The sequence below is a fragment of the Sinohyriopsis cumingii genome, chromosome 13 (assembly GCF_028554795.1).
Source record: "Sinohyriopsis cumingii isolate HCF-2022 chromosome 13, ASM2855479v2, whole genome shotgun sequence".
Classification (NCBI taxonomy): Eukaryota; Metazoa; Mollusca; class Bivalvia; order Unionida; family Unionidae; genus Sinohyriopsis; species Sinohyriopsis cumingii.
In genome coordinates, this window is record NC_142973.1 from 58,384,630 (window position 1) to 58,456,718 (window position 72,089).

General features: G+C 37.7%; 1 long non-coding RNA gene across 1 annotated transcript; it reads left to right on the top strand.

Annotated features, from left to right (window-relative positions):
• Positions 1–16,704: 16,704 nt before the first annotated feature.
• Positions 16,705–43,285, top strand: LOC149785649 (uncharacterized). The gene is made up of 6 exons (XR_016413523.1): positions 16,705–16,848; positions 32,465–32,675; positions 32,982–33,049; positions 33,888–34,038; positions 35,186–35,349; positions 40,270–43,285. It is a non-coding gene; the product is annotated as an uncharacterized LOC149785649 (long non-coding RNA).
• Positions 43,286–72,089: the final 28,804 nt, after the last annotated feature.

Sequence of the window (72,089 nt, forward strand, 5' to 3'; positions counted from 1 at the left end):
AGACATCGACGACGATGAAGAATTAGTTAATTTTGTTGCTACAACATCAACTAAGAGCATTCGAGATGAGTATATCAATGAAGGTTACAAGAAAAAAATAACCTCGACGGAGAACTGGGCAAGAATAGTGTATTTAGCGAGTAAACATAGAGAAGCATTACCACATCGTGGTGATCCCGATTACGATAAATTCCTCGAGAAAGTTAAGAGTAGAACACCAAAAAAAGGAAAAGGATACCCTGTTGGTAAAGAATCCTACGGCGTTACCTGCCCTAATAGTGTTCTCAGTGATATATCACGGCTGGAAGTACTAATCGGAGGAAAACGAGCCGGAAATAACTCTACGGAAATAATCAATGAGGCCGCTGATATTTGCAAGCGGTTATTTGCAGGCGGTATTATGGACATTAATGTATATCGAACGCTCATAGACGAACTCGTGGATGATTAATTGGAAAACTGGTGTTTTTAATAAGGATGATCATACACTACAACCATGATAAACCAGTACTCGTCTACGTGGTAAACTCGCGATTGCCTGTTTACCGCGCGTACTATGGAGATGGTCTCGGTAGCACCATTGCGGGGTTATTTACAAGAATGGCTCCAAAAGTAGCGCCGTTAGCCAAACAATTAGGAATGAAGGCTATTGATGTTATTCGTGATAAGGGTATTAGTGCCATTGGAGATGTTGCCGGAAGGGCGTTTTCAGCCGCGCGGGACAAACTAATGTCATTGGTGAAATTCAGGAGAAAAAAACAGAAACCACCGGTAATGCCATCAACGACAGTGATGCCTGCAAATGTCAGTAAAGTAATAAATAACGCCGTGGAAGAAAAATTAGAGTCGTTGGCGACGACTTCGCCATCCGCCGATGCGGCAACCAACGCGCTCATGAACGCGATAGCGGGGAGTGGTTTAAATTCAAAGAATTTACGACGAAAAAATCGCAATTGAAAACATCAACATGATAAATAATAGAATGTTTGCGCGTACCGCTGACCCCGCGTTTGATATGGACGCCCCAGTGCGCAGGGATGATTCTGTCCGTGATTATCAATATTATTCTAATTATGCAGCGCAACCTGACCTACGATCGCGAATTGAACTTCAGGTCCAAGATACCAGTAAATACTTTCTGCCGTGTGAAGCGTTTATCGAAATTGAGGGAGAACTCGTGACAAATGCCGCCGATAATGCACCATACGCAGATGACCATCGTGTTCGAGTTGGCTTCGTCAACAACGGTATCATGGCGTTATTTGAGAGCGCCAGATATCTTATTGACGGGCGAGAAATTGAATCAATAGAACGCGAGGTTGATGTTGCAACGACGATAATTGGGTTGGCGAGATACTCGGATGATTATACAAGATCGGCGGGCCCATCTATAATGTTCGCAAAGGACTCCACCGATAACGCTGATCATATTCAGTACATTAACGTGCTGGTGGAAAGAGATACTTCAGTTCCTAATCAAGCTGAAGCAGCCAACCCAGACCGCAGAACAAGACCGGGTGCTGAGTTCAATATCATAAAAAGTACTAACGATAATTTTAATCTAGGGTTTGCAACACGAATAGGAATGTTGCAAGGACCACGCCGAAAGTTTTCATGCGCGATTCCACTCCATCACATATTTGGATTCTGCAGAAATGTTAGAAAAGTTGTCTATGGGGCTAAGCATACAATCGCGCTGACGCGAAGGGGCGATGATAACAATGCAATATGGCATGCTGCTGGCGTCGCTGCCGGTAAAGTCATTTTAACTAAAATGGCATTGTGGATGCCGGTGCTGACTCCATCAGTTACCACGGAAGCACGATTGTTAGCATTTATGGAACAGGGAGGGAAATCGTTGTTGAGTTGGCTAGCGGTAACAACTGATGCTAAAGAGGATAACGTCGCCGATACGTTTACATGGCACCTAGCATCAAAACAGGGTGTTTCAGCCCCGCGTCATATATTCATAGCGCTACAGAATAGGGAACGATTGGGTAATCAAGAACGCAGCCATATGATATTTGATCGATTAGGAGTCATGGAGGTTTCGCTGAGAATAAACGGACAACAGGAACCATCCGAGGATATACAGCTTAATTACGGTGACAACCATGTCGCACGTGTGTATCATCGATTGCTGTCATATATGGGTCGTGATCAAAACGTCGACACTGGTTTGCAAATATCACAACTTGATTTTAAAAACCTGTATCCGATTTATTACTTTTCGTTGGAACATCTTGATTTAACGAGACAATCCGTCGTTGATATACACTTCCGAGCTCGTATAGCCCCAGCTGGTGTTAATTACAGAGCGGTCGCTGTCATTCTCAGCGATAAATCAATGCTGCTAGAAGGTGTTGGTGGACGAATGAGAATCGTTGATGCGCCAGTGGAAAACATGTAATTGAAAGCACAAAACGCGTTTACAATAAAATGTCGTATAGTGTCGTCAATGTAGAGTTGACTGATGGTCAAGTCAAGAAATTACGATCAAAGTCGGCTAAACAATGCGGGATCACAATAACGCTGAAGCCGTCACAGATGGCGGGTGGTAATCATAAGATATCGTTGACGGCGCGTCAAATAAAACATTTCAATGATGCGATGAAGAATAAAAAGGGTGTTCAAATAGATTTTTCAGCCGCAGCAATTAAAAACATGGAAAAGACCGGTGGGATATTTCCGCTGTTAGCTGCGATTCCGGCATTGATTGCCGCGGCCGCACCAGCAGTGGCTAAGGCGGCGGCGTTAGGAGCCGTTGGTACCGCGGCGGGGATGGCATTGAAGAAGGCAACCGGGAAAGGCTACAAAAAAAAACGACCCGTGGCCGGAAAGGGTCTAAGACTACCGGGAACCCCGTATTCATGGTACTCGGGAAAGGGTCTAAGACTACCGGGAACCGTTTAATGACTCCCATGTCTAATTTTGATTTAATAGACGCCGCAAACGCGCTAGCGATAAAAAACTTCAGAGGTGTTTTTATGAGGGATCAATTACCGGCGGCACCAAGGAATATTGAAACCGGCATAATTAACCTCGATGGGTCCTCCGGAGCGGGAACTCATTGGGTTGCATACGCGATTGATCCGCGTGCGATCGTCTATTTTGATTCATACGGGTTAGCTCCGCCGAAAGAGTTTATGCGGTATATCCGGGCGTGTTCAGCCCGGGCGTGTTCAGCCCGGGTTTTTTATTCCACGCTGCCAACACAGCAATTAAGTGACCCACCGATATGTGGCCGCGAGGTATTAAACGTACTTGCGGCGATTTCATCATCGCGAAAACCACCTCATGTGGTTGTAAACGAATACACTAGTTGAGTCGTAGAAGCTCAACGGATTTTAGAGAATAACATTTACAATAATAATGATTGATATTTGGGGACGACCGGTTTCGGCGCTGAAAAAGCCCACGGAAACGCCCGCCACCGATGACATAAAAAAACTAATTGAGGATGAAATCGCTGATACGTTGAATTTAACCAGTGTTGACCCAGATGAAATAGTTGTATTTCAAGACCGCCAGGGTAAATTGAAATCCAGTAATGTGTCACTGGATGATGTTTTAATACGACAGCGCGATGCCGCCGAGGACACTATCGCGCTGTATACCAGCGACGGACGAATCAAACCGGGTGAATCCATCTTGACGATAAATGGAAAAATAAGTACACTTGGCGACAATTATATAACCATGTCAAATTCGTTAAAGGGTTTACGTAGTGAAATTAAATTATATGAAGAACGGATCGTGTTGACGCTAACGCATTTCGACGATGTGCAACACATTGTCGAAAGATTTTTTCGGGGATCCACGACGGCAGACGAACCAAATCTTGTAAAAATAAAAAATGCTATTTCGGATCTTATGGAGATGTCGGCCAATTTACCCCCGTTGCGAAAAAATGTTAACAGGATCGATGACAACTTTGATAAATTCTTTGGTAAAAAAAATACCAAGCCGGATGAGATTACAATAACTATAAATGATATCACTGCGTATGGACAGGAAATAAAAACAATCAAAACTGATGTTGCAACAAACAAAAGGAGTGTAGACGCGCATGAACGGGAAATAGAAATAATCGGCGCTAATGTTGCAACGATCATAAATAATGTAGACTCGCATGGACGGAAAATAGAAACAATCAAAACTGATGTTACAACGATCATAAATAATATGGACACGCATACACAGGAAATAGGAACAATCAAAACTGATATTGAAGCGAACAAAAAAAATATAGACGCGTATTGGCGGGGAATAGGATTAATCAAAACTGATGTTGCAGCGAACAAAAAAGGTATAGACGTGCATACATATGAAATAGGAACAATCAAACTTGATGTTGCAGCAAACAAAAAAAGTATGACCGAGAATACACGGGAAATAGAAACAATCAAAACTAATGTTGCAGCGAACAAGAATAATATAGACGCGCATTGGCAGGAAGTAGGAATAATCAGAACTGATGTTGAAGCGATTAAAGACGGGCTACCGAGAGTAGCAGAGCAATTTGAAAAAATAAAAATCCCTCATGAGAACATCATCAACACAGTATACACAATTCGGCATGGATCATTCGATTGGACTCCTACACAGAATACAGTAAATATCACCGCAACTGTTAAGGGCATTTATCGATTGACACTGATTTCAATGATGCAGTTTAATATATTATCGTCGAGTTCATCCGGGTTTAACAATACAATATCAACAATTATAGACAAGAACGCAACTGAAAAGTTTACAATTTATGCCGTTGATAGAAATCTAGCCGGGGCAAACATTACATGGTATGTGGAATTTGTAGCGAATCTAAGTAATTAAAAACACTAGTTCTTTTAAAATAAAAATGACCACCAAGGAAATTGAATCAGAGGTATCACCGACGTCACATCAATATCGATTCGATACCGCAAAAGAATTCTCCGCGAACTTGAAAACGCTTTCCGAACAATACCGTGCAAAAATAAAAAAATACCGCCGAAAAATAACCGCCATCGACGCGGTCGTGTACTCGGTGTCGGGTATAGTGGCCGGTACCGGTGTTATTTTATCCACGGTGACCACGATAGCCCCGATCGCTGTTCCAATCGCTGTCTCCGCGATGACAACAGTTGCTGGAGTCGCCAACGCAATCACTAGGAAGATATCATCGTGTTTTCAGAAAAAACTCAACGAGTATACAGTAAAACATCAAATAGTATCCGACGCGTACTCGAAATTATCCGGGTTGATCTCGTTGTCAATTGATAATTTGTTCGTATCCGATGTTGAATTCTCCACGATGGTCCAGTTGTATAGCTCCGCGATGTCAAAAATCGAGGATTTTCAACTGGAAGCCGGAACCACCTGGTTGTTGAAATTAGACACTAAAGACAACAAATAATAATAATGTCGCTGAACCCCGAAGGGTTTCAATTACTTCAGCGGATCGCGGAGAACACCACTCCGGTACAAACAAATATGATATCAATAACGTCAACGAAACCCGAATTCAGTGTGAACTTCCCGTCGCCGGTTCCAGTGAAGGAAATAGCGCTGGCAAAATTGCGAGTATATCACAGTTGGCCTAATATTCGAGCGGACGCATTTAACGGACAACAACCTAATAACTCGCTGGTTTTTGCACGGAAAAATAAACCCGATGGGACCCCAGACTGGGAGGAGGTTACAATACCAACTGGGTCATACCAAATAGAGCAAATCAATAAAGAATTTCAACGCAGAATAAAATCGATCACAGGAAAGGAATCAAAAATCGCTATTACGGTTCATGAACCGACGTTATCATCGACGATTGAAATAAGCACACCGGGGTATATGGTTGATATTTATAACAGTTCAATAAGAACCATACTAGGATGGCCTAAGAATCCACCCGCGGATTTGCACACAAATGTGCAATCGTATCATGAGATTAATCCCAGTTATCTGAATGATTTGTCTATTATAAGAAACACGTTATTACCCAGCGAGTTTATATTTCAAGACAGGAATACCATGCAATGGTTTTTTCCGTATAAGAAAACTCCTGAATTGTCAGCCAAGGTCACAGTTCGTTTAGATGATATCACTGGTGCGTTTGCCGAGATTAATCGTAATTACCAATCACAACTAGAACAGCTACGGAAAACAAAAACACGAAAACACGTTGAGGTGTTAAATCAACTTATATCAGACATGGAATATATTAATGAGCGAATCGTTAAGACAATATCCGATAGCAGCGATGATAATAAACAAAAATTCCTAACCGGGTATAATATCACAGAAGCCGATTTACCCGATTTCAAGTTTCCAGGATACAACGCGCCAGAACTAAGAAAGTCTCTTAATGATTTTCTCAGTCCATCAACTTATATCCTCAGACACGATAACGGGGATGATGGTATGCATATTGCTCCATACAACGTAAATATCGCATCGGTGATAGCAATCAATCTAGTGTGTGATGTTATCGAAGGGAGTTACCAGGTAGATACCAATCAATCAAATCAAGCTCAACAGGGATATATCCTTTATTCATTTTCACCAACAGCCCCTCCGGGATTTTTAATCGTTGAGAATCCGATTAATCCGGTCTATATGCGATGCCATGATCGGTTTTTAACGAGAATTAATTTTAAACTCACCGATCAGTCAAATAACCTAATTGATCTACAGGAGGAGGAGTTAGTGATCACTCTGTTTGTAAGATCATTGTAAATAACTTCTTAGCAGCAGAGGGGGCGATGACATCGACGCGGTCGTCGATGTGCTTACCGGACGCTGACGACGCTGGGGATCGACGCGCAGAAGGTGTTAATTAAACCAAATGACGTCACCATCGTGTAGGATGGACCGACGTCGTTTTTTTTTTACCAGGCGCTGACGACACTAGATCGTTGAGTGCAGAAAGTAATAATTAAGCAAAATGACGATTGGACAAAATGTCGGATTCGCCCCCTCTGCTGCTCGATTGGCAACGTACCGGGTTCTAGACTCCCAACCATAGCAGATTTCCGATTCCCTATCATCCAGGCAGTGCAAACTAGGTCTCAGGTAAAGGAGGAAAATAAACCTTTGCGTAAGTTAAAAGTACCGGAAGCCATTACTGATATATCCCGCGAAGAATTTCAAAATGAGCAAAAACGTGACGCGTCTTTACGTGCAACCTCTGAGAAGGCATTAACGGGTACCGTGAGAAAGTGTAAGAACGGGGGTTCCTCTAAATTCCTTGTTCGAAAGGGTTTAATGTACAGGGAATACTCTACATCGGATAGGAAGATCTTGCAATTAGTGGTTCCCCAGAAATTTAGGGCACATGTATTAAAGGTCGCGCACGAGTCGAGTATGGCAGGTCATTTAGGCGTAAAGAAAACAACGGATAGGGTATTAAGAGAATTTTATTGGCCTGGCGTCAATAGCGACATAGCGCGGTTCTGTCGCTCGTGCGACGTTTGCCAGAAGACGATCTCTAAAGGCAGGGTAACTAGAGTACCGTTAGGTCAGATGCCCTTGATAGATACTCCGTTCAAACGAGTAGCCATCGACATTGTAGGACCAATATTTCCGCATACAGATCGGAAAAACCGATACATCTTGACACTGGTAGATTACGCTACCAGATATCCAGAAGCCATAGCTTTGCCATCAATTGAAACCGAACGTGTAGCCGAAGCGCTCGTAGACATGTTCAGCAGGGTCGGAGTGCCCGAAGAGGTTCTTACGGATTGTGGAGCGCAATTCACCTCAGATCTTATGGCAGAAATTAGTAGGTTTTTGTCCCTTAAACAGTTACGCACAACACCTTACCATCCTATGTGCAATGGATTGGTCGAGAAATTCAACGGCACATTGAAGCAAATGTTGCGGAGAATGTGTGCGGAAAGACCGAAGGATTGGGATAGATATATGAACGCCCTTCTGTTCGCATATCGTGAGGTTCCTCAGGAAAGCTTGGGTTTCTCCCCGTTTGAACTACTGTACGGTAGAACAGTTCGTGGTCCTATGCGCATACTTCGTGAACTGTGGACAGACGAGGTCGCGGACGAAGAAGTTAAGACCACATACCATTACGTAGTTGATTTGCGCGAAAGATTAGAAAGTACTTGTCAAATGGCGCAAGACGAACTCGCGAAATCTAGTCGTAGGTACGCCAAGTACTACAACCGAGGAACTCGGAGTAAAAAATTTGACGTAGGCGATCAAGTGTTGGTGCTTCTCCCAACGAATAACAACAAGCTGCTAGTCCAATGGAAAGGGCCATATGAAGTCAGACAGGTGAAAGGCGAAATGGATTATATCATTGATATGGAGGGGAAGTCCAAGACATTCCATGCCAATATGCTTAAACTCTACGTAGCGAGACCTGGACAAACGATTGATAAAGGGATTTTGAATGTAGTGTGCGTTGCGGTGATAGAGGATAGGTCTGGTGACGAAGCGGAATTCGTCTCCAGCAAAGAAATACCCCTTGAATACCCCATTGACGTTGGTAAAGAAAGTATTGACCAGATAAATGTATGCCCTGAGTTATCGGAGGGTCAACGTACACAGATTATGGAGGTTTTGTCCAAATATCAAGATGTGTTCACGGACAGACCAGGCTGTACGGGTCTAATTCGACACGAGATCAAATTGAATACCACTGAGCCTATCAGGATTAAAGGATATCCGATACCCTTTAATGCACGGGAGACAATCAGCGAAGAAGTGATGAAAATGTTAGACCAGGGAGTGATCGAACCTTCAAACTCCCCATACTCGTCCCCCGTGGTGTTAGTCAGAAAGAAAGACGGGACCAACCGGTTTTGCATCGACTTTCGGCAATTAAACAAGATCACCGTATTTGATGCAGAACCAATGCCAGATATGGAAAGTGTATTTTCAAAATTGGCAGGTCATAAATACATTTCCAAATTAGATCTAAGCAAGGGATATTGGCAGATACCCATCGCCGATAATGTCCGCGAGTTGACGGCATTCGCGACTCCCAAAGGACTGTTTCAATTTAAAGTTATGCCTTTCGGTTTAGTCAACGCCGGTGCGTCGTGCGTTCGTCTCATGCGCAAATTATTAAACGGAACGGAAAACGTCGACAGCTTCGTAGACGACATCTTTGTTTACACGCATACATGGGATGAACATGTTAAGGTATTACGGGATCTGTTCGATAGACTTCACATTGCAAACCTTTCAGTTAGGCCTACTAAGTGTAGCATAGGGTATTCCAGTCTGGAATGTTTGGGACATCTGGTAAGTGGACTAGGCCAGTTGCAACCTCATCCAGATAAAATAGGAGCAATCAGGGATGCCCCTAGACCAGAGACAAACAAGGTCTTTCCTAGGTCTAATCGGGTTCTACAGGAAATTCGTCCCCAACTTTTCGGCTATTGCCAGCCCATTAACGGATTTGACTAGGAAGGGGCAACCGAATAAAGTTTCATGGGGTGTATGCCAGGAAAAAGCGTTTAACACTCTAAAACACAAACTGGTAAGTGCACCAATTTTGAAGTTGCCGGAAATAGATAAACCTTTTGTACTGAGGACTGATGCGTCCGATACGGGTCTTGGGGCTGTTTTGCAACAGGAGCAAGGGGGGATGAAATTGCCCATTGCTTATGCAAGTAGGAAATTGCTCCCTAGAGAGGAAAAGTACTCCGTGATTGAAAAGGAGCGCCTAGGTTTAGTATGGGGAATAGGAAAATTCCATACATATCTTTTTGGGAGGGAGTTTACCTTGCAAACGGACCATCAGCCGCTTTTATATTTGAATAAAGCAAAGGTCACCAATGCAAGATTGATGCGTTGGGCGTTGTCTTTGCAACCATACAGTTTTCGAATCGAGGCAATTCGAGGGTCAGAAAATGTGGGAGCTGATTTTTTAAGTAGGGTGTAATTGGCAAATCATTTCGTTCGGTCTGAAAATTGGAAGTTTTAATAATGATTCATTGTTCACATTCCGTGATTGTTCTAAAAGTGATACCACTTTTTTTTAGGGGGGAGGTATTGTCACGGAATGGTGTAAATGTTGTTAATTAAATACATGTACTCGGGTTTCGTTTCTTTTCTCTGTACAACGATACCCGAGGGTGATTATAATATGGTCTATGTATTTCGAAATCGTGAGTACGATTCGTCCTGTGCCACACGTGCAAGGTGCCTTTGATAAAGAATAACGAAAATTCTAAAGGTATAAATACGTTACTACATGTAAAGGACCTTTACAATACTAATGGTTTTGTCAGCAAGCGGCCTGCTAAAAGGATTCGCACAACTCCAGCTGTAGGGGTAGGTAATGTTTTGGGTTTTAAGTGATAACTAGTGTATTACCATATTTGCCTTTGCATGTTTGTTATAGTTTTCTTTACATACCATAATGCGTGCATTTTTTATTCTTGTTGCGACGTAGTGCAGGACTTATATTGGTAATGTAAAGCTACATTTTTTAAGAATTGTTTACTATTGTCTTATCAAGCAGGGTTAGGTTTACTATTGAACCTCTGTTTTGTAATTGCCATTATAATATAATTTTAACTTACCATGTATAACGTCCTTACGTTATGTCTGTATCAAGTGTAGTACACTGTATCGGGTATATTTTCAGCTGAGTGAGTGAGTTTTTGATGGTAGGAATATCCGGGGTGTCCGGTGCTGTCAGAGGGTAGAAACGTCCGTGTGTCCGGAGCGTTTAAGGTGCCGGAGCGTCTAATGTCTAGCGTCCGGAGTGTCCAGAGTGACTAAGGTGACCCAGCTGTAGAGCCGTCAAAGGACCAGGGGGTCCGGAGGGTCTAATATTTCAAGTGTCCGGAGGGTCTAATGTTTCAAGTGATCATAGTATTCCGAGGGTCCGGAGTCTATATTGGTTGTGAAATTGATTCAGAGGAGCTGTGGAGCGGATAAGGGGCACGGGTGACGGAGTGCATCTCCACACATGTATTTTTAGCTGTATGCTAATTTTGGGTTAGTAAGACCCAGTGTATTATTCAGGACTGGAAGGATAGATTGTATATCCGTTCTTGTTTAGTGACATAATTTCGCTACCTGAGCGAATACATTTTTTTTACTATGTGTAAACGCTTACATTGTTTACTATTTGAGTGAACTATATTCATTTTTCCATTATTGAATCATTTGTGAGATCATTTATCCTGTGTTTTAGGGTTACTGAACTAAATTTATTTGTATATTTTTTTCATCTTTGAAACTGTGCGTTTTTTGTTAAATAGATCCAATATTTGGATTATAAATACGCACACATCTTCATCATCCACTACTCATATAAATCGCCACATTAAACCATATATCTGTGTCGTCAAAACGTGTTCTGTTGTTAATCCGAAATATCCCACCCGGTTATCTTGTTACAATATGCTAAGGCATATAGACTAACGCAAACACAATTAAATAAACGCAATAAATGCACTCACTAAACAAAAACACAAAAAACCTAGACACCTTGATTTGTTTCAACATTAAATAATGTATTTTCGGCTTTAATCTGATACGTTCAAAATTTATTACAGCACAAATAGGTGTATATAAGGAAAACAACTGTAATAGATTTGATCTAAGTAGAACTGTACTTTCAGACAAAGGGAACACTCACAACAAAGTACTCATAATTGCATAACACAAGGACAAAAAAGACTTTGGCAGAGTCACTCTTAATATACAAAACTATTGGGACCAAAAGGAATGGACTCCAACCCTGGGACTTAATAGTCACTGGGTAGGTAGTACAATCCTAAGTTCTACGCAAGGGAGGTTAGTATCCAGGCCCACTGCAAGCCCAGGAAAAGGGAGGAAACATACTCCCAAGCTTCTTTGGGATAATTTTAACTCTATGATTTAATGAACAGAACATAGAGAAACCCTGTCAAAATTACACTTATTTTATAGAAATGTTATTATTATTTTAAACACAAAACTTCGCAACACAAATGGGTGGACAGGGAAACCCACACCAAAACACAACTACTTCAGAACACCAGGGTGTCACCTTAAAGATCAAACTAGCTAACATGCTGGGGAGAGCTAATGGTGTCAACCCCTACTATAGTGATGCAAGATTTAATCTGTGTCTATCATAGCAGACATAATGTCTTGTTTGTGTGCCAAGAATTAATATGTGGGTATCATAACAGACAGAATGTTGGGGTTTTGGGAGAGGACCAGCTACATCAGCAAGGTGGACCTCAGATTGATTCACTAATACCCATAAGGGGTATAAACCACAAAACGAAATATTTATCCTATGGAGCAGGAATGGAATCAAACAAGGATTTCGGTTTCGATAAGTGATTTCAGATACGGGAGCTCAAAGAATTAATCTGTGTTTATCATAGCAGACATAATGTCGGGTTTTGCGGACGGACCTGACACGTAAGCAAGCTGAACCTCAGATTGATTCATTAATACCTCTAAGGGGTATAAAACGCAAAACAAACAACTTAACCATGCGGAATACCAATTCAAGACACAGTAAATTCTGGACCAACACAAATATACATGGACAAGACAGTTCGAAAATAACGAAATTAGAAATTGAATACTATGGTACTTCGTCTGAAGTATACCCTGCTTAGCTCTGACTCTGTAACGGTGCCACCCCCTGAAAACTCAAGGTAAAGGAGGATAATCTTGGTACCCAGCAAAACGATACAAAGGAAAGAATAACCTATTGGATAACGATTTGGATGGATTGCTTCCAAATTGCCACATGATTAACTTTTTCTTATTCAAAACACATGAATTCGATTATAAATATTGATTACAACAACTTCAATTTTTTACTACCAACTAGTGATTTTCACAATTGAGCTCGCTTGAATTACTTTTAATTTGCCGAAGCAAGAGTTATTATTTATTATTATTGACAATCCTTACTATTTTTATTTTATTTTGATAACGAACTTTAATAATCTGAATATAGTTTAAAATCTTGGAAGGAAATAATTCTCTATTCTCGATTTTTGGCTTTTATCATGCAACTAAGTACGACCGATTGACAATATAAAACAATCTAAGAGTCACAATATGCTAAGGCATATATAATGACTAGAACACCAGTAATACTATTTACCAAATAGTCACAATATGCTAAGGCATATAGAATAACTAGAACACCAGTAATAATATGCACCACATGAACTCAGCAAACAAACTCAAACATTTAAACACTTTATTATTTTTCCAACACTAAATATTTTATTTTTGGCTTTAAATGCTTATTCAAAATTTTCTTTGACACAAATAGGTTTAGATAAGAACGTACAACTATAATGAATTTCACCAAGATAGTGCCGTCTTTACATCTAAGGGGGGGGGGGGGGCAACTACAGCACAACGCATATCACTGAACAACACAAGACAAAACGACTTTGGCAGAGTAAATTTAAAACGAGCACCCACCAAATATAAAAAAGGAAAGGAACCCCTCCCTTAGTCTTAAGGGAAGCTAGTACTATCCTAAGTTCAAGCGAGGGTGGTTAGAAATCAGGCACATTGCCAGCCCAGGCACAGGGAAGAAAGAATAACTACCTAAGCATTATTGGGATAACGTAATTCTTTATTAATTGACGAACAACCCTGACTACACTACACTTATTTTAATTTTCTTCTTATGACGCTTATACTTACAACATCAAAAGGGTAGACAGGGAGACACTCACCACTCAACACTTTTGGAAAACCAGGGTGTCACTTCTAAGTTCTAGCCAGCTATATATGCCGAGGTGGGTCTAAGAGGTGTCAAAAACTACTTTAAGGAATTGTACATCTGCAGCTGTAGAGGTTTGTGGGTTATTAATTTATTATATATAAGTTATAACTATTGTACTACCACCCACGTTTATTTTTGTATATTTTCTATGTAGTTTCGGCTTGCGTAGTATCACGCAAATATTTATATTCTTGTTTGTGACTTAGCAAGATATTTATATTAGCAATATATAAAGTTGCACTTTTAAGAAACGTTTAGTACCGTAGGATTCTTGTCGGGCACGGGTAGGTTCACTTCTGAACTTGTGTATTGTTTTGTAATTATTGTGCCGATAATGTAATATGTGTTGCTTACCGTATATAACGTCATTACCTTTTATCGTGTATGCCCGTGTCGTTCACAGTACACGGTGTTAGATGTATTTTCAGCTGACCAGTGTGATCGGAGTCGCAGCTGTTTAGCTGACCAGAGTGATCAGAGTGATCAGTTATCGCAGTGATCGGAGTCGACGTGGTACCAGCTGCAGAGCTAACCAAATAGGCTGAGCATAGCAGCTGTGAAGCTGAACCATAGCAGCCGTAGAGCTGAGTAAACAGTGTTGCTCTGTTGAGTAGCAGGTGATCGGGCGTTGCTGATTACTTGATTGACCAACATGGAATACTGACTGCTTGATGACCAGTGTGACTGGTAGCCATGTGTGCTGGTGACAGTGTTTAACTCCATACATGTAATCGTTTAGCCATTGGCTAATCTTTGGGGTTTGTAATACCCAGTGTATTTTTTGGGACTTTAAAGATATTTTGTACATCTGTCCCTTTGTTTTCATCATTTTCAGTATTTGGGTGAATACATTTTTACTATATGAGTAAAATAGCAGTTTTACTATTTGAGTAAAACACATCATTCTTTCTTTGTAAATCACTGGGAATCATTCACCCCTTGTCCGTGTACTGTGTAAGGTAATTTATTTGTATTTTCATTATTTAGTTCCTGCGGATTATGTTAATTGATCCAATATTTATGTATTATACGCACGTATTAATCATAATTCTTTTCTCATTCAAGTCATTCGTCATTAAACATTGTATTTGTATCACCATCAAAAGTATTATGTTGTAAATCCGACATCCCACCCGGTTATATTGTTATACATGGTTGGGTATTTGTCGATGTGTAAATTTTACCTAATCACTCACACAGTTAACATGATCATTTAATCCTGTAATAGAATATATGTATGGTATGTACAATGCATCAATGATATACCACGAGATGTATACATTTTTCATTAAAAGGAAACGAGGCTTGCCGAGTTTTCTTTTAATGAAAAATTTATACAACGAGTGGTATATCATTGACACAGCGTACATACTAAACATACATTTTATTTATATCACATACAAATCCTTATATTTGGCATTTGAATGGAGTTAGATTGATGAGAGGCAACTGTGTATTGACTGGGTGAATGAACTCACATCCCTACCGAGTGTGTCCGCCACAAAATGTAGTTCTGTCTTTTTTTCCTATTCACAATCACCTTTTCATTGATAAGTTGATCGTTTTCATTTCTAAGTTTCTATTTTTATTCACATTGATTAAGTCAAAATAAGTTAACTTATGATTTATACACGAATGATGGTTTAAATGAAGAAAGTAGAGCACTAGGCCGACAGACACATTGATTCTTGAATACTGAACGCTCATCAATGCATTGACGTACAGGCGCAAGGAAATTTGCGCGGAATAGAATCTAAGCGAAACGACGAAACAACAAGAGGTAATCAAAATATTTTAATATATTTCAAGATGACCTAAGTCAATGTATTGCTTTAATTTACATTACTACCGACCATACTCTCTCTCTCTCTCTCTCTCTCTCTCTCTCTCTCTCTCTCTCTCTTCCTTCGGTATTACATAAGCGAAAATCCTCTATTGTCTTTTGATATATTGTCTCCTTTATCTCGATAGATTTTTAGCACTTTATAATAGGTTTAAGAAACAACAACAACATTAACAAAGCCTTAAATACAAATGTGTGCCCCGTAACCAAGACATTTAACTTACTGTGTCGACCGGCAATTGCAACTTTGTATCATTGATTATATAACATTGATTATATAAACACTTTAGATAGGTCCCAAATGAAATGTAAACTGACCGTTATGAAAAAAGGTATTGTAGGTTACTTGGTGCAATTTCAGTATCAAGGTTTTTTATCTAGCTCAATTTCTTTTTCTCTCTCACTCCAGATTTCTGCATAATTTTTCCCTTGTGCATGAGAGGGGAGGGGAAAACGGAAAAAATGGATTGAGATTAAATTGTGTACCATGTTAAATTCATTTAGAAAACGGGGATTATTATTACGTTTTATCGTTATTTTCATACGTCACTAATGATTAATGTGTGGAAATTCATCATTGATCTATAGGAATAGGCCCAACAGCACACAGTTCCAGGAATGTTTATGTATGCATATGATTGCGCCATGGGCGGATCACCATTTGATATACCAATAGTATGGGTATATCAAATTGCTTTATACCAACACTTTTAAAGTCATGTTATTTTTAATGTATGTGGTATAGGAAGTTTTAATGTACTGATCAGATGTAGCACATGGTATGGAATACATCAATGGCGAGGCTATCATCCAGGAATTGTATTTGGAAGAAAAAAAAGCAATTATCACCATATATAAGTGTAGTTGTGTGTGTGTGTCATTGGGTCTCAAAAAAATGTGATCAATGCATATTCTTGTCATTACGTAAGTGCACACATATTGCTGCGAAAGAAAATCTGTGTAGTTGGCATTTAATCGTTTATCAATTCATTTCGTTAAAAAGCAAGGGTCTTTTTGAACCACAAACTATATCCTCTGTCTTTTGTATCATACGGTAGACAGGGTCAGCCAAGAGTGTATCTGCACAGATAATGTGCAAATATCAGTCTGGGGATAAAACTGCACCACCTAAAGGCTTGTTAACGTCATGCGGATACTAACAGTGTCTATGTCGTGTTCGCACCTAGACAAGGATCAACTGCTTCCATTTTTCATCCGCCTGCTAGGCTCTGCAGGGAGGCAAATGAAGAAACTCGTCGCTGGGATTTCCTGGTCTCGGTGTAAACCTGTACGTAGATCAAGTTCCTCACTCAATTTTGTCCTTTGAAATTAAATCCACCTTTCATTTTTACAATATAGCTTTGCATATTCAGAAAGGAAGAAGTGAAAATGGTTGAGACATACTGGTAATTGTAAAATTATCCCATTGTATGAGAGACCCTCTAAACAATTTATTCTTTCCTGTCCGAGAAATATGGAAAATGTTTTTACTAGTGCAAGGATGTGCTACAAAGAAATCTGCTTGGGTAATAATGTATGGACGGATAAATGATCCACTCTCATTGGTAAGTGCAGGACTTTTCATTACTGATTGTATATTCAAGAGATTCAGCTAGGGCGGGGTTGGTGGCAAAGTTGGAAGAAAGCAGATTTTTTAATATAACATGTTTCTGGTTGTTACCAAATTTGTGGTAGTTATTGAGAGAATACTTCTTTGGCCAGTGATGAGTATAGCCTGTGTATTTGGAATATTTTCTATTAGTTTCTGGCATAGCGTTGTTTTGAAGTATCAGTGTTTGATTTTTAAATAAATCCACCAGTCATAGCAGAAGAGAACGATGGTTATTTCCCTTAATATACTATTTGCCGTCATAGAAGAAAAAAAAAAGAGGTGTGTGTGTGTATGTGTGTGTGTGTGTGTGTGTGTGTGTGTGTGTGTGATTTGGAATTTTAGCGTAGCTTAAAAAAAAAATCAGTCATATTTCCACTACGATGTCTGCAGTGTGACATTGTATGGTGATGTCTAGCACTGGGGCATCATTTTGCAAACATGTAGCATGATGTCCCTCACACTCACAGTATCCTGACACCAGGCCGACACGTCCTAATACTAACCTCTTAATGCTGAGCGCCAGGCGAGGCAGCTGTTAGTACCATTTTTATAAGTCTTTGGTATGACTCGGCCGGGGATCCAACCCACGACCTCCCGCATCCGCATTCATTTTTAGACAAATATTAGCTATAATTAGAAGGTCTGTTACTTAAATTATAGTAAAGAAAATGGTAAGCACAATGTCCTTGACTCAGACCACGATAAATATATTTACTTCTATTGATAATGATCCTAATATTAAACCCAGACTCATAGAGAAAAAATTAGTTATCTATTAATTGTTTACAGAACAAAAGAATCAATGATTTTGGTAAGTTAAACAATGAGCTTGATTTTTGACAAGGCCAGCTGCTAGATATCCCAGGGCATATCATGAAATAAACAAATCAAAAACTAATTAATAAACATTGTAAATTAAATATGCATAACAATATTTTATAGTAATTCGTTTTATACTACATGCTTTATATTCCTAAGCAGATGAATTGTACAATATATGCAATATATTCTAAGTAAATGAATTCTATTGTACATGTTATATATTCTTAGGTAAATTAATTGTATTGTACATGTTATATATTCTTAAGTAAATGCGTTGTAAGTTATTAATGTGAAATCGCCCCTATTGTCATATTGTACTTAAAACGTACAAAATGTATCCATTGAAGCAATGAAATAATTCGATTAATATATATATATATATATATATATATATATATATATATATATATATATATATATATATATATATATATATATATATATATATATATATACATACATACATACATATACATATACATACGCAATTTGTTTTTATTTGTCGTCAATATCTTTTAGATTTTTAGCTCTATGCACAATTTACATATCATTCCGTTATCTATATATTTTAAATGCCTCCCTGTTTTCTTAAAAAATATTAGCAACACATAAACCTAGTTTTCCTGAAGATAAAGTACAAGTTTATTGTGAAATATTTTTCACTTTCCATTAACGACTTAAATCTTTACTGACTGTAATAGACACTTTATGTACAAACAGATATCATACAGCATTTTAGTACAATCAGATATCATACAACACTTTAGATAATTTTAAAGCACTTTAGTACAATCAGATATCTTACAAAATTTTAGATATTTTGAATGTGTAAGTACAGTATCTTACAACACTTTAGTACAATCAGATATTCTAAAACACTTTAAATATTCTGCATCGCGTTAGTGCAATCAGATATCTTACAACACTTTGTATATTTTACAGCACCATGGTACAATCAGATATCTTACAACGCTTTAGATATTTAACAACGCGTTAGTACAATCAGATATCTTACAACGCTTTAGATATTTAACAACGCGTTAGTACAATCAGATATTGTACAACACTATATAGCTTACAGCACAAGCACAATTAGATACCTTGCAACATCGTCGACATTTTGCAACGCGTTAGTAAAATCAAACATCTCCCGACAATTTAGATATTTTACATGTTAATACTATTATGTACATTTGATTTCATTTATATTGATTTAATTTGATTGTTTGCAAATTTTAAAATCTTTTTATTTTTAATTTCATTAAATGTCAAAGTAATGTAATTTTGTCTACTAGGAATTTGATATTTTCCAGAAATTAGTTTGACCTGACTGTTTAGTTGAAAACACATAAAAATAGAACTTTGTATATTTTTGCTGACATAGTTCCTGGCCTTGATTGAGAATCAAGTAAACAACATTTTTTTTAAATAAAAAAAAATCACTCCTAATGTGTGAATGATAATAGTGAAATCGAGGCTGTACTGGAATGGTTCTTAGATTATTTTTGGATTTGATTCTTAAAACCTTAAGTTCTTCTTTCTTATTTTTGCATAATTTGTTTCCAGGGAAAATAAGCTATTTGTTACATTTTTCAAAACTTATTGTTTTCACTTTTTCTTAGTTACTGTTTATCAGAGCATAAACACGTAATATAAGAAATAGGGCGCTCGTCAGGGATATTTGAATTTTGGCTAAAACATTTCAGAAAACTATGTTTCTTTGAAATTGAATTCCTCTAGTTTTTTTTAATCTTTTAAAAAAAACCAAGTTTTCTTTTACAGTTTTGAATTCTTTAGTGAAATTGGCAAGCTTTTTCTAAAATGTCATCAAAAGTGGAAATCTTTCTTTCAAATCCTACCCAGGAACGGGTGGATCTTTTCAAAAGAAAGGTGAATTAATTAAACTTGCCAGAAAATATTATCTTTCTGAGGTAAAGGCTTCCTTAACGAAGCAAGAAATAAAAAATAGTGTGGTCCAGTAATTAGTAGAAAAGAATGTTTTGGATAAAAGTGCTTTGCTTTCGATCAGTAAGTCTGTATCAGACTCTGTCACAACAATAAAGGAATTAGAATCAAAATAAAAGATGGAATTGGAGTTAAGGAAGCTGGAACTTCAGAAAGAAGAAAATGAGAAAGACAAATGCAGTTACAGGAAAAACAAATACAGTTCGAATTTGAGAAATAGGAGAGAGCCAGGAAAGAGAAAAAGAAAAACAAATTCATTTAAAAGCGGAAGAAAGAAAAAGAAGAAGAAGAAGAAATAAAGTTCTTATTTTTTATTTTTACATTGTTTTTGTTCCAGGGAAAATAAATTATTTAAAAAAAAATTTCAAACCTTGTTGTTTTCACTCGTTCTTAGTTACTGTTTATTAGAGCTGAAACACGTAACATAAGAATACAATCAGTTATTTTACAACACCTTATTACAAGCAGATATCTTTTAGCACTTTAGATATTTACAAAATTTTAGTACAATCAGAAGACGTACAACACTTTAGTACAATCAATTATGGCACAACACTTTAGTACAATGAGTTATTTTACACTTTAGATATAATGCAACGGTTTAGTACAATCAAAAATCTTGCAACATTTTAGGACAAGTATATATATTTCAACACTTTAATACAGTCAGATATCTTGCAACATTTTAGCAAAAGCAGATATGTTTCAACACTTTAATACAATCAGATATTTTACAGCACTTTAGATAACTAACAAAACATTACTATATATTGACTATGTCTTAAAATATGTAACAGCAAGGAAGAGAAACCAACAATTTGAATTAAGTTTACCAAACATTTATTCCATAGTATACAAGTGAAAATTCAAAAGGCCCTTACAATATTGTTGATTAAATCCTAAATCATCCTAAATGTCTTATCACAAGTGCAAAATACAAAATGTTCAGAATATATTAAAAGAGACTTAATTTAATTGATGTACCACAATGATACAATCCAGAATTTGTTTGAATGAGTTCTCAATTCCAATTAATAATTTAAATAATTAATTCTTTTAGAATTATATCTTAAAACAACTTCACACTCTGATCATAGATTCCCAAAAACTAATATTAGACAGGAATGAATAATTGCTTATGAAATCCCCTTTATATACAAACACTCACTGGACCTAAGAAACAAAGAGATTACTCTGGAAAACCCAAGTTTATATTGAAAACTCCACCAAATTGTAAACAAGTTCGTTTCCAGAACCTTCTAAGCTCGTAAACAAGGTTCGAAAATGTCTTTAAAAACAAACATGACACAAGTTAGGTAGGCAAGAACACTACCCTCAGTAAAGGAAAAAAATAATCACACAATATATATTAAATAAACCTAACAAACACAATTATTATTTTTCATTCGATATTGTTTCAATATTATTAAAATGTTTGTCTCATTACCAATTTCTTCAGCTATCAAAACCCTTAGACAATACCAAGTTTTATCTGTAAAGAATCAAGTTCATTTACCTGCATCAGCCAATTTCTTTAACATAATGTAACAATGGCATGAGCATGTACATTATTACGTTCGTTAATTTTGCATTCAATGTTAGACAGACCTTATGATATAAATTATACTCAACGGATGTCTAGAATTATTAGTGGATTAAGCTAGATTTTAAAAAATTGTGTTTACAAAATTTACGATGAACAACTATTATTCCTGGATCATATTATAGGGTCTAAGCTTCAGATTCGTAACACAAAATTTGCTGCACCAGAGTGACAAATATTTTTGTGTTAAATATCTCAAACAAAAAACTGTTTTTAAAGCTTGAGAATCAACGTTTTAGTAGTTTCGTCTACGTCAGTTACAAACTGAAAAAGAGGCAGTGATATCGATAGAATTACAGTTTCAATAAAATACCAGTCTAATGCCGATGTTCCAGCAAAAATGATTATTCTTTCTAAATGAAAACGCTCAATAACAGTCGTTTTGTTGTTGTAGTAAACAAAGTTTAAACACATATACAACATGAACATATAATAAACACACTATTTAAGAAATCTGTTTGTTAATAAATAGTATTACGCATGAAGATATCTAATTAAATCATTAATGAAAACTAAAAGTAGAGCCGGACTAAGAACACAATCTTGCATCGATCCAATCGTGCAATCAAAGTATTTTATTAACACTCAGATTTCGTACAAAACGTTAACACAGGAATACATGCTTTTAAAACGTGTAATTTTATTTAAATTAATACCTCTTGTACATAAGAAAATATGAACTTCCCGTGCTCAACACTGCCGATGCTAGATAAAACTCATTGTACCAATAGTGAAAACGTCCATGGGGCTTACAAAAACGTCCATGGGCTTACAAATATATTTCTGAAACAATTAGGTATTATATATCTAAACTATTACAAAGATTGCAATACTACCCTCTAAAGAAAATATTACAGAAAGATTTTTGGCTTGTAATGAATTTAGAGTATGCGCATTTGGTTATAGCGTTCCGTTTTAAGGAATTCTTAGATTTGTGTGATAACTTGTGTGATTATTGGAATTCGGCGCAATGGGAATATACCTAGCCCGAAATAATTAGCCAATTGCTATGAGCAAACGTTACGGAGTGAAGAGTTAGTGAGTTTCCATGTTGCCATGGTTCAATAGTAGTGAATACCGGCCAAAACCGAATGGATGTCCCTGTCGTAAGATAGTCCATTTTAAAATCTAGTGGTGTACATTGGTGGTGTGACTGCAGGGCAGCATTTACGGTAGGAAACCAGTAAATTACACAAAGGAATAAATAAGGGACTCGGCAGATACCGTTTATGTCGCCATAGGGGCAAATTTGTTGGCATCCGTTAGTCTCGAGAGACGATGGAACTGCGCCCATGAGAGATGTCCCGGTTGGTGGTTGTGCAGCGTCTGCTGTGGCTAAGTAGTCCAATGCGGGAGTGGCAGTCCCTGCTGCACTTGCTGCACTTGAAGGTTGTGTCAGGTGTTGGTTGGAGCTGCTTCTTCTTCCTCTGCGATCGTCTTTCATCAGCTAGCAAGCATTGCTTGTCCTCTCCGGCTTTCAGACCAGTGATCAGAGCATGTCGCCAGCTTGATCTGTCTAGAGCGAGCTCTTCCCAGGTGTTGACATCGATATCAAGTCCTTTCATGTCATGCTTACAGACATCCTTGAAGCGGAGATGTGGCCGTCCGATCGACCTTTTGCCAGAGGCGAGTTCCGAATAAAGAATGTCTTTGGGGATCCGTCCGTCAACCATCCGACTTACATGGCCCAGCCTTCTGACGCGGCGTTGGCAGAGGAGTGTGATCATGCTGCGAATCTTGGCACGCTCGAGCACCTCGTTGTTTGTTACTCGATCGCTCCAGGTGATCCCGAGTATGCGTCGGAGGCATTGCATGTGAAAGGCGCTCAGTCTTTTCTCTTGTGAGGAATACAGAGTCCAGGTTTCACTGGCGTACATGAGAGTGCTTAGCACGCATGCACGGTACACGGTGATCTTAGTGTTCATGGTCAGCATGCTGTTGTTCCACACTCTCTGCGACAACCTGGAGAGAGTTGTTGATGCCTTTCCGATCCGCTTGTTGAGCTCAGCATCGAGAGAGAGGTTGTTGGTGATGGTAAAGCCGAGGTACATGAACTGACTCACCACCTCAAGTTCGTAGTTGTTGATGATGATTGGGGGGGGGGGTCCGCGTCCTGAACCATCACGTTTGTTTTCTTTAGGCTTATGGTTAACCCAAACTCATCGCATGCTTTAGCAAAGCGGGCCATCAGGCGCTGAAGCTCAGCTTCTGTGTGGGTGGCTAGAGCAGCATCGTCTGCGAAGAGCATGTCCCTGATGGTTACTTCAGGCACTTTGCTGTTTGCCAGGTTGAACAGTCTGCCGTCTGATCGTGTGTGCAGGTAAATCCCTTCTGTGGACGTCCCAAAGGCGTGCTTGAGCAGGACTGCGAAGAAGATGCCGAAGAGCGTGGGGGCAAGTACACAGCCCTGTTTAACTCCACTGCGGATGTCAAAGGGGTCGGATGTTGAGCCATCGTACTGCACTGTGCCTTTCATGTCATCGTGGAAGGACTGGATCATGCTTAGCAGCTTTGGAGGGCAACCAATTTTCGCCAGGATTGTGAAGAGTCCGTCTCTGCTGACCAGATCGAATGCCTTGGTGAGGTCTGTAAAGGCCAGGAAGAGGGGTCTGTGTTGTTCTCTGCATTTTTCCTGCAGTTGCCTGACAGAGAAGATCATGTCGATTGTGGACCTCTCTGCGCGGAACCCGCACTGCGACTCTGGGTAAACTCTGTCAGCAAGCGTCTGCAGTCTGTTCAGGATGACGCGTGCGAAAACTTTACCCACGATGCTGAGAAGTGATATGCCCCTGTAGTTGTTGCAGTCGCTTCTGTCGCCCTTGTTCTTGTACAGGGTTATGATGTTAGCATCTCTCATGTCCTGAGGCACTGCACCCTCGTCCCAGCACTGGCAGAGGAGGTTGTGCAGGTGTGTAAGCAGCACGCTACATCCACACTTGATGAGTTCTGCTGTGATGCCATCCTTCCCTGGGGCTTTACCTAGGGACAGTTTCTCTAAGGCCTTCTTTAGTTCGTCTACAGTAGGTTTCTCATCCAGTTCGGCCAAGAGAGGGAGGTTTTCAATGGCGTTGAGGGCATCATTGGTCACGTGGCTCTCTTTCGAATACAGTTCGGAGTAGTATTCCACCCAACGCTCCATCTGCTTGCCCTTGTTGTGGATGGTATCGCCTGTGGCAGACTTCAGTGGTGCTGTCAGTTTCTTCGTGGGACCCATTGCTTTCTTTATGTCATCGTACATGCCTCTGATGTTTCCAGTATCTGCTGCTGACTGGATACTCTGACAGAGCTGAAGCCAGTATTCATTGGCACACTGCCGTGCTTATCTCTGCACTTTGCTTCTGGTAGACCTGTATGCCTGTAGTGTCTTCTGACAGGGGGATCGCTTGTATTGCAGGTAAGCACTGCGACGCTCTTCTATGGCTGGCATGAGTGTGCCAGAGTTAGCCTCAAACCAGTCATTGTTCTTTGATTGCTTCTTACCAAAGATCCGTGTGGCTGTGCTGTATACAGTCGCTCTGATGTGATCATGGTGCAGTTATATTGACGAAATGTGCCTGGAAAGTATACATTGACTGGCCTAAGGTGGCGGAGTTAAAATAGTTCCCAGTGTTAGGGGATACTCGTACATTTTCTAAGGCGTGAACGGCTGGCGGTTCGGAAACCTGATAAGATAAACTATGCAGACGTGCGGTTGATTGACATTTGGCAGGTTGTTTTATATGTGGTCTTGCATTAATTAGAGTAAAATTTAGGTATAGAATGGACACGTCGGGCTTTCTAATTCACAATTGAAATTGTATGGAAGTCTTTGGAAAGTTGGGGTAAATTTATGACTTCTAGCGAGAATTGTGCCAGGGTTCGACAACCGCTCGGTCAAATAAGGACCCTTGGCTTGCAACAGGTTTAATGGCATTTCAATATTAGATAAATGATGCATGTATGCGAGCAAACATAAATGACGATACATAAATATAATACAGAAACCTTGAGAAATTGGTTTCATAGCACAAGCAATCAACAATATTGCAATATTTCTACAGAAAGTTTCCCACTGATGTAGATTTTTCTTCTCTGTCTTAGTATTGGATAAAAAAGACAGAAATTACCCAGATGAGCAATCCCAGGTATACTTGGATCTCTTATTTTTAGCGTTAAAAAGCGAATAAACTCAAAGGCAATATTTGATCACAGGTGTAGAGCAAATAGAAAGAATTTTTACTTCACCTATTGCAATTCCACTTCTTCATACAGATAACATTCGTATCCGATTTTCGTCGTTTGCTGCAATATACTGAAATTTTTTTTTTTTGTTTTAACCAATGGAATTTTACTTTAATAATAATAATAATAATAATAATAATAATAATAATTATTATTATTATTATTATTATTATTATTATTATTATAACAACAACAACAATAACAACAAAAACAAAAACAACACAACAACACTGGTTTTAAAGAAATATGTCTGCTAATAAATTTAAAAGCTTTATCCGTTCTTTCGAAGGATAAATTTACCTGAATGCAACAGTTAACCAAGGTGTTAGGGACGGACAAGGGAAATAGTATATGCCCTATCATCGTTCAAGGAAGGCATAATAAAACGGCATAAAATTCCTTAAACTTAGCCTTTTGAAGTTAGAAAAGAAAGTATGGGCGAGAGGGAATACTTTTGTAAAAGTAGCTAAAATATCACCAAACGTTACATAGCAAACAACGCATAATTATTACTGGAGTGTATGTGTGTGTGTGTGTGTGTGATTTGGTTTTTAAAGTAGCTCCAGTCATATTGCTATGATGTCTGCATTGTTGTAGTTGATATTAATGAGGCATCATGCCGCAGACATGTGGCATCATGTACCACCTAGTCACATTATCCTGACACCAGACCTAACACTAACCTCCTAATAATGCGCGCCTAGTGAGGCAGCTGCTAATACCACTTTTTAAAAAAGCTTTTCTACAACTGGGCCGGGTCATCCAAAGTGGACGCTTTGACCACTAGGCCACCGGAGGTGACCTTACTTGAATGTATAGTACACTTCGATAAAATATTTAATGAAAATATCATTCTTACTCCATTTAGACTGATTTCAACTGTTGATTTCATTATGTTTAATTTAATATATCAATTTGCTTTGGAAAGAAAACTGATATATTACAAACTCAAGTTTTATGTGAACGGTCATTCAATGCTTATACATTTAAAAAAAAAAAAAACTTTTATTCTGTAAATTCAAATTGTATATCAAACTCATATTTAAATAATGTCTGCTTAATACGGTTGCGTCTCACTGACTGATAGCAGTCAGATAATAACTTGATTAAATCCGCTCTGATTACAAGTGGCAGTAGTAGTAGTAGTTGTAGTAGTAGTAGTAGTAGTAGTAGTAGCAGTAGTAGTAGTAATATTAGTTTTAGTATCAAAGTAATAATAGTAATAGTAGTATCAACATCAACATCAACATTTACGTCATACACACTAAAATGTCAAAGAAAGCCTAATTGGGTTTCGTGGGTGTGGTGAAGTTTATCAAGTTTTAATAACGATCTGAGATCGTCGTTGATATATAAAAAAATCTGTATATATAAAAAAATCTTGGTTTGTTGTGGTGTATAAGAGTAAATGTTGTTGTTGTGATTTTTTCTGTCAAAATTAACTCTATAACTTTTTAGACACATTTTTGGAAAACTGAAAGGCGAACATATATTATACGGAACACAGACACGCGAAGCACCGAGTTCAAATAGTGATTTATGTGTACTATGTATTTGATTTATGCGCTGCGTCAATTTAATTGACTTGTAGAATTGACAAAACAGTAGACAACGCATTTTAAGATCCAGCTCGATTGAGATATTACTTTTCTTAATTTCGTCCCATGAAAGAAAAAAGATGGCTTAGAACTATGTTTGGATAAAGTCTTGACATTTTATGAATAAGCTTACAGTCAGTCCTAGTTTCTTTGCCAGTTTCTTTATTTTCACGTTGATGATCGTCAGATATTATTTTGCACATGTGTTGTATTTTTGTGGAGAAGATGGCAAATTTAGTGATTAATTTCGATACATTCTTGCCTTCTACTGATTAATGGTATCATTATTAACTAGCCTCCATGCAATTTGATATTATTGTTTGTAAAGTTTTGTTTTCTAGGCTTTTATCATCCCCATCGTCATAGCCCGAGTTATGGTTTAAATTTGCAATTGAATTTGGGGCAGTGGTGGCAGGACTTCTGTACTAGCATGTATACAATCCGATGTCTGATAAGCAGACTGTTATGTATTTGTGCTACTGTACCGTGAAACACCAAAACCAAACAAAACCAAACCCTAATGAATTCCCAGATCTAGGATAGTGGCGCTCGTGGTCACTGCGTACACTTGACATGACCAACATTCGTTCGAGATCCAACAAGTGGCATATGTCGCTATCTTTGTTCCGTGTCGCAGGCGACAATTCTCACGCCGCCTACCAATGTACTCTCAGATAGTCTTGATCTGAGCATCCCCTCATTTTATCATTAGTAATGTCTCTCTTTCATAAAACTTAAATCCTTAACGTACCGAACTGATCCCTGTTTCTCTATCTTTTTCTAATATAATGAAAGTAAGACTTCAGTATGAATTTCGAGTTTGTTTTTCGTCTCGAGTTGGAGCCAGATCTCTTATTTGCGATCAAATACACCGTTTCATTTTTACCGTAACCAAACATATAACGCTTGTCCGTCAACAAACTGTAAAAAGAAAGCTTTTGTTAAATGCATTTTTCCATTTTTGTGTCAAAGCTGAGCTATGGGATTGTTTTTCATGAGGAATAATGACAGTAAGTATTTGAGCACGGACACTTGTCAAAATCTGTATACATCACTATAAAAATTATTGACATATGCAATGTATTTGTTTCCTTATATACCGTTGAATATATCTTATAAAAGGCAGCTTATTTCAGCGCTTATTCAAACAGATATACAATGGTAAAATGATTAGGAACAGTCTCCAGGTGGTGACCTATTTTTAGCAAATCTAAGCACGTAGAGACGTTTGTCTGGAATTAGCTAGGTGGCACTGCACTTACCATTTGCACAAGTCTTACGCCTACTGAACCTTTTGCTTTGCATAGCATGATTAGCTCTTTTTCCTTTGCAAAAGTTTTTTAAATTATACCTCGTAATAGTCATATAGAATCGGAAGAATTATATAGTTATAAACAACATACAATTATTCGAGAGCTCGTGATCTTTGTAACTTTAAATATTTATGCATTTCAGCGTTCGTGAAATTAATTACGTTTCCTGATGATGTTGCTGATTACAGTTACACCTCTGTCTTAACTAAGCCGGCAATGTCGGATGCAGATGCACTCTTCTGACTTCTAAATATATGCACATGTTCCAGCTGGAAAGCACGAACGTTATCAGTACGATGTATATATATATATATATATATATATATATATATATATATATATATATATATATATATATATATATATATATATATATATATAAACTGCAGTGCAAATTAAAGTTTACTTTCATTTTCGAATAAGTAGATCAAGAAATATCCCAGGAATTCAAATCCCAGTTCTGTCAAAATATAAAAGGTTTCTAAGTTATTGAACCAGTCAGACTCGAGTATTTCACAAAAATGAAACATTACAAGGACAGTAACACTCTGATTCCGAACATAAAATCACATTAAATTGTTTACACACATCATACACAATATAGCAGTGATACATTGCATTGAATTAAATAGTTTTGAGAGAGGAGCGAACACAACAGTCTCAGTAATTGAGGTCGTTTGGTTCATATGCAGTGCCGAGTTTAGACATAGCGAGGCCCTAGGCCATGGGAAGCTGTCGAGGCCCTATTTGGTTTAAAATAAATTTTAGAGGCCACTTCAGACTGCGAGGCCCTAAGCTGTCTCTTGTTTAGCTTATGCCTAAATCCGGCACTGTTCATATGGAAAGATCTACAGTTTGAATTTAGGCAGGGTCACACAGTTCCACAGTGTAGCTTGAAAGACTGATGTAAAAATGAATCTGAAATATCAAATGATACCAACCTGCGTTACGTCACAGTGCACAGAAAAAGTGATGTAATATACAATTAACATTATAGCATGGTTTCAAGTTCAGTGGATTGTCACTGTGCAAAAAGCAGGGACGTAATACATGAAGCTTGTAAAATATCTGCATATTTGTACACAAAAATAGTCACGTAAAATACTTGACATATATATATATATATATATATATATATATATATATATATATATATATATATATATATATATATATATATATTGCCACAGTACTGAAACTACTCTTCAAAAAGGAGGTAATGACATTCTCTCTGCGTTGGATAGCGGAAAGATTACAGTCCTCACCCTCCTTGATTTGTCTGCAACATTTGATACAATAGACCATGATATATTACTTCACCGTTTCCAGCATGTATTTGGCATTCATGATACAGCCTTACTGTGGTTAAAGTCCTACTTGGTCAACAGGACACAAATTGTATCTGCAAAAGGAATACACTCCAGCCCAGTTGATCTATGTTTTGGTCTTCCACAGGGGTCTGTTCTTGGACCTGTTCTCTTCATTCTGTACACTCAGTCGCTCTCAAGTGTCATAGATCATCACGCAGTGTCTCACCAATTGTACGCCGATGACACCCAAATATACGAATCTAGCCACCCAACTGAAGTTGATGCTACCATCCAAGGTGTAGAGAGGTGCATTTCTGATGTGAAATCATGGATGACATGTAACAAGCTGCAGATGCATGATGATAAAACTGAAGCCATTCTGATCACAACACAAAGACTTTCTCATTCACATCCTTTACCTCAAACAATAAATATCAGCAACGCCAACATTAAATTCACACAGTCAGTACGAAATCTAGGTGTTACTCTGGACAGGACTCTCAAATTGCACCAACATGTCGTGAACATATGGAAGGCTGCATATCTTGAGCTGAAACGCATCAGCTCAGTTCGCAAATATCTTTCAGTTGATGCCACTAAAACACCTGTGTGTAGATTAGTACTTTCAAGACTGGACTATTGTAACTCAATTATGTCTGGTTCATCTCAATATCTGCTCCAGAAACTTCATAAAGTTCAAAACACAGCCTCTCGGATCATAATTAGAGTACCACGATCAGAGCACACCTCCCCGCTGGTCTGTACCCTACACTGGATATCCATTCGATCCAGAATCAAACACAACATTTGTTCTCTGTGCTACGTTTCACTGTCGGACTCTAGTCCAACATACCTATCCGACCTCACCCATGTGTACACACCAGCAAGATACTTACGCTCCTCTTCTGTCAATCGTATACTCATTATGCCCACTATGAAAACAAAATCATATGGACAGCATTCTTTTGCATACCAGGGCCCAGCAACGTGGAATGAATTTCCCACTGAAATTAGACACAAAGACACAGTGATCCCACTCAAGAGTTCTCTCAAAACTCACTTATTTCGACTGCAAGAACAAACTTAAAGACCTAATAATGTTTCCTACCTTAAATATTCTCAGCATGTTTTTTATGTTTTCTAATTTCATGGTGTTTGTTTTTGTAATCATATCATTATATGTTTTTTTAAATCTTTTAGGTGTTGTCTAATGTTGTAAAGCGATTAGAGCTTCTAAAGATTAGGCGCTATACAAAGTCCTTATTATTATTTGTATTATTATTATTATTATTATTATTATATATATATATATATATATATATATATATATATATATATATATATATATATATATATATATATATATATTGTAAGGATGCAAATTTCATTATATATATGGGTGAGATGCTTGTTAAATCGCTATACACCAATTATTTATAATGTCTGTGTCGGGAAAGAAAATGATTCTTAATTAAGCCTTCGTTTATTTAACCGTTAGACGACTAGAAAAGGGAAGTTTAACTTCGATTTTATATCGGAACTGTCAGAAGCTGAGTTTTTCCAGATCAGGTTTGGAAATCAATAAGTCAGACTGACCGCACTTTTGGCGCCTAGTTATAAAAGGCGGTAAATATATTTAATCCTGATTAGTTACGCCAAATAAGGGTCGTGGATCCCACACGAAAATTCTTGGGGTTAAACTGCTCTAATCGAAAAAATATAGTCAGTCTTCATCTTTCCTGCAAGAGTGAAAATTTAATGGACTCCGAGATTGAATTTGGAAGAAATGCTCTCGTAAAACCATTTGTCATAGGAACCGGATGTCTGGAAAGTCAACAGACACAATTCGGGTGGTAGAAGCTAACAAAGCTTGAAAGCACAAGGTATTTGCGTTATTTTCATGTAATTCGTTGATACCTATATAGTGATTTGCTTTAATTTGATTGTTGATATTGGCATGAGTTCATCTATCTGAATTCGTACAATGATCTTCTTTATATAAGTTTGACGAATTGTTTGAATTTGTCGTCTTGATTGTTATAGGAATCTAAGAATTAAATGCGTTACTTTAGTTGATATGAGTTATGAGAATCCGTTTGAATTCATTGGTCTTAGATGATTTATGTATACTAAAGTCTCGAATGTGTGTATTCGCTGAAAATAACGTAGCTGAAGCATGTAATGAATTTCATTCATTCATTTGTGTAATTGAGACGAACGGAACTTTTATGTCTCGTGTGATGTCAATGTGAGTCAGGAGGGAATAGCCATTAGGAAGTACATTAATCTTATGAAACTAGGTTTGTTTATGGTCTGCCATGTTTCGCTTGATCAGATAGCCTTTGGTGTATTTTGAATGCCGATAGAACTATATATGACACAACGAGAGAGGAGTAATGATCTGTTCCCAGTAGGACAACTGACAAAAGATTTAGGATGCTTCTCTGTTTATTTTGAAAGGGGAAATAGCTCCACGGACGTGTCCACTAAAGTATCCGCTGACGTATCCACGTACCTACTTATCTAAGTATCTAAGTACTTACGTATCCACCTATCCACCCAAAGTTTGCGGGCCGAAAAGAGGCGAGACAGTAAGGAGGTTGGAAAAGAGAAAAGCGAAAGGACCTAGAGGAACCACCATTGTGAAGTTGGAGTGGACTGGAATAAGCAGGTTATGAAGTTAAGGCAATGAATTCGATCGTTCACTCAATTATATGATGAACTAAATCTATCATTCAAAACAGATCTGCTATTTATATAAATATATTTGTGTTTGAAATTCGGTGAAAGATCTATTTCAAAAATGAGTTTATCTTCCTAATGTAATGTATTATCACAGTTGTCTATGTAATTGATTTTTTAAAAAATGTTTTTTCCAAGTACGGGGGCTCGTGTCATTTTGTTATATACGTCTGCTCAGATCTCTATTTACTTCATCTATAATTTCACACTTTATTTTAAAATTTACTCGATTCAGGCAACAATACTGAGGGCGATCACCCTCTAGATAACGATAGCCAAATAAAGCGGACACCTTGTAAGAAGGTACAACCTCACAACACCACCACCAGTTGCACCGCTACACACACACACACACACACACACACACACATATATATATATTACACACACACACACACACACACACACACACACATATATATATATATATATATATATATATATATATATATATATATATATATGTGTGTGTGTGTGTGTGTGTGTGTGTGTGCAAATAAATTAATCAAAATGAGAACTTCGATACTTGATTCACCAATATCAAAACTATTCACAAGAAGAAAGAAATATAGACACGGAGATAGAAAGACAGGTTGACGAGTTAATCATATTGCAACAAGCTGTTACTATTGACTACCGAGATAAAAGGTACCACCACGTTTAAATTAATAAATTGATCAAGATTAGTATCAAGATTGATAAATATGACTTGCAGAAACATAGATGCAACAAGATTTTTTAAAAAAAAATAGAACTAAAACATTACCAAAGCATAAAATACTCTTCCACGATACATGTGCCACACTTGATGTAGTTAGTGCAGATGTATCATCGTGCGATAAACACAGTTATATTTATTCCATAAATAATGAGTGGCGTAGTCCCTCTGTGACACTTCCCATTTAACAACGAAGGTTTAATATAACTTATCCAAATAATTAAAACAAACAGCTACATTACATCAGAATCTTGTTTGTACGTCTATGGTTTACGATATTTTAGTTACTGATCAGATTATTATTATATTTTATATGTAATGTTGCATCATCACGATCTCAGTCAAGTTAGATTATGAACACGATAAAGGCATATTAATGAGGTTCTAGATTGAACCCTCAACCTTCTTGTTCTGTCTCCAAAGCCTTAATGACTCAGTCACAGAAACCCCTTGATGTGGATCTCGGTGGCTTCAAGTTATGGCTTCAGGAGGTGAGGAACTTCAGGGGTTAAGGACAGTCCCAGGAATCCATGTTGACTGCACATACTAAATCACCCAATAATGGTTAAAAAGTGTATGTATTTTAAAAGTTTGGGCTATTAACAGATTCCACGTCATGATTTACTAGCAGCCATGAGCTTCAAACGTTTCTTACCAGCCTACATTTCTATATATGAAAATAACGAAAGGGCTTTGCATTGGAGATATGTAACTTTAGAAACCGATACACCAGCTCTATTATATAAAACAAATGGCAAGAAAGATCTAATTTCGATGAAAGGTAGCATTAAAGCAATCATAGCACCATTGTAGACAACATTGGTCACATTAGGTCATAGAAAACAAAGGTAAGAAATTGTTGCATCCATATGTTACAAACCTGGTGCACGACCTGAATAACCTCTGGTTGGTACCTACCATTGTAAGAAATTGTTGCATCCACATGTTACAAACCTGATGTACGACCTGAATATCCTCTGGTTTGTACCTACCTTTGTACAAAGGGAATCTATTAAAGCATACGAGAGAAACAAATTCCAACTAAAACTACAGATGAAATGTTTGATCAACAGGTAATGGAATTTTAGTCGCATGCAAATAGGAAAATGTATGCAATTTTAGATAACAGGTTGAGATACAATATCGCCTGGTAATATTAATTTCCTTTTAAAGGTATGGTCTTTCCGCTTTGTTGCTTTACCTGCATTTATAAAATCTGTGTTTAATTTTCCATTAGTGAGGTAATGCAATATATTCACTAAAATAGGAATATCAAATCTCAAAATGTATTTCAATGAATTTTCTTTGGAATGGAGTGGTATGTATTACTTATCTGCCAGCTTGAAATATAGTATATATGATACATATTTGCATAAAATATATATCACATTTGGATGAAGACGATAAGCGTAGTTATGATCATGCAAAGATTGATCTATTTCTTTTTAACATATTACTGAGGAGCTGATGATGCCACGAGCTATAGACTGTTTCTCCATAACGTAAGCCAAATATTTCTATATTTAATGCACAACCTTTACATTTTTCGCAAGGGTTTCGGCATCATTATATGACAATAACATCTTTTCAGTTTTCTTATCTTTAAATTATTTATTTGTATCTGTTCGTAATTTTTATATATCTGGTTCAATCTACACGCATTATATCTTAATATATATTGTTTTTGTAATTTCAACATTGTAATGCCTCCACACTTTAAGATTGCCTGATGATTTCCTTAGTATCGGATCATGCTGTTCACGCGTGCCCCAGGTACAATCGCTTTAGTAGATGTGCTATGCACTGGCTCCGTCATTCTGGCTGCAGGACGGTCATCAGAAGAGCGAGGTGTCCCGGAAAAACAGTGTTAGCTCTTATTCTCTACGTAAGTGTATTCTCCATTCACATTTCTTGTCCTCTACGTCTTCTGACAGACCGATACATATTGCTTAACAGCCTTGCAATACCATCCATTGCTACCTCGTAATGAATGGCAATTTAAGTGAGGCTTTCGTTTTCCCTATATTGTTCTTACATTCATCGATGCTACTCATTTTCGTAGCGTGATCTTCGGATACAAAATATACTGTTACCATCAAAGGCATGATATAAGTTTACTGTTAAGCTTGAATATACGTTTGAACGTTTGGTGAAAATGTTTTCATCTCAGCGTTAACTTTATTCGCCTATTACTAGTTTCTCAGCAACAACAAAATATAAAACTGCATTGCAATGTATAAGCCTATTATCTATTTTTTTTTAAAAACAGACTTAACACAACATTGATCTTTTATGTTGTTCGTCGCCACTCGAGTTCGAAGATAGTTCTCAAAAAACTCACATCTGACTAGTCCAGTGATTTTCGAGTAGTTGATATACTAACATAAATGGAATGTGAATTTCTCGTATTTACTCGATATTTTATTTAAGTTTTGCTCATGCGAAATAAGATCGTAAAACTTCAATTTTATGCCATTCAAGGACTGTCAGAACATTAACTACTGAAAACCATTCCACAATTGACTAGTCTTGATTGTATTTTCATATATTCAGATTTTCGTCTAATAGCATCCATTGTCTTCCGTCAAGAACTGTGTAGTATTAGTAACAGTAGCAGTAGTAGTTCTTGTTGTTGTAGTAATAGTAGAAGTAGTATCAGCAACAGTAGTAGTAATCGTGTAGTTTTTAAAAATCTAACATGAAAATAAATATATCAGTCAACCGGTGTAAACGGATATCGCAGAAGAAGAGTTTTGTCGTTACTGACATATAATTCTTTAAAAGTTTTCAAGGACGAAATGAACTAGGTGCCCGAGTTATCGGCTAATGACTGGAATAAAATCAGATAACATTCTTTATGTGCATCTCAAACATTTACAGGTTCCTTTCCATCTTTTTTTTTTTTGTGTGGCTACTTCACCTCTAGTTAGTGTGACTCAGAGTATATACAACTGCATTTAGGCTTGTCTTACCCTGAGTTAAATTTTTAACGCGCCGTTCTGTCCATTTGATTTAAGGTGAAGTGAAACAAAATTCATTTACTTACCTAATATATTTTCCTTTGATTTGGTGGTCTATTAAAAAAAATATGTACTTTTAGTCCATTTTGAATGCAAGGAATATTTTGCCATATCTCTTAGCACTGTGATTCTGGACCTTCGTCCATTGCAAGAGACTGATTAGCTCATATATTAAAACTGAAGCAAAGTTCCGGGTTTAATATGTGTGTTGGACACGACCAAGGAGTCATTCGTAATCAGAAGTAAGTCACTTATATGTGTGAAAAAGGGGAATCATTCGGCAGAGGACTGCTAATTTCGCGAATTGAAATTTTCAGCAGTTAATTGTGATCGATTGAAATATGCTTTCAACACCGACATATCCCGCACTTACTAATATACCCTCTCAGGTCTGGGTTGTTTTCCCAAACAAGGATTTAAAAACTCATTCTGAATTAAACAATAAAAACCTAGGCTTTCCATAAATGATAAATAAGTAGAATGTAAATCAATGGTCAAGAGCCACCATGAATTCATTAAAAATGAATAAAAGATTGCAAGCCCGAAAGTAAATGTTAAGTAGAAGAAGAAAAAAAAAAGCGAATAAAATTCAAAGAAACAACTATCAGTATTTTCACTCATTATGAATTGTACAGGGCCTAATAGTTTAAACATGGGATTTTACTTAGTCATCTGATATTGTAAAGAGAATATTCCCAAACAAGCCAATTTCATCGTTTCCATCGTCACGTACAAGAAAGCTTGGGTACGTTGCTATTTGTCAGACAAAACTAACAGCTCAAATAAACACAACACGTAAAGATTTCACTGAAATCAAATCAGTTAAGTAACAGCGGTGACATTTTAAAACTTTGCAAATTCGCAGTAACCGTGTGAAATGCAGAAAAAAGAATTTCATCTGAATGCATACTGATCAAATGTCAAGTCTGAGTAAAGGGCTTGGTGACATGCAACAAAAGTGTTGTTGTAAACGGATACAGATTAGTGCTGTGTGACTACTTCAGTGTTTAGATTCAGCATACAGGGTGCGATGATATAAATAAAACTGACATGTACAAAAATGCATTAGTTTTATGCATTAAGATTCCGTATTCAGTCTCGGCAGGTCCCAGGTCTGAATATCTCTGATTATGATGCTTGCCTGCCAGTGTTTGCTTTATCTGTCATCACCTTGTTATCAAGGAGTGTGAATTTCACTCATGTAAAAAATAATTACTTTTAGTCTCTCAGCTAACTGTATAGTTTTAATGTCCCTATTTCAGTTCCCTGTCTTTGAAAGCTAGCTTTTAATATGGGATTTCAATGTTAGGCATGATAGATTCAAAGCCTATATTTGTACCAAAACAAGATTCTCTGACTGTAGTTGTGATGTGTTTGATTGACAGGCACGCCAAATACATTGTCTGGTCTGAATAGTTTTGTGACTTTTTACAAGAATACTTTCAGCTGAATCTTGAAGACATGGAGTATGTAATATAATCAAGAATTCCAAGAGGAAGAAATAGTAAGCATTCTATATTATTTGTATTCAGTATTTGGTAATATCACTTAGTGTATCACATATATACACCTTCTATTGTGAGCTTGAGTTATAATATATATATATATATATATATATATATATATATATATATATATATATATATATATCACAGTAATTTACAACTGTTTATAGTATCAATGTATCAGTTCAGTTTAAGTTCAATAACAGTTCAATAACAATAATTTCAATAACAGCGCTCTCTCTAAAGTCCACAAATCTAGAAACCCAGAGTTCATGTCACTTTAATTCTCGTGCGGGTCATTTATTTGTCTAATTGCAACAAGAAGTACTTAAAGCGTGATATTGACTATGTAGGTATATTGTAAGTGTATCATCATTAGATAGTAGTACTTTATTGCTCAATGTATAATAGAAGTAACATAGATAGAGAATATGGCAATTAGCATATATGTTTGTATTTGATCATACAGTTGATCACAACTGACACCAGCCTTGTGTAAATAGCATTCAAGAAACAAGCTGAAGCAATTGATATAATGGTCATATGTGTTTGTAGTTTGTATTTTTGTCCATCTCTCATCTCCTTGATTGGTCTTAATTGTAGTTTTCTAATTCTAACTTTATATTGTAACCCAATATCTAGTTTGACTGAATTAGTGACATCAGATAGTTGAATAATTTCATTTAACAAGTTTCCATCTGTACACCGTCACTGGAGTCTCTATCTTTCAATACAATTGAAGATGGAACTTTCATAGCCATAGATGATCGTGTAAAGTTCCTTAAATCTAACCATTCAATTCATGACAGGAATAAATTTGTGAAGAAAAAATTATATTTGACAGGAACTACAGGGATATGATACTTTCTTGGATAATCCAGAGAGAAGAGAATAAATTGGATTTGTTGTCGTCTTTCTTTCGATATATGTTTTATCAGTATGATGACATCCATGTTTGCAAAATGGTGTATGATGAACTCTTAGAACAACAAACACAGTCTATATCTTCAGATGAATTCAACAAATCAGCATGGAACCTTTATCAACAACTAGCGTTGAAATTTTAAGTTTGGGTCTGTATGAAGAAAGAATTAAAAAGCTACAGCTTGAGGGGCTGAAGATTCCATCTTTAACTGTCGATTATAAAGCACAGTTCACAAACAGCGAATGAAATCAGATTCAACTGTCTGAGTGGCACTATAGTACCTTTTGTAAGATAGAAGTGTCGGACTATGAAGATGGGCGGGATAGTAAATGAGAATCTTTGGATTATGTAACGAGTTGGCAGAAACGGGATAAGAACTCAATTAGTTGTGTTTGAAGGTCTGTCAGTGGAATATTGCTCGGAAGTTTGCTGCTGATACAATAAATGGAATTACTATCCATCTGGAAAGTATCAATTGACCAGAGAAAATAGAAACCGACACAGAAAATATTCTTAGAGACATTACTGCACTTCAGTTTCAAAATATCATATGTTTTCAGGGCACATATGTGTGTGCACATAAAGCAGTAATATACATTGGTATCGAATTACAGGAATTGCAATATAATGTTGAAACAGATGATGATATTTCTCTGATAGTTCATGCCTCTCTGAAGAAAGGTCACATTGTATATGTGCCTGTCATACTCTCATTTCCCTAAGGCTGCTTTCCGCCTGGTGAGCGTTTTCTTGCAAGAAGTCATGTGAAATCTGGAAAACTCTGACACCATTATGTGTCCCTTTCGTCTTCTCTGGATGATCAAGATCTCCCAGAGGAATGCTGAATTCTTGACTCCGTTTGCTTTCAATGTTTTAAAGAGGAGAAACGTTGGCTTGCAGACCCCTTAGATGTGAACCACTTTAAAATAATGAGAGAATCGGGCTCGCACGTTCTTTTATCATGTCAGTGTTTATTAGAGCAAACACTACTGAACAAGGACAACCTCAGGCTTTGATCGTCAGATGATTTCTTTACCTCAAAACTGTCCTCTTTATATTGTCATTTTGATTCATCACTGAACATACTCAACAGACATTACAGTGATCTCATACAAGATATTGTCACAGAGGAGTTGTTCATCAACTACTATAACACCACATCTGTTTGTTTTTCCATCACATTAGCTTGGAAATAGAGACAGACGTCTAAATAAAGCAGCAGTTCCAGAAATTCGTCACTTTAAAACATATCTAAAGCCATATCCACTATAAAAGCAAGTGGCGTCTCATCTTCTGTACATTTGATTTGTCTCAGAGTCTGCCATCTTGTATTTTTCATGGACAATCTTTTCCAGCTCACCATGAAAACAGACCCACAACCTGGTGAAAGGAGAATAAATCAACCATGCACCCTGCCGATCACAATCAAAGGCATTCCAAAGGATTCAAACGATGTATTAACATGACATCTTTTACGCTGTGAAGAAAAAGAAGATTGTGCATGCAAGGAAGTACCACAACTAAAAAAAGAAGATATAGAATGGGTGCTCCTAAAGTTGACCTCAAACAAAGAGTGTGCCATTCAAGCTTTTAAGCAGAAAGCCACGTGGTACTTACGTCATTACAGTCATTCAAAAAAATTATAAGCAAAGCAGTTTCGATTGAAAATTCGGAATGTCAACAAGAAAACGTGGATCTAGACGAAAGTTTTTCATCCTTGACCATTCATGATGTGAAGAAAATGGATACTGTTAGTAATAATGAATGAAATGAAAACTTCCCACTAAACTTTTCCAGTGAAGATAGAGAGGGCAATAATGGAGTCTTTACCTCCATTACAGCAACTGACAGTAACGGAGATACAGGAAAAAACATCCATTATGATCCAAATGTATCTTGTGATGTGTTACCATATATTGATGACAGTGATAAAGATGAAAGATGTACAACCAATTTATGAAGATAAAATGAATGAAAGATGAGAAAGAGAAGAGGAGGAAGAGGAGGAGGAAGAATATTCAAATATTAGGATAAAAGTTGATGCTGATAAAGATATTCTCCAAGATGTTCAAACCCTCCTTGAAGAAATACAGATACCATTTATGACAAACAAAGAAGAAACTGTAGTCTGCTGTACTGATTGTAGCATACTAGAGTATCAAGATCTAAACAACACACCATCACCGCCACTATTGTGCAGTCATCCTCCACTTTCCAGTGGTAGAGATGACGATGGAGCCACATTGAAAGTAGTTCTCAATGATTGTTTTGGAGAAGGCTGAATGGAGTGAAGTAAATGAAAAAGTTTTATTTGCACCTGACTACAATATTGCAAGAAATTTGTTTTAACTCATAGATGGGAACAAAAAGTATGCAATATTTCTTCCAGAATTTCCAGTACTGCACTTGAGAAAGTCCAAAATCATTAATTTAATATCAGCCTTTTAAACGTCAGGCCTCTTTCATATTTTGAAATATATAAGGGATGATGATGTTGAAAAAGACTGCAGTAAATTAATAACTATTGAAAACATTGGGACAGCCACACTAAACGTTTGGCGATTGTCAGCAGATTTTCATATCTCGGTTCTCGTCAAGTTATCGACTCGCTACCACACTCACATGCAGAGGACCTGGAAAAAAATTTGTGTGATCAGGAGTTATCTGTCAGCCAGCTTGAAGTGAGATGGGGACAAATGTTGAAAGAATTCATTCAGAAAACATCCACTGAGAATAAAACGTTTCCCTGCATACTGATATAATGAGGCATTGTGACAAAATTATAGCCATCGCCATTGCTGAAAGAATAGGAGGAAAATATGGATACAGCTTACTTCTGGCGAGGGTAAAGTCTTCACTTCCATTCTCATTCTTAAATGGAGCTTCCAGTCTTGCTGGATTTTGCTCACGGCTTTTGATAGAACATTGCAAATCAAGTCACTTTCACAGACAAATGAAACATGCTCTATTCAGTACCTCCTGCAACGGTAGTATTGTCAGCTTTGGATTAGACACTGCTTGAGAGATTCGCCACAGAGACGCAAATAAATGTATTCCACCGGAGGCCACACTAAGCAGTGTAATGATACAGATATCCACAACAGACGAGCAGAGACACGTGCATACAGTAATCCAGTCTGTCATCTCAGGAGAGGATGCGTCGAAGATTAAGCAAGATGAGACAAAAGACGAAGAGATAGCATCCAATTCTAAAATATCCGAAAGGTACATGGGGAAAAACGCCAGTAATAATAACTTGGGCCACATTGTAAGAACATTTGGTCTTATACATCAAAGAAAAGGAATGTCATTAAGTTTTTACCCCATTCTAAGAAGTGCATATCACAGTGTTCAAGAGCTCCAGTAAGAGATGTTAGATTCAACCACAGAAGAGATAGGAAAATGCATGATTCACATATATGCAGCAAGAGAGGGTCTATTTGGTATGACACTTAGTGACTGTCCTAACATTGAATTGGTAAATGGACCCAAACATCTCATTAATAGAATAAAAATATCAAAACGGTCAGCAATCAAGTGGACTGAAGGCGCACAAAAATACATCATACAAGAGCATGAAAGAGAAAAGAAATGAGAAAAGAAAAAGGACAATGAAGAAAATGACAACTGTTGTCGACTTGCGGACTGTCTAAGCTCTTCCATGAATACTTGCCAGTCAGTCTTTAAGCCAGATGGGACAAAATCATCCACCAATAAATCAGCTGGCGTGAAACGAGCTTTTCTCGAGTTCATGAAGAAAATATCTGATAAACCGGTACCCTATGGCACATTTTATAACCTAGGTTATTATCAATAGGTGGGTCGCCGAGTACCGGGGTACCAATTGGCGTCTTTATTAAGTTGGGTCGTAGTTTTCCAGATTTATTGTTTATCGTAACAGTAAACAAGTTTTCTGCCAGTAGTTGTAAAGCCATCACTGACGTCGTTTTCAAGTTGACAATCCTTGTGATTGAGCCTTAAGAACACATACTTTTTCAGTGCCAAGAAGAGGTGTGTCTTTGCCTGTAAATAATTGACTTTAATCCTGTAGCTCGTTTTTCCACGTGAGAACTATTTTGATCCGCGAATGTGGTACAGTGACAAGTAACAGAGGGTGGTTATTTCATCTTGCCACACAAATCACGTCTTCAGCTGCAACCTGTAATAGATTTTACAAATTGTATGATCGAAGTGTTACTTACAAGGCTCATGCTCAGACGTTAATTAAGCATCTGCTTATGACAGTGAGGCAAAGGAAAGGGAGTCACATGATATTTATGATGACTACACCACGAAGATTTAATGGACAATGATGTAGGAGTTCAGAACTTTATCAGACAATGAGGATGAATACTTGGACTTTGTACCAGATGACACTAGATAATAATATTTATAAGATACTGTGTGAATACAAAATGTGAAGTTAAGCTCAGGTTTGTACACATGTAATACAATTTCCCTTTGTCGGGTACCCGGGTAACCGATCGTTGGAATCGACGGGTAACCGGTAGACGTTTTCTAAAATGTTGACTCTCTCTCTCTCTCTCTCTCTCTCTCTCTCTCTCTGTGCTGATGCATGGTATCATGGAAAGAATATATAAAGGCAGAACATCTGAATCAGCACAGGTTATCCTAGATAAAACACAGAAATTATTGCATAGGGCATTTATCCGATATCAGCAAGAGCTGAATATAATCTAAATTTGGAGGTACAATTACGAAGGCCGACAAGACCTTTATTATTTAATTGCAAAGTCATTTTCCAACAAAAACAATTCTCTCCTATCACATGGTTTGACACTAAATGTTTGGCTTGTCTCAAAGGTATTGCAACAAAAATTAGGACCGGGCCAAGTCAGGAGTTGTACGGATGGAGTGTGTTCCAAACTTTCAAATGGGCCCTGACTTTCCTTGAAATGGCACTAAAGCTAAAGTTAATGTGTCTATATACTCAAAGTTTCCATAATTATATATATATATATATATATATATATATATATATATATATATATATATATATATATATATATATATATATATATATATATATGTGTGTGTGTGTGTGTGTGTGTGTGTGTTTAGGGGGTAGTCTGGCACGGCCTTGCAGTTATATACAGTACATGTCGCATATATTGGAAGGTGATATTGCAAGAAATCTCATATAATGTATGATCTCATTCATTGGAAGGGGCCCCGAGTGGCCAAGTGGTCTAAAGTGCTCGCCGTTAAGGATCACATCCATATCACCTCTGTCCGCGTAGATTCTAGTCTAGGACTCGTCCAATGTGGGTATGTGAGAAAGCTTGTCAGTTGCTTCTCGTGGGTTAGAGGTTCTTGCCTGGGGTTTTCCCGGGTTCTTTCTCCACCATTAATTCTGGCCGCCAGGCTGAAAAATGGCGTTAAACCCCATAACGACACAATAACAACTCATTCATTGGTAACAATTTTCATTTCTCATATATATATATATATATATATATATATATATATATATATATATATATATATATATATATATAATTGCATAAAATTCACAAAATCCTAGCTCGAAGCAATCCCAAACTTACAAGATTATTTAAACATTACTAAATCATATATAGAAGTGCGGTTATCGTTAACTCACGATAATCAGTATCGTCCTAACCAAGTAAATTATTTCATATAACCCCATGAAATCCTACACATGTGAAAACTTGGATAGCATGCAATCGTCAATTCTATCAATGAACTAATAACTGTAAAAATTAAAGAGATAAATTGCATAACAACTCTAGCATCCAATCGTAGACAGCATTTTCTAAAATGTTTCCAAAGATTATCATTTCTTTCGTGAGATTTAGACAGCATAGAACCTGCGAACTACGGTGCATATCAATTTCCCTTTGAAAATGATAATTTGACATGGGTTCCTATCAAGAGGTTATGGTTGGTAGCTCAAATGTTTGGCTTCTCAGGACAGCGTAGCAATGGACTGGTCGAATCTCACTAAGTCATAAATGCTAGCCTTTCAAGTGTTAACACTGACATGGGGGTGGGGGTGGGGAGAAAAGAACAAAGGTCGAAGTGACCCTTCACAAAGACCTTTCTGGCTTAAATGTGATAAAATTATAATGCTCAATGCATTCAACTTTATTGTTCAATATAATTCAAAACTCGGCACGTGTGCGTGTGTATGTAACGAGTCTAGCAGCAGAGGGGGTGAACAGACCACTTAACGCGTCACGTACGTTTTTTAGACAAAACAAAATAGTGACCCTTCATAGAGGTCAATACCACGTCTACGATTATTGTTTGTCCCAAACAGAATTGTAGACAGGACCCCCTCTGCTGCTCAATAATCCTGGGAATCTTCATCTGAATCCTGGGAATCTTCATCTGAATCCTGGGAATCTTTTGTTTTGTTCTTCAAGTAATATTCAAGTTCTGATGGTGGTTTTGGATTTATGTTCTTTCTTTTTCTGTAATATATCATTAAACTTCGATATCGATCTCCACCGCAATTTTTACAAATCTGATATAATCCTCTAACGCAATTGTTACATCCAACACAACTTCGTGAACCAGCATGAGGATTTTTCTTTAAAATATAATTATATCTCCTGCAATATTCTTCACGGCACCTTTTGTTGCATTTATCTGTTGTTCCTTGAATTAACCACGCACAGTTGTTCATTATATTAATGATATCTGTTTAATTAAATTTATTAATTTATCCAAATATTTTATCAAGACCCACACGATATCTTGTTCTAGGATCATGTAAATTTATTGTTATAAATCCATGCGGAGTAGCTTGCGCTCGTGAAAAGAAATTTCTGAATTTAATTATATCCATGTCACCGCTGCACCAAGTTTGATGAATATTTCGCAGCGTGTGTGTCTACGCCATTAAACACAACTAAAATATTACAATTGTCCCTGATAACTTTTGGTATTTGTGTATATCGCTGAGTAACATAGATAACATCTGTATTTTTATGTCTGCCGCGAGAAAATATTCTGGCTGGATTTGATTGTTTATCCAGCATCACATCATCATACACAACTAAATTATTAATAAATCCGTCTAAAACATCAACGGACGGTGCTTCATCAATATCTGTTATAAACTCTATAACATCATTATCTTCGTCCAGTAATCTTGCATTTTCGTTAAAATCTTTTAATACTTCATAACATCGTTGATCATCAACGGATGGTGCTACTAAATATAATTTATCCCATTTCAACCATCTCATTATCAGATTAAGTAATAATTGCGTCTTACCCGATCCAGATGGTCCTATGATAATCATTCTGATGGAATTCGGTAGCGCAGGATGATGCTTAACAGGTTCTCGCTGCCGAGTTGCTGAGAAATCAATTATATCCATATATATTATAACATGAATTTATATTGTTTACGCTGTAGAGTTAAAACTCTGACTACTGATTTAGCTACAGTTATAACAAAAAATAAAAAAATAGCGTACGGTGGAAAATGTGCTGTATGCGGTAGAAAGAAATTTTCATTTTTACCTAATAAGCGCGGTGGTGATGTTGCTTATTTGATGTCATAGTTTCCAGGTGCTCCATGGGCTAAATGCCCAGGAGAAAAACATCTACCAGGATATAATTATTGCGGTCCTGGTACTCGACTTGATATCAGGCTCGATAATCAGGATCAACCAAAACCAGGCGAGGAACCAGTAAACGCTATTGATCGAACTTGTCATATTCATGATGTTGCGTATAAGAGTAAAAATCTACAGGATAGGCATATTGCAGATGTGAAATTAATTCACGCGTTAAATTCCATAAAAAATAAAAATATCAGAGAATCATTAGCTAATTGGTTAGTAAGATCCGCGATGAAAGGTAAATTAGCGTTTGGGTCTGGTAATATATAATGGAATTAATTTATTATTCACCAAGAGGATATTGGAGAGGCAAAGCAGCAATTGGTAAACTCGCTGATGCAGCAGCGGTTAAACATTCTACTGCTAAAGCGTGGTTATCCAAACAGGCAATATGGCAAATTTATCTACCACCACCGAAACGAATTCAGTACGCGTATTTAGATGTTAGTGTTCCTAATGAAGTTCATCAAGCAGATATTCTGTTTTTACCACATGATACTGTGCGTGAAAAAACGTACAAGTACGCGTTAACTGTAGTTGATGTTGCAAGTAGATATAAAGAGGCAAAGCCGCTATCAACGAAAACATCATCTGAAGTAGCCGATGCGTTTGAACGAATTTATCAACGAGGTGGTCTGCGATGGCCAAATCTGCTACAGGTTGATCCTGGTAAGGAATTTCTTGGTCCAGTATCATCGTTGATGAAACAACATAATACCAAAATACGACGAGGACATACTGCGATTCACGGTGATCAGGCAGTTGTTGAGCGATTTAATCGAACACTTGCTGAGCGGTTATTTGGATATCAATACGCTAAGGAATTTATTCAAGATAAAAGATCTCGCGAATGGGTTGCAAGATTACCAAGCGTGATAGCTGCATTAAATAATGAGATTACACGAACAACCAACATGAAACCCATTAATGCAATTGCAAAAAAAATATACCAACACAACGAAAAGGTACTGAAAAACAAAAAATATTGGGTGATGTTACAGTTAGATATTTATATGAACCGTGTGAACTTGAAGGTGGTAGCGCGAGAGCGACTGATCCTATTTGGATTGTTACCACACACAAAATATCCACCGTGACAAGATCCTCAGGTAGACCTGCAATCTACAGATTAGATTCGGCTGCTCCTCAACGTGGATTTGTACGCGAGCAACTACAAATAATTCCCACGGATACACAATTACCACCGCTATCACTTAACTAGCACCCCGACGTCGATTACACTCAAGACAGGTCAACATGGTATTTTCTCGTGTATGACCGCGACCATAATCTTTTCTGTCTACGGTAAATTGTCTTGAATCATTACTCGAATACCTCCACAGCATTATACAATTACAACTGGCGCAATGATTATTCTGCTGCTGTTTTAACTCAATAATAAATTCAACATCAAGATAAAAGTCGCGTTTATATTTTTAATCAGATTGTTTGTATCAGATTAATTTTTTTCTTATTATATCATCATCAATGACGTTAAATTTATTAACGATTTCAGGAATTATAATTCTACGTAATTGAGATATTTTTCTGACCCTCGATACCGCTAAATAGACTAAATTTGACCACTCGATGTGATCGTCTACAATCCAGACTCGTGTGTCAGAAATAGTTAATCCCTGAGACGAGTGGATCGTCATAGTGTATCCCAACACCCATGGAGATTTGTCAGCGCATAATGCATCTTCGACCACACTGATATCAACAGCGACAATATCATTTAATACGAGATTTTGATTCTCAGTCTGTCCTGGAATATCAACATTAATATTCTGTTTTCGTGTATCTGATGGTCTATAACACAACGGAACAGGCAATTCTGAATATTTTTCTTTATGCAGCTGAAATAACTGCTGTTGTAAATCGTCTCTGATTATTTTTCTGCTTGCTACTATCAAATCGGTGGGTCTCCATAAATTTAAAAAAATCACTCATTGAGGTCTCTGAGATTACTCCGCGTATTATTTCACACTGAATTTTGTTTGATTGTAATCTGATTAATTTTTTAAATTCCTTTAAATTTGCATCGAGAGCTCTATGATCATCATCTATTTCTTCGTAATAATCGACGAAATTTTTTAACCAATCATGTGGAGATGGTCCAACAAAAGGCGGCTGTTGACCATGATCGCCACACATTATTATAGCGGTATTTTTCGTCAACAACCAATCAAGAAACGTTTTTAATGTATCCAATGACACCGTGCATATCTCGTCCCAAATAATTATTTTAGGTATATATTTTTCTCCCATTCGTTCAGGAGTCCATGTATCCCCGCGCCACCGAAAGAAACTATGATACGTGCACGATTGTACTTGCCGTTGTTTCATCTCCCGTGCAAGTCTAGGTGTGGGTGTCAGCACGATCATATCTGAATTTCTAAAAACATTAATCGCTCGAGTCGTTTTGCCGCATCCACCAGGTCCATTGAGATATACTGTCTTATATCTAGTTATTGGATCACTCAACGACGGCGCTTTCGACATTTCTGATATTTTATTACCCTTACGATAAAAATGTCTCATCGGAACATCTGCTGATTCTGTATAATTGTGTAATATTTCCTTTTTTATTCTCCACGAACTCCATCGTTCATCATTACTTGTAAATTTCATAACAGACTCTAAATATTTACTCGAAATATAAAACGAATCTGTTGCGACTCTGACTGCGGTCTCAGGAAATCTATTAATCATCGGTAATAAATTTATGGAAACATAAGCCAACATGGAAGATCTTAGATGAGTATCCTGTGGGGAGACATCATTTATGTAACTAACGATCGTACCCAATTTTGTTCCGTCGGATAAATAAACACTTTCTCGATTTACAAATATATTTCTCGCTGTTGTATCAGCGATTATAAAATCATCTAAAATTAATCGTGCGTGATCTCTTTTGTTATCATATGCACCACCCTGAGTAAATTTACCTATAATTTTTCTACCGAGATCTTTTGCGGTTTTAAGTTTAATCTCGAGAATTTTGGGAGCTTCTTTGATAATTTCATCTTCGGAAACATCAGGACATTTTTCCTTAAATTCCTTAATAACTTCATCAATACTGATAGAATATGGCATGGGCAACCAAACTTCGGTCTGCGCGTGATATGATATAATCGCCTCACTGACAACCAACGATGTCACTACAGCACAATCTAGCAAATATCGTAATAAAACTATAGGTGCCAAACGTTTTTCACAAAAATGTCTGCCAAACCAAATATAACAAATCTTGTGAAGATTTTCGTTAAGCTCGAATGATTCGACACAAGCGAATCCAGTCAGATCAAAATCAGGTAATGGTCCATTAATTGCCACTCGCGTCATCTCGTTTGTAGGGTGACCGAATCTTTTAAAGTATACAGAACAATCTCCGTATCCTAGAAAACTTCCTGGATAACATGCAACCATATCAACCGAAATAACATCATTGTAATTATATTTGGTATTCCACAATCCGCCGTGTCCGTATTCGACGCAACTTGCGCGTACATCTTCAAGTAAATCAAATCGTGTTGGTTTCCATGAATTTCTTTCTCTAGCGAAATGAGCCGCAACAGATGGAACGGTAAAGCAATTAGTTAGTAATTTGTCAGTATTTTCCGCGTGTTTGCACTCTAAAAACTTCTCCGCGAGTTTTTTCATCTCGTCATGGAGAAATTCTGTTCGATATATTTCACCGTTTGGTCTAACAAACTGATCAAATCCACCTTCCTCATTACTTTTAAGTAACCATACCGATACAGGATCGTTTTTACTTATTTCGTTGATAAAATCAAACATATCTGCCCCAGAATTATCTGGGGGGTAAAATCTAATAGTTCGATCACGTGGAAATATTGTTACTGCGCTGGTCCATGCTTGCGCGTTATGATCAATAATATTTATTGAAGCTCCTTTCGATTTATATTTCGATTCGTACAGTATTTCTCCCGTTATTGTCGCTACGGTTATTGGAAATTTTAATATTTTTCCTAACTCAGCAACATCTTTTATTGTAGCACCGGTATCCTTAACTGAATCAGCCCACGAGTTTATTTTTTCACGTCTTAAATCAGATAATCCGTTTCCACGCATCGCGTTTGTAAAGTGTTCTATTACTCTTTCGGCTACACAATTTAACCTTGAAAATTTCATGGGTGTCAGTTTATCAACGTTGGGTTTTTTATTTATCTCATAGATTCCATAAATAACCGCTGTTACAGGATACGCTCGCTCATAATACGGTTTGTCAATACCCGTCAATAGACCCGGTCTGGAATTTTTACTTAATATGACAGTTTTATTATTAGCAAAGACAGGATCATATATGTCACGGATAATCCAACTACCTGTTTCTGTTAATACAATAAATTTTTTACTCTGAAGAAATATTTTTGATTGCCCTCATACTCAACGATGTAGTTAATGATAGTTTCCGCTCGTTTGTCATTCATTGTGGCGTCCTTGACAGTATTGCGTATAATCTTGAACGTTGACCATGTATGAGATGCACCATCCGTGTAAAATTCTTTCTTAGCGTCGTGAATTTTATTGATCAAACTTTTATTTTTCGGATCAACCAAATCTCGTACTGGTAAATCAGAAGATAGTCTGTCGAAGTTGAATTTATATTTAACAGGCCTAGTTTGGGATAATCTCTCAAACTCATTCATATAATTAAAACAAATATTTAAATAAATAATATTATATATATACAATGTCTCAATGCAGATGGCTCCCATTTGGTTCAGTAAACCGATGCAACAAATCCTGCAGAAAGGAATTTTGTTGGATGCACTTACAAAATATACGGCGAGGAAGTCTAGGACCAATACCGTGTCTGCGATGTGGTGTTGGGGTGCGAGGAAAAACAGGATTATGTGGAAAGTGCGGTGGAAAACGGTTCAGAGAACTTAAAAGATATTATGACCAAAAAAAATAATAATGGTGAAAACGCTATAAAATTCGTGGAGGATTATATATCAAGATTTCAGACAAACAATGATTTAAACGAATAATATTATTGCATATATGGAGCAAAATATATTTGTCCCACATCCCACAATAACAAACTATGAATCAGATCGTAATGGTGTCATCAGACACTGTAGGTTGAAGAGACCGGTTGGTTATATTACTAATGCTGGTTATCTAATGTTTACTGCTGGAGGAAAGAAACATTATCATTGTCAACGTTTCATCTACGAATGTTTCTTCGGAGTGATCAAAGATGATCTTGTTATTGATCATATTGACGGGGATCCTCAGAACAACTCCTTATCCAACCTTCATGTTGTCACACAAAGCGAGAACTTAACACGTGATAATACTGGAAGATGTAAGACATTTTCTAGAAGGGCGGTAAATTCCACAAACACAGAAACTGACGAAGAAATTATATTTCGTTCGATATGTTCTGCTGCGAAATACTTTGATATTAATCCGTCTTCAGTACAAAAAGTAGCAGAAAATATATATAAAACCGCTTTCTCAAAAAAAATAAGCAGAAAATCACCTTTCAGTACTGTTAACTATCATCACCACCTCGAATTAGATTTATTTTTTGGGGGGTCAGAAATTGTCATTATTATACTACTTATTTTTTGACTCATGAAAGGGAGGTAATTTTATGATCCTCGGTATATGGTCATAATCATATACAACATCCAAGGTCTGTGATGCCTGGTGGAGCAAGTTGAACAGTATGCATCACAGAATGGATTTATGATTTCTAACTTACAAAAATATACAGTTCGTGTATTTTTCTGCCCTATTCGTGAAACATTTAGAACAGCGCAACACATAGAATACATGCATATTTCATCTAACCTACAGAAAGCCGACATGTATATTCCAGCCTACTGAGTGCAGAATCCAGCGTCTAGTCTGTATCGATCGTGGCGGGTTAATTTTAGATCCAATGTATAGCACATGGATCCTGCATGTACTGACTCGATTACAGAAATAGGTCCATGATAGTGTTTGGAATTAAAAATCAGTTGCATTTTCCTTGTTCAGTGCAGAAATATAATGCGAGATTGTGTGTGTATGTGTGATTATTTATTTATCGAGTAAACTCCCTTTGACCAGTCATAGAGAGGATGGAAAAATCTAGCAGTTAGATGATCTAGACCGGATGTTCTATCATAGATGGCGTGGTATAGTAAATAGGAAATTCCTTAATTTAGCTTTGTTTGGTGAGAATATATTATATAAACGTATTTCTTGAATTCAGAATTGTATTTTGAGTAAATATATTCGAAATTAGTTCCTTTTCAATGATTATTAGCTATATATTAACTTCCGAAATATATGTTTGTAATAAGATTTCATAGCTCAATCGGTATCGTATTGGACTGTGACGCTCGCGGTCCAGGATCGAATCCCATGGCTGACAACATGTCGGTGGTTTGTGCATAATTGCTATTTTTATAATAATTGGGGGCTCCGCCAAATCCCCCCGCTCAGCAAAACTAAACCACCATATCAACCGGTGGTTGATACATATTTTCGTATCACCCACGGGCTTGATTATTGTGGGTGGGGTTTTGCTGAGCGTATATGTTTGTACCGTCCTTCATTCATTATATGTTTGTAATGTCCTTCATTCATTGTACATACCCATTTCATTGTATATATTCATTTCATACTTAATGAACTTGCTAAAAAACTCGAATAGAAGTTCATTTCATAATATATGTTTGTGCCGTCATTCATTCATTGTATATATCCATAATCTGAGCTCGCTAAAGACTCGATAGGGGCTCTGCATTCATTGTATATATTCATTTCATTGTATGTCTTCACCAAACACACCCTCTTGAGCCTCTAGACCGTTGTTTGACGGGTTAGGGGCTCTCATAGGGGGTAGTGTTTCGTGTACCTGTGCCGTCCTTGAAACATCCCGACGAACTCGCTAAAGACTCGATAGGGGTTCTATAAGGATTTTTTTTTATTTTAAAGATTTATATATTATATAATGAACCATGAAAATATCAAAGACATTATTTCTGCTGTTAAAAAACTAGAAGAAAACGGAATTAATATATCTGATGAACTAAATCCTGAAAACATAATATCTGATTTCGAAACGTTAGAAGAACTTAAAAATGAAAATAAGTATGTTCTATCATCTCAGTATAAGTTCATAAAGCGGATTCAGGCAGCTATGTTTCAGTCACTGGCTATGGTGAACGATGATCAAGTAAATGAATTTATTCCTCTTTCTGTTTCAGTAGAAAAGATCAGGTCGGGATTATCCAGCGAATACGAAACAAAAAAAAAAAAACAATCAGTACCCGCATAAGATACTTAAGAAAAATTATGTCAGCGGGTAACGACCAAAGCAACCCTGAGTAGTAGTATAATTTCTCTCACTGTATATCACATCAGAATTAATTTACATAAAAAAATAAAATATTTCAGAATAATAATAAAATATTTTTTGGAAAACTGATTAATTTGTATACTTTTGAGTAGCAACCACCCCATCAAAATTACAAAACTGATTGATTTGTATACTTTTAAGTGGCAATCACCCCATCAGAATTAATAAATTAATTGATTTGCATACTTTTAAGTAGCAATCGCCCAATCAGATTGATTCATAAAAAATAAAATATTTCAGAATAATAATAAAAATATTTCCGAATAATAATACAATATTTTTTTTTTGTAGTATTTTTTGGAAAACTGATTGATTTCTATACTTTTAAGTACCAACCACCCCATCAGAATTAGCAAACTGATTAATTTGTATAATTTTCAGTACTAATTACCCCATCAGAATTAATAAACTGATTGATTTGTATAATTTTTAGTACCAATTACCCCATCAGATTGATTCACAAAAAAATAAAATATTTCAGAATAATAATAAAAATATTTCAGAATAATAATACAATATTTTTTTTTGTAGTATTTTTTGGAAAACTGATTAATTTGTATAATTTTCAGTACCAATTACCCCATCAGAATTAGCAAACTGATTGATTTGTATAATTTTCAGTACCAATTACCCCATCAGATTGATTCATTTCAGAATTATTTCAGATTGTACAAAATTGATTAATTTGTGCAATTTATCCCATCAGTGATTATATTTATTTATTCTGAAATATTATTTTTTTAAGTTGATCGAGTTTAATACAGGAGTGTGTATAATTTAGAATCTGATCTCTGTTACAGATGATCTCGATAATATGTTCCCGGCGGAGCTCATCTAACTGTTCTTGTGTTAATAAGAAATCCTCGCTTCCGTATTCATCAATAACTAAATTAACGCTAAATTGCTCCATGTTTTGTGAAAACACTGTTCTGATGGCGTTTTCAAGTGCTTCTTTGTCATGTATAAAAACAATCAAGTGCTGGTACATTATATAACATTTACTGGATTAATTAAGATTTCACATACAGATTTATCACAAGCTCTTCTCCACGCATGTCAATTAAGCGATTAAGGTGGTCTGTGAGCTTAAAATTTATTCGTGTTAACATATTATTGTGACACCGCAGATACACAGGATTAGTTGGTTCTTGCACGATTAAACTTCCAGGGGGAACTTGTGGTGTAAATGTATATAAAATATATCCATGTTGAGCCTGATTTGATTTTCCGAGATCTATTTGATAGCTGCCATCGACTACGTCACAAACCAGATTGACCACAATCGTGCTGGTTATATTAACGATTCCATGAGAAACGTGCCTGCCGCCGCCATGTCGATCATTATTATGACTGAGAACAGTTGGAGGTGGTGTTAGTTTTTTCCACGCATCGAGTATTTTAGGAAAATATTCATCAATGACATCATTGACAGATTTTCTCCGAGCGTCCTCGTCATAATCGGGAAATTTGAACGTCGGTATATCAGATTCCTTGATTTTATATTTATCAATTAAAAAATTTTTGCAGCGGGAGATGATTTTAAAATTAGATCTATAATTTTGTTGTGATTGCGTTCTATAGCTTCGGCGATATAATTCAGAATTTCTATTTGTTTGATAATTTCCCCTCGTGTCTCGTGGGATGTTATATCGAAAAGATACTCAGTGAGGCGTTCACGCAGTTTATTTAGTTGATCTTTATGATCAAGATTGGAATTGTCAATAGTTCTTTTAATTTCGTGTTCATAAATATGGCCACGGAGTTTATCTTCTGGTAAAGCTGAAAATATGTCACCACCATAACCAATTAAATCATCCAAAATAGCATCCCAAGTTCGAGGTCCACGCCACCACCACCAAAGATCTGTCATTGTAACTTCGTGACGAGATCTATTTGTTGACGTAAAATCAGATTTTTTCGGTTCTGGTGGTCCTTCATACACCGGGGGAACATCCGGCCAACCTAGTACGGATCTTATCGTGGATTGATAGATATCAACGGCATAATCAGGAGAATGTATCTCAACCGTCGAGGACAGCGTCGGTTCATGAACGTTAATTGATATTTTTGCTTCTTTTCCGGTTATTGATTTTATTCTACGTTGAAATTCCTCATTGATTTGTTCGACCTCATAACTACCAGTGGGTATTCCAACATCTATCCAGTCAGGAGTACCATCTGGTTTGTTCTTGTTAGCAAATACAAGCAAATTATTTGCTGGTGTACCATTAAATGATTTTGATCTGATATTTGGCCAGCTGTAATATACCCGTAATTGAGCTAATGCTATTTCTTTTACTGGAATTGCAGTAGGAAAGTTAATACTAAATTCAGGATTAGTTGAACTTACCGAGATCATCGTTATCTTTGGCGGAGTTGTGTTAGTCACGATCTGCTGGAGTAATTCTGTCATTATTAGTATTTATGTCTTTAATACCGATACCTTCGTCATATATTTTAGTCATCATTGAAAACTCGAAATCAGATATAATTCCATCACTGAGACTCACTGATAACAACGAGGACAATTTCGAGTATGCGACCGTCGCTGTATTTAATCTTATCATGTAATCGGATAATTTTTCATTCATGCAGGTGCATATTTTTTTTGTGATGATATTGAGCACACCTGCAATCGTTGTTGTTGATGAAATACAAATAGTTACGGCTGCTGGTGCCATCATTGTCACCACTGATAATAAAACACCGGTTTCAGCAACAACAGCGGATAATGAATAAACAATCACATCAACGATAACTAATCGTCGTCGATATTTATTTACTTTTACTGTATATTGTTCGACTTGATCTTTTAGCGCCGCCTGCCATTCACGCGCTTGATTGTATCTGTATTGTGCACCGTCCATATATTTTATGCAGTAACAAATTGAGGTGTTTCAGCTACAAATTCCAAACACCACCAGTAAGATGTTGCGGTTAATTTCTAATCATCTGCTTCCAGGATAAATATTTCTTCGGTTCCGCTATTTAATATAACAGATATAACTCCGGGAAACCTATCCGTTGAATGACGCCATAGATACGTTCTAAATATTTCAAATTTTGCACCACTGAACACAGACAACCTGTACACGCCAGTGACTGTTGCGGTATATTTTATGGTTTTATTTTGCTGCGACCATGTTGCGAATCCCGATGATACAGTGCATACGATGTTTGTGATATGCCCAGGAGTTATTCCGGCTGGAATTTTAATCAAATTGGTTTTATTAACGATCTCAGGAATCACCGCTACGACGTTTTGCTGTGTTTGTTTGATCGTGTCTAGGTTACTTTTGATATCACCGAGTTTTATGTCCATGACGGGGGGGGGGGGTGCCGAAGAATTCTTCTGCGGTTCTTTGATGGTTTCTGCGAAATCTTCCAAAAGCGCCCACATGAACGTCATATTCGACCCGCAACGTGGATAATTTACTATCTACGTTGCCGACGTATTGTTTTGTTGCTGCATCTTCGTCGGATGTTGGATCTCTTAAAACAACTATTTTATTTCCGCTCATGCTGAGTTCACCCGTCATTGTGTCACCGGTATTTTTCACGCGATTAGCAACGCTTCTTGCAATTTCATCTCTGATAGTTGTAAATGATACACTTGAATCTCTGATTCTGCCGCTGTCAGTAAACACGAGAATATTATCTGTAACTGCACCGAGTACTCGTCGAACTATATCATTCCATCTGATATTGCTCGTTTTTAGTTTACCATATCGATCTTAACGACCTCATCTGGATCAACTCCAGCAAGATTCATGATATCAGCAAGTTCATCTTTAGTCGCATACTTCGACGGATCAACATCCCCGGATTTTCTCTTAACGCGTGAAGATCTTCTTCCGTAAATATCAACCATTATATTTTAAGATCCAAGATCTGTTTAAAACGCTTTACGCGCAACGAATCGGTTGCTTGTATAATCATGCACGACTTTATGTGGCGGTTTGGATGATTTTGATATAGCGTTGAGTACATTAATTACCTCACGGCCGCATATTGGCGGATCTGTCATTGTTTGTGTGGGTAGCGTTCAATACCAAACTCTGGAACCAGAGGTTCTTGCTTGAAGTGGTGCAACATACTTGATAAATTCAATAGGTGGGGCTAACCCGTGCGAATCAAAATAAACGATTCCACGTGGATCAACCACGTATGATACCCAATGAGTACCGGGTCCTGAATTTGAATCGAGATTAATAATACCTGTTTCGAGTTTATTCGGTTGTTTTGGTAATTGATCTCGCAAAAAAAAACACCTCTAAAGGCCTTTATTTTTAATTTTTTAGCAGCATCAAGTAAATCAAAATTTGATGCTGGAACATCTAACGTGGAAGCCTTAGACCTTTTCCCCAGCGAGATCCCGGTAATCTTAGACCGCGTCCCTTTCCTACTGCTTTCTTTAGAGCCATTCCAGCAGCTGTTCCAACAGCACCTAACGCGGCTGCCTTTGCTACGGCTGGAGCGGCAGCAGCTATTAACGCTGCAATAGCCGCGAGAAGTGGAAATATGCCACCTATTTTAACCATGTCTTTGATGGCGCTCGGAGAAAGACGTAATTGAACTCCAGTTTTTGATTCTAATGCTTTATTGAAATGTTTAATCTGATTATTTGTCAACGATAATTTGTTTGGACCACCACCCATCTGATCTCGTTTTAGTGATATTTTACTTCCACATTTGCTGGTGGTTTTTGATTGAAGCTTTTTGACCTGACCGGGAGTCAGAGTAACATTAACATGACTATACGACATTTTTATATAAATAATATTTTTCTGAATAATTAGAGATTTTCCACTGGTGCATCAACGACTCTCCTTCGACCACTACCACCTTCAAGTAACATGGCTTTATCGCTAGGTATGACCGCGATTGCTCTATAATTAACACCACCTGTATTCAATGTTGCTTTAAGATGTATATCAACGACAGATTGTTTTGATAGATCAAGATGTTCCAGTGAAAAATAATAAATCGGATACAAAGTTCTGAAATCATATTGTGATATTTGCAATCCAGTATCAACATTTTGATCACGTCCCATGAATGACATTAAACGATGATATGCACGTCCTATACGATTCTGTTCATAATTTAGTTGTATATTTTCTGTTGGTTCTTGTTGTCCGTTTATCCGTAAAGAAATATCTGTGATACCTAGTTTATCAAATATCATATGAGAGTGAACTTGCGAGCCTAATCGATTAGTTTCCTGAAACGCAACAAAAACATGTCGCGGTGCAGAAACACCCTGTTGTGATGCTATATGCCATGTAAACATGACCGTTAACGTTAGTTTGCATACTATCTGTGCTTGTTGTTAACCATGACAACAAGGATTTACCACCAGTGTCCATGAAAGAAATTAATTTTTGTTCTACTGCGATCGTTGGAGTCATTATCGGCATCCATAGTGAAAGTTTAGACAATATTACTTTACCAGCATCACCAACAGGTCTCCACAGAGCATCGTTATCATCACATTTTCGCACAAGAACAACCGTGTGTCTAGCTCCAAAAATAACCTTTCTAAAATTTCTACAAAATCCAAAAATATGCGATGGTGGAATTGCACATGAAAATCTTCTATTGTCTCCTAGTAACATATTTTTACGTGCTGCAAATCCCAAGTTGAAATTTTCGCTAGAACTATGAACCACTGGCCACACATCAGCATCAGCGTTATTGGCAAAATTTCTTGGTCGTCTTATATTATACGGATCGCTTTCAGGGTGATTGGAGTTATCTTTCACAAACATCATTGTAAGACCTGCTGATCTTGTATAATCATCAGAATATCTTGCTAATCCTATTATTGTTGTAGCAACGTCTACATCTTTCTGAATCGATTCAATATTTGTTCCATCGATCATATAAGTGGCGCTATCAAACAACGCCATAATCCCATTGTTGACAAAACCAACTTTTACTGCACCTCCGTAATTAGTATCATCCGTTTTTACAATTGTACTTCTACCTCAAGAAAAGCCTCAGCGGGTAAAAAGTATCTACTTGTATCATGAACTTGTAGTTCAATTCTTCCACGTTGATCTGGTATTCGTGCCTCATAAGAATAAAACTGATAATCACGTACCGATTCATCCTTAAGGACAGGTGCCTCCATATCAAATGCTTCATCGGATTCACGTTTAAACATTTTATTATAATTATTTTCGTCTAACACGAAAACCGGGTTTGGAAACTCCACTTCCTGATATCATGCTTGAAATATTATTTCCTGATTCACTGAGTCTTTGATCTGCTATCAAATTTGATGTTATATTTCTTTCTGCCTCTTCAGATAATTCCCCTAGTTTTTTATTTGCAGCCTGATTTATTATTTTACTTACGTCTGCGGGCATAATTTCAGTACTTGCCAGTTTCACTGGTGGTTGTTGTTTTCGTCGCAATAATCGTGCTAGTCTTTCTTTGATTGCCGAAAACGCCTTACCAGCAACATTGACAATTGCTCCAGGAGCTTTTTCACGAACAATATCGATAGCTTTCATCGATAATTGTTTTGCAACGGGTGCTGCTTTTGGAGCTATCCTTGTGAATAATCTCCGCACAACATCACCAAGTCCATCTCCGTAAGTAGCTATGTAGATTGGTAATCGTGAGTTCACCGCTCTGACCTGTACAGGTTTACGATGATTATTATGTATGATCATCTTATTTTATTTGTTATTTATCTAACAATTAGTCATCAACAAGTTCATCAATAAGTTCTCGGTAAACTCCGATATCCATGATACCACCTTGAAATAATCGCCGACAAATATCAGCTGCTTCATTAATTATTTCTGGTGAATTATTTCCGGCACGTTTTCCTCCTATGAGAACTTCTAACCGTGACACATCATTAATGATATTATCAGGACATAAACCAGATCCTGCTTGAGGTTCATCTTGAGGTGTTTTAAATACTGGTGGTTGCATTACCGGAGAAAGTACTTCAGTGGTGACCGGGGGTATGTCAGGTGAGTCACTTCTTCGAAATCCATGTGGTGAATCTACCGGTGAATATGTCATTGCCGGCGCAGAAATTTTTTTACGTTGTAAAGGTGGAGGAAGTTGATACTGGGAGAGTTGTTCTTGTTGTTTCAGTCTCTCTCTATGACGTCTTTTTACTTCTTCTTTAATAATTTTGTATTCTTGACCTTTAGCTTGTTTTTTGTTGTAATATACGCGATATATATATTTAATAAGATTATCATCATTTACTTTTTCATGACCGGGTTTTAAAATACTAGATTTATTAAATAGTATATTTAATATTGCTTCGGGTAATTGTTCTTCTTTAGTATTTCTAATTTCTTCAACAACCCCTTTCCTAAATTTTGCAATTAATTTTAAGTTTTTTTTCTACTAGTTCGGGTTTAGGTGCATGTTCGTTTTGCACGTCGGCGACTTCAGTACGAAGTTTTCCAATACTTTCAAGTATTTCTTCGCTGACAGGTGGAGGTTGAGCCGCAGCTATTTCCCTGGCTATGCCAGGTGGAAGATCTCGTAAAATCTTCTTTGTCTGTTTAGTTCTTCTTGCTATTTTTTCGGTTTGTTCTGCTGTTTGTTTTGATACCGGAAGAAGATCTTCTTTGATGACTGTTGTAACTTGTTCAGTAGCTGCAGTGACGGGTTTAAACAGTTTTTTAGTTTCTTCTTCGTACTCAGCTTGTGCTTCTTGCTGCGCTTGTAGATTTTTTCTAAATGAGTCTCTGACAGGAAGAAATTTTTTAATTGCTTCTAATCGTTCTCGTGCTATTCTTGCAGTATGAGATTCTGGATATACCATTATTTTTAATATAAAAATTTTTTAATTAATAGCAGCAGAGGGGGTCCTGTCTACAATTCTGTTTGGGACAAACAATAATCGTAGACGTGGTATTGACCTCTATGAAGGGTCACTATTTTTTTTTGTCTAAAAAACGTACGTGACGCGTTAAGTGGTCTGTTCACCCCCTCTGCTGCTAGTCTAATTGGAATGTGATTTGGATATCAATATGTACGAAATTTACTGTTTATGTAAATTTTGACAGTTTGTTTAATTTGCATATCATCAATAAGAACATAAAATATCAAACTCGTTAATTGTAAGTCTTTGGTACGACTCGGCCGGGGTTCGAACCCACTATCTATCGTTTCCGAGGCGGACGCTCTAACCACTGGGGCACCGGAGTGGTCTATAATGTTGGATGTGATAACATTTATATCGACTATTCATTACGCCATATACAACGTTCATATGTAGCTGGGGAAAAAAATGAAGTAATAAGTCTTTATAGTAGACTGAAATGCATATAAAATGACACTCATTATGTTGTCATAAACACCTGCATCAATTGCATATGTGGTGGTTCTGTGAACTAATAAAAGGGGGTTTACAGTAGTTTACACAAGTTTAACTCCTCAAGATCACACAGTCGTGGGCTTGAGATGTTGAAAGCAGAGGGACATTCATCTGGGTTGTCATTGTACCATGGACAGAAACTATGCAAAAATTTGGGACCTGTCCTATGAGTAATACAGACTGATGCCATACAACCACCAACATTAGTTTTATACTATAACGGTATAAGGTTCCATATGCAGGTTCGGCATACAGGTTGCAAAAGACTATATGATGGTGTAAAATGAAGTGAAAGCAAATAATAACATAATACGGCTGATGGAAATAAAATCATTTATTTTGTGTTATGTCACCAGGCTCTGTGTTGAGACTCCGCAAGCAGGTTGATCACATAAAAATAAAATAACTGTGTCGATGAAGTGACTTGTGTGTTGCGTCGCCAGTGCCTGTGTTGAGACTCCGCAAACGGGTTGATCACAAAAAAATGATTGTGTCGATAAAATGACGTGTGTGTTGCGTCATCAGGCCCTGTGTTGAGATTCGACAAGTAGGTCGATGACATTAACTGCTTGTGCAAAAGAAATCACTTTGTGTTAAGTCACAATGCATTGTGCTCAGACTCAAGAGGCAGGTCGATAATATAAAACCGCTTGTGCACATGGTGAAACACCACTGTAATAAATGAATATAATGACGAAAGTTTAAATTATCACTTTTGTTTATTTTCCTTACGTAGTTTAAATTACAATTTAACGCCAATTAACACTTTTGTTTATTTTCCTTAGGTAGTTCAAAGGACCGTGTGAATGTTTCTTCTCAACTTAGAACACACCACTGCGAAAAACTCTATATCTCTGTCTGTCTCAATCTATCTATATATGTGTGTCTGTCCGCATATATGTGTATGAATGGATAGATTATTAGTCAATCCTGTGAATGACGGCCACAAATAGGAAAGAGCATATCTGACCTTAGTACACATGAGACCTCTTTCAATGAAATTTTTGAACAAATAACATGCAATAAATTTCAATAGTAGCAGTAGTACTGCTATTATCATTATTATCATTATTTTTATTATTATTATCATTATTATTATTCTTTTATAAACATGGTTGTATATTCATTATTCAACGAAATCATAAAATACGCATGTATGTTATTCACTTCCAAATTCTTATTCCTCGTAAGATTACCATATATATCTCACTTTAATCGAAACTACAAAACAAAAATTTCACTACAGATTGGCAGCTTACATATGACTGTAAAACAAAGTACTGACCCCTTGAATCCTCCGTCAATTCTGCACCCGTGGATGTTGTCGCTGAGGCTGTCTTCTTTGCCTCTCCAATTCCTCATTCCAATTTTCTCTCTCGGGAACCACGGGTCTTGGTGGTGCTAGTGGTTGTGGTGCTTGTTGCTGGGGCGGTGTCCTCACCATAGGCTTCACTTCACCTTTTTGTCTCATGATAAGGTGAGGCAAGATCGGCCGTTTCTTTTCCTCTTCTTGTTTTTTTTTTCCTTCTCTTCTTCCTCTTCCTCATCTATCCTGGCTTGCTCTGCTATGGCCTCCATAGAAAGCTCATCCAACAGTCTTCGTACATGCTCCAGGTGCATCTGAAGTTCCAATAACTTACTGATTCTGCTGCTCATTTTTCCTTCTTCACAAATGAACAGAGGTAGCCAGATTGCAGAGCGTTCTTTATATATCCACTAATCACGGACGTGAAGGAACACATACTATGTCACCCAAAACTTAAATTTCCCATATTATCACCAAAAACGCGTGGACCTAAAACAAACACTCACTCACTTTTTTTTACTGACAATCACTCACTGAACAGTTTTGACAAGCGACGGAAACGAAGGACTTAGAGTTACACTTTCTAACCAAGATAAAGAAATAATGTGCTTATTGACGCACTTCTGTTTTTTTCTAACTGACTAACATACCATTGGCAATTGAATGATTATTTCTTTCCTAGAGTATTGGGTAGCCCTGAAAAGGGCTGTTTTTTGTGAACAAGGAGCTATGGCAATCTTTTATAATCTTAGATTGCGACCTCGTCTGGCGACAGGCTTTCCCACAGGATAGGGTCTGCTTCCTTGGAAAGAAAAGGAGAACTCTTTGGTGTCGACACGGGAGTCGATAAAACCTTTGTCATGTTCCTGCTGCTGCTGTTGCTGTTGCTGATGCTGTTGCTCTCTCTCTCTCTCTCTCTCTCTCTCTGCTGTTTCTGAAGTCTGTACTTCTCTGTCCATTCCTTTATTTCCCTGTTTATTTCCTCTCTGAAGAGCTCTTCTATTAAGTCTTCAGTGACTTTTAACATTCTGACATTCTCTTTCTCTTCAGGCTTTGGTATCAGGCTTTGCCTGACACGATGCAAATTCACGTAAGCTTCGTTCAGCTGCTCCAATCTTGAGCACATCCTAGTAGGAGGATGAGTCGACAATGGCTGGTCAGACTGGAGACTGCCCTGCTTTTATAGTAAAAGTGCGGACGCGAAGGAAAACATTCCTACACGGTTTCGAGTCGGAACGCTAAAATAGTTTGATCTGAGGAATAGAGAGAAGTCAAAGAGCATGGTTCATGATACCCATGGCAACATTTTTTATTCAAATAACTCACAACTAACAATTAATATTTTTGGAAATTAACCATTCAATAAACTAACAAACATTTTTTTTTAATTAACTAAGTATTTTGGACAAGGTTGACAACGTTGTGAATTAAATTGAGATTTCCACAGTTGGAAGTCATTGGGCCATTGATGTACACTGCGTTTCCTAGCTAAAGACAAAAGATAACCATAATGGTCACAAAATGATCGATCTTTTTTCTCATCGTTTCTAGAAGAATGACGATCAAAATAAGTCACTTTATGTTCTAAAGAATATCCAAGACTGCGTTGATGCAGAAAATACACACAGTATTGTCCACACACCAATGAATCTGTGCCTTGTAATTTCACATTATTGAATTGTGTTGTCTGGGCATTTCTTCTCATAAAGCCAATTATATCGTCTTCCAAAGGGGGCAATCCATACGAATCAAAATACTCCACACATCCTTCTTGAGGAAAGTAGACGGCTACCCAGAGGGTTCCTGGGAGATGGCTTTCGTCCGTGTTGATCATATAAGCTTGATGGGTCTTGAGGTTTGCGATGAGGCAGTTCATCTTTAGCGCACACGACAGGATTCCAAGAAGCAGTGTACGAACTGTGATTCAAAAGGTAATAAAGTTCCCAGGTATCCATTTTTTGTGAGTTGTTATTTTTTTCTTTCTTCACAGGTGATGATAAGTGATCACTTCGATCCTGACTTTCTCTTAGAATTTGTCTGACAAGTATCCGTTTCTTCGTTTTGTCTCTGTACTCTGAGCCAAGAGAGCTTCGATGTGATAGATCTCAAGAGTCGTTAAAATGAAGGACAAGAATGTTCACGCAAGTTTTTATACCACTGATGCAACACGGCTTATTCCGAGATGTCACTCCAAGCTTCTTCCAGATACTCGTCCAATTTTTCTTCTTGACTCAGCATCAGACATTTATCGTGCTGAATTTGACTGGGATGATCGTTTTGACATCCACATAATCTTCCTTGATCAATTCCGTAATCTTTTCGGCCAAGTGTTTGGCAAAACAGGAGACTAAATGCTGTTCTTGTTCTGGCCATCTGGACTTTATCAGTAGGTCCTTTTCGTCTTTGTCTTGGGATTCTCCTTCCACATGCTCCTCACATTCCATGTCCAGACTTTCTCTACTATGTAAAGAGGGATAACAGTCTTCCATGGCTTCTAATAGTCTGGAATGACTTCTCTCAAACTGTTGATTTCTATGGTATTATCGAATTCGGCATACAGAATCTTGTTCACCCTCTCGGTTGGACCTGGGTTTGCAAACTGAAGTTCCACACAAATCTGGCCGGATTGTATAGGGTGGAAATGTCCATCGTCGCTGCCTTCGTCAGGGTTGAAATCAAAAGCCCAAAGCCTTTCATAATCGTCGTATGTAATACCATGACTGGTGTTGGTTTCTAACTGTCCGGTGGCTTCTCCTCACCAAATTTAGGTTCGAAGGGTCTGGTACACAAGGTTTTGCCATCGCGACTGACTTCGATCTTGAACACGCGGAAGTGTTGAAACCTGAAAGGATGTTTTTTTCCAAAGCTCCGTTGAAGCTGCATTCTCGACCATACCAACGATTAAACGTTTGGGTAGCTGTCTTTGGAACAGATGATCTTCGATCATGGATTTATGTCCGCTGCGATTGGTGAACGTTTTCACTTCCACACGTCGTATCGGATACTTGGCGGCCTTTCTACTCAAAGTGTGACTGATGTCGTTTCCCACTTTAGGTAACACTTCCACACGGCGCACGTAAAGTCTGGCTTCTTGGATGACGGTTTTGTACTCGTTAACATTAGCCATCAAATGGAAAGCGGTACTGCTACGATTCAGTCTCAGGCGGACATGCACACCGTTCAGAAATTACTTCTCTTGCAACCACATGTCCAAATGCAAACGATCGATCAGTTCTAAATTTCGACTTAGTGCACTTTTGTTTAGTCGTTCTTTAAATCCCGAATTTGCCTCATCCCCCTCAATCGCAGTGCTCTCGAACTTTGCACCTAGGGCGTCAGGTTTCCATACCACGCAAGCATCCAGATGGGTGCTCTTGGCTTCTTTTCCGGACGTCAAGAGATTTTCCAGGTACGCACGGTAAGGGTAAGTATCCATGCTGCTGCTGATCAGTTTGTTATTCAAGTACAGATCCACTGTGCTGAAAAAGGAATGGACAAAATTGTTAACGGGAGCTACTCTGGATCCGGCAACTAGATTGGGATCGTCGCCCTTTTTGATCACTTTCACTTTCAAGTACAAGTAACTGCTATTCAGATCGATATAATCTTTGGGCTGTCCTTTGATTTCAAACTCGATGGGAGCAGAATCCGTCAAAGAGGAAACGGGGTGAAATTCGACCCATTAAGATTCTTGCATCGTCATCATGGTGGGTGGCATGGCAAACATATCCAGTTTCGACTTGGAGCAGGCACAAGACTCTCGGTGCATCATTTTTATTTTCTGTCTCTGTGATTGTTTTAATGATCAAAAACGTCTAAGTCTCGAACAGTTCTTTTTTTCTTAGTCTTTCTAGCTTTAGGAAAATGAAGGCTTCCGATGGGGTGTTTTCTTCTTCTTCGTCTCTTTCTGTCTTGTCCTTGCTGTGGCACTAGGGAAGCAGGAATGCCTGACTTGGTAGCGTCCAGGGAATTTATAAGCATTTATAAGTGTTTCTCGTTGACCCAAAATGTCTTTTCCTGTTTGAAGCAAAACATTCTGCCTGCTATCATGAATGCTTCTTTACGGTTTTGTTTGATGACATTTTGGAGAAATTCTTTGCCTTGCGTCAATGCGGCATCTTTCAAGGCGTGCAATACTCGTGTCACCATCGGTATCAACACCGGGGCCACCGAACGAAAGGCCGATTTCAACATATCTCCTAAACCATGTCCTCACTGTCGAGCGACGCATTGGCACACTGGAAATATGACTTACGATTCGTTAGATACTCATTTTAAGAAAATGGAGTTTCACCGTGACTTTCCCATTGGGGAATAGGATATTTTGTCCTAGATCTCTTTTTATAGAAATGTTGATAGTGTCAAAATACGACTTACTGACGAGTATATAATGTGGATTTACAAATTCGCTGTGAACGTGATAGTTGTTTCCACCATCTTTGTCAGCGTTCGTGGCAGAATCTACTTTGGAAGGAATTACACGCAGTAACGGTACGGAGGTGTGTACCACCACGTTGTACTACACCACATTGGAGTACACAAAGATCAAATTCCACTGGAGGAGAAGTTCTTGGGGACACGGGCTTCCATGGTGTCATCAACTGAGAAGTGGATGAACCCTGAGGTTACCGGAGACGCGGTCACCGTCGTTGCAGGTCGTGGTTTGCGAATGTAAGGTTGCGTCCTGGCCGAAGTAACGCTCTTGCGAGTAGAAGCTGTTTTTTTAGGACTTTTCTTTTTCCGGTAACTTTTCTTTTTCTGGGGACTTCTCTGTTTCTTTTTCTGTGGGCTTTACTTTTTCTGGGGTTGTGACCTGGTCTTGACACCGTTGCTCTTTTTCTTCTTGGGGCTTCGTTTGGCTTTTTTGTGAGTGGCTTTTTTCTTGGGGAGAACTTTGCGAGCATTAGGATCCCATTTTAAGAGGGAGCGAATGATGACACCTCCTAGAGTACCGCTCCCTCCAGATTTCAAAATGATTTGCTTTTTGGTTTGAGTGTCGATGCGGGGATCGGCCAGTTGTGTCAAGGGTACTTTGTTTCTGTCAAAAAAGCGTTTGGTTTGATGAGGAATTTGAATGATGCCTTGTAGTAATTGACGTGCTGTCACTGTAAACCATCGTAAGACTTCTTTGAGACTGGTTTCTAAGACACGAGCACGTATTTGTCGATTTGTTTTCGCGACTGATGCCATACAAGGCACGAATCAAATTGACTGGAAGATGTGACAGAAGGGACGTCAGTTTGACGATGTGTGAGACAGACGAAAAGTGTCTGAGGTTTTTAAAGATTTTTTTGGTTAAGTCGAGGACAGAGACATGTACAGGACAGGCCCTCCGTCTTGACACCAGTGGTGAAACAAATGGGTACGAAATCGCAAATAATCGGGGGTAGTGGGTTTCAAATCGACGAGTAAATAGGTGTGTGTAGTTTGAGTGGCATCGTCGTACGCATGAGTTAGCCAAAGCGTTCCTAACTGTTTGGATTAGACTTGCATTTGCGATTGATCTCTAGGGCTTTTAAACAAGACCACGTAATGAGCATTGAGACTGATGGTGTGATGGTCTTTACTTTGTTGAAACAAAGTTTGAGTAATGTAAATGACACTGGCATTACCATCATGCCCTATGCGCGTAAACCACAGTTTAATTTCTTCTTTTTCTTCTCCTAACATGTCATCGAAAATGACGACATGAGTTTGACTGGGGTCAGACACGATTCCGTCGTCTTCGCTAGGAATGCCTTCCACAAACATGATGGAATCGCCTTGACTTTCTCGCAAGAGACTGTATGCCAATTGCCACTCTTTGTAAAACCACACGATTCGTTGAGGTGGACGATCGATCAAATAATGTTTATGTTCGGTCAAACGTTTGACAAATTCGGTTTTGACTGAACCGCCAGGCCCAGCAATAAGCATGTTAAAGGGATGACGAAGATATAAAGCCTCCCAACTGTCACGATCTAAGTGTTCGTCGATGACTTTGAAAGTGGAGGAAGAGGTAGCAGAGACAGTAGAGGTAGCCATAGTGCAAGGAATGTCACTTGTGACACGAAGACAGACACGAGACAAGAGTTTATATAATTTTTCAAGACACGTTTATTGATGTTTTAAAAGTAAACACGAAAGACTAAAATACATAAAAGCCAAAGGGTTAAGTACAATGATAAAATGCACATCAAAACGATCAAAGTAGAATAGAAACAAGTTTCTGTACAATATGTTTTTGGTAACCAAAATGTAATGGGGACAATGTGTAATGTTCTTACAGACTCTACTACATGGGGTAATGTCACACAAGTGTTCTCCCGAAAGGGTCTTTCGGGAATGTCCACGACAGTCCTGTCCTGAAGGAAGTGATTGTCCTCGGTGACGTGTTCTTCTGGCACTGTCAATAACACAGGTTGGAAAGTGACTTTTTTTCTAGGAAGTTGAAATGGAGGATCGCAACTCTCGAGCATAAAGGGCTACTTCTTAAGTCCAAGCCTCAAAACCCCAATTCTTCCAGTCACGTACATCTGTCAGTTGGGGTATAAGTCACAAGCTACAGACATCGTCATATACATCTGTGGTACCCAAAAGTTGACGAATCTTTTTTTCCCGTAGAGGTCGAGAAGTATCTAGATGAAAACGCAAAGCTTTGAGCAAAATGAGTCTCTCGCGACCATTTAAAGGAACCACTATCATGTTTTATTGGGTGGTAAGTACTGTTCGTAAAGAGTCTACCAGGAATCGGCTGGTAAACGAAATCCCAGAAAACAAGTCACTAAGACACACACCACACGACGACTCCAATTTAATGGACACAGTTTTGGTAATAAGTGTTGGTAATCTTCCACTGTTTGAATTCTGTCATTGATTTCCTTCCACTAAATCTGTTGAATCACTTTTAATAAAAGCCGTGGCATGGCAGACTGTTTTATACTCTCTTTTATCGGAAGCAATAAATGTACTTTCTGCCCAGTGATAATCGTTCTCCAGTAAGGGATATAAATGCCCCAAGCACTAACCTACAGTTCAGAGTTCGTTCCACTAAGTTGACGTTGTGTAAAAGATTTTGGTAATCCTCCAACTCTTCTTCTATAATTCTTTGTAGTATGTGTATCTCGAAGTAATGAAAATCATGAACATGACGATCCTTCTTGTCCTCGAACAGTTTAACAAGGTCTGACTACTAGAACACTTTTTCATGAATCAGTCCTCTTATAGCATTCAGGTACCAGTGGTTTAAATACCGGTGACGTAACGGATGCAATTGTTCTTTACGTTTCACTTGTATTTTGACCAGTTCTCGGTAAATCCGTTCTCTCAATTCCACAGGCAAGCCACGAATGTTCTCTTGTAAACTATCCATGATCATATTAGTCAGCATTTCTGAATTTACAATCTCATCTCGTTGAGCAAACGTAAATAACATAGTGAGCAATTTCTGGCCACTGCCATTCAGGGTAACGCACAAGAATGCCACTGAAATCTTCTAATGTAAACGGTCTAAAGTAGAATAATAGGGTGAACGCACACTTGATCCAGAAAAATATAATCCGTATGTTGGCTTCTTTCACTTTCCTCTTGTGAATTTCTCGATACAAAAGTTCTACAATCACCCGTTGAGATTTTGTTTTGGTAAGTCCCTGCCAAACGTCCTTGTAGATCTTCTCTTGCAGTTCTTTAGGTAATGATTCAATATCATTTTAAATGGGGTTTAAATACTGGTCTCGGTGGTGTCCAACGTTTGACTACTAGCCAATCTGGTTTCTTAAACGACATGGTAGGTCACTTCAATGACTCGGACCCACTAAAGGTAGGTAGTGACAATTCGGAGACCATCGAGCATGTTCCAGGTATGCTGAATCTTGTTGTTCCCAGTGGTGAAGTGACACACCGCAACTGAAGCACTTCACTTTATCCCCTTATCCCAAGGAGAAAAATCCGGCTCTGCTAATTATTCGGGGGTAGGTCCTCCCAGATATTTGGGCCATTTTCCTTTGAACGATTGAAGACGATTTTCAAAGTTGTAGTATTCAAGCAAACTCACAGGGAGCGAATATTCGTCTTTAACAGGTTTGTTTCGATGAGGTTAAGGTGACATCGACAGGAGTTTGCTCAGGGCTGGATGAAATACGTAGGGTGGTAGACGTGAAGGTTGACATCCACAATGAAAACCAGTAAAGAGTCCACGATGACGAGTGGCATCGTTTTCGCATCCGTCAGGCTTGACACGCACAGCATCACTTTCTATGGTAGGTGTAATGATAGTAGTAGGACCGCCACGAGCGAAACTTAAATTCTTCTCGTCAGTGTGTTTGTCTGTCCAGACTCCTAAACGGTATCCTTCGATGTCAGGGTGACGATGACCCGGGCGATCGATGTAGATGCAACTGTCCGTGTCAAAGTACAGGACGCGATCACCTAACAGTTTCCAAAAACTTCGTAGAATTTTAAGCGGGCATAGGCTGTCACGTAAGCCGCAATGATGACATTTCCAAATTGGTCGGCTTGCACAA